The 72,089-nt window shown below is 38.4% G+C and overlaps 1 protein-coding gene across 5 annotated transcripts; it reads left to right on the plus strand.

The window, feature by feature from the left end:
* Window positions 1-6,632: 6,632 nt before the first annotated feature.
* Window positions 6,633-32,461, plus strand: YTHDF3 (YTH N6-methyladenosine RNA binding protein 3). Of its 5 annotated transcripts, none has more exons than XR_003257958.1 (7): window positions 6,633-7,027; window positions 9,082-9,106; window positions 14,428-14,513; window positions 15,893-17,485; window positions 19,626-19,716; window positions 24,041-24,190; window positions 28,122-32,461. XR_003257958.1 is itself a non-coding variant. In XM_026092301.1 (5 exons), the coding sequence occupies exons 1-5, from the start codon at window positions 7,004-7,006 to the stop codon at window positions 28,143-28,145; spliced, it is 1,752 nt and encodes a 583-aa protein (XP_025948086.1). In that variant the 5' UTR covers window positions 6,638-7,003; the 3' UTR covers window positions 28,146-32,461. The 5 variants fall into 5 exon arrangements, 1 of the variants encoding a protein (XP_025948086.1); XR_003257959.1 differs by having other exon boundaries at window positions 24,063-24,190; XR_003257960.1 differs by lacking the exon at window positions 24,041-24,190.
* Window positions 32,462-72,089: the final 39,628 nt, after the last annotated feature.

The following is a 72,089-nucleotide window of genomic DNA, read 5'->3' on the forward strand; positions in this document are numbered from 1 at the left end:
GATGTTGTAGCTATTAAACACTTACTTAAATAATGAATTTTAACAACATAAGTCTTAGTTCTATATAAATGTTAGAGCTAGTTATATAAAAGTGGTTTAAGAACATTAACAGAGCACCCATTTTGAATATGTACCAGTATAAATAGGAGGGTCTAGATACTGGGTATGGTTTGGGGAGAGGGATTACTATAACTTCCTAAGGATCAGTCAGAACAAGCAAACTTATAGCTAGCATTGGATATATCCTTCCAGTTCCTTTTATTCTGGTTAGCAGCTAACTATTTTACATGACACATCTCATACGATGTTATGCTATTTGACCTTTCAATCTGACCACTAACAAACTACCTAGCAAAAAATACCTGGGAAAAATGGAAGCTTCACTGACAGTGGGATTTTATAAAGTGTTATAAGGTTATAAAACTGATAAAAGTTTTCCAAGTTTAGAATCAGCTTAATGGAATGGGATGTGGAATGGATGTTGGGAATAGAGCCAAAACCATAATTCTACCAAAGAGCAAAATTGCAGGACTTCAAGGGCAGGGATGGAAAATGCATCCAGTGAAAAAGATACTTGCTTCCCACATTTCTGAAAATAATTAACAAAATTTTAGGGAGGAGGAAGGAAAATGGGGTTACCCCATGACATGACAACCAAGCAGTAAAAATACTTCATTTATCTAATGAGAGAATCAAAGACTGTGGAAGACAGAATGCTGCTTTCACATTCATAACATGACTTATGAAATGTTTATAGTGAAAAATGTTAATAAGGTGGTAGAATAATGTATCCCTTCCCTAATGCTTTTAATCCTTTTTTTCCAAAATAAGCACCAAAGTAAACTTTTGGAATGGATGACTGTCTCAGCAAATGCCCATTATGTCTGCTTTGATACAGTAAACTTTGTTTAAACCATAAGGATATTCCTGAATCTAAGGTCAGAGATGGGGAATTGCATAGTTTGCCTTTGAAATAATCATGGAATCCAGTTCATAACAATTTTTCTTACATATCAGGAAAATCATAAACTTAATTTAAAATTCATTATGAGCAAAGAATAGCATCTCAGTACCTATTCTTAGGGTTACCATGTATGGCTTATCACCTAAAATGAAAGGTTCTGCCTAAATTGCCTAAAWTAATAGGTTTGTCTATATTTATTTATTTGTCTATATTGTTCACCAAAGCCAAATCTTGATACAGGAATGAAACCGTAATCAGCTGTGCAATAGCACAAATATCACAGGCTAACTGGAACTAGAGAAGCATTTCTTAATACAAGTCACCTAAAAACATTTGGATAAACAGTAAGGTATCTAAGCAATGTCTATCCAATAGTTCCACTTTTTTTCTGGTCTGGCATATAAAATGACTTAAAACAGTGTGGGAACAGGACATTGCCTTCTGTCTACATTGCCTTTTTGAAAAGAGGGTTGCTACTTGCAGGGGTGTGTGTGGGGGGGTTGTTTTAAAGTCACATGCATGAGTTTTTGCCCCCTCCCCCAAATGCTGATTTTCCCACATTATATACTTTGCTGATGAGTTGGTGGAGGTGTAGTCTTGAAAGTACTAAGGTGTGGGCCAGAAGTACACCGTCTATGTACACTACACTGCTATGGCTACTGTTAGCCTCCTCTACCCCAGTGTTTGCTGGTTACCATAGCTTCTAGGCTGTAGAGTCAGAAATAATCTCATAGGAAAGCTGCAAATATGCAGTTTTGGTGAGCAACATTTTATACCAAAAGAGAGAGAGCTCTCTGTTATTAGGAACAAAAAGAGCAAGAAACATTTTATACAAATGTGAGAGAGACTTAGATACAAAAATAGACTGATGGACAGAGAGGGATTCAGACAGGGAGAAACTGTAAGAAACAGAAGTGAATTTTTTAAATTAAAAAAAAAAAAAAAGACTGTCTTCCATAAGGAGAACTACTAAGAGAAGCAGGATCTGTCAGCAACTAATCACTGTCTTGAACTCACTTTACTGTGATGTGGGACAACATGCTCACTCATTTCAAACAGCACACTGTCAGCATACAAACAAACTAATGCTTTACATTAGTATGTATCTGGAAAAAAACTTGTCAATGTAAAAAGCTCCTATCTTACCTTGTGCTCCTACATAATGGAGCTCCCCAAAAATAACACACTGGATAACAAAGGAAATATAAAATCGAAGTATTTAGGACACATTCAAACACATTCAAACACTAGAATCTCTTTTTAAAGTCAGGATACTTTAACTTAGCTGCAAATCTCTGTCATAGTATTAGATATTAGCTACTAGCCATTAAATTCTATTTAATTGTCCATCTATTAAAATTTTATTTGTACTATATATTTGCAGTCCTTTCAATACTTTCTTCCAAACTCTTTCATAAGTGCAAGATTATATGTCCTCATTCCTAAGTACATCAACAAGAATACTAAACTTCCTGGCATGTTTTTCCTGTTAGTTTTAAGTTTCATTGACATATTTTACAACATTAACACTCTTCTATGGTCAGCATATTTTCTAGAATGCCTGTTCCACATTTTGAAATCCGCCTTTCCATGCATGCTTAATGTACTATTCAAACCTTGGAAAACAGTGCTTGGTGGAATCTGGCTTTCAGCATAGTAAAGAATTTCATAAAGGGAACAGAGCATGTAGTTGTTTAGTTACCACTCCCTCTTTTTCAATAAATGGTACATGATAAATTCTTTGTAGACTGCTATTTTTAACAGCTCATAACTATCAAGTCTCATGCACAGAAGAAAATGCTTTAATTATCTGTAGCTAAGATCTGTTTTCCACTTGCAGCAGTATTATGAGAACTTTTGCCTACACTATGATCCTCCTTGCCAGATGAAGACCATGGACCCAAGAGCAGAGCTGCAATGCCAAGGTGGAGCTGGAGGTGCACCGTGACTAGGAAACTCTGGAAGGCATGTTCCTCAGCAGTGACCTACACCTGAGCTTTGGCTTGGTTACAAGAACTGTCCATAGACTTTCTCAGTCACACAGAATCATAGAAATGTTGGTTGGTAGGGACAGCTGGAGTTCACCTGTCCAGCCTACTGCTTGAAAGAGTCTTTACCAACACTAGATAATAATCCACTGATATTTTTTTTTTTCATATTTTGAGGCAGAAGAAACAGAAAAACACTGGTTGTCTCTATTTTCTGGTTATTTTATGAGCATTTTCATAATCTTTTTGTGATGCTAGGCTACACTGAGAAACACAGGCATCATGCTATTTACAGATTGTCTGTTGTCTATTACTAGTTTGCAAGATTCTTTGCGCCACTATCTGTAGCCAAGACTTTATATAGCACCTGTTTTATAATCCAGTGGCAGCCTCTGAGAAGTATTAGAAAATAATGATTATTTGGACTTGGTCTTTTTTTAAATTTGGCTGGCTAAGAAAAGAATCTTTGCTACATTTTCTAAGAACTTAAGAATTTATGTCTTAAATCTCACTCATTTTCAAAGAAGGCATCGCCATCAAGTTTTACTCATTTTTGAAATATATTCTTCTCCTGGTTTTGCCCAGTAAAGCTGAAGATAAAAATGTACTTCAAAAGGGTAAACTCATCCTTTTGCCCTTTAAGTTTGCCATTAAGTTGGCGTAAGAACTACTCTGAATGCAGTAATGGAAAAATTCAAAAGATTTTGTTGAGTCACAGGGAAGACTTTGACAAGGACCTACTGATTTCACAGTTAAACAAAGAGAACTGTCCCTCTTCTGAGCTCCTTAGTAGTCTAGAGCTACATTTCTAGAAGGTCACGAGACCTTTTGGGGGTCATAAGCACATATCTGTTTGGTATACATGTCAGAAAACTATGGGGAATCAGAGTCCTGAAGTGACTGTTACTGTTGGTTGGCATTCCCTGTCCAATTAAGTTAGAGAATTGTCTGTATAGTGGCTTATCTGCACCAACTTTGCAAGTCCTATATATGCATTATGTAAAACTTAGATATGATAATCTAACGGCAAGAAGTGTTGGAATCAAACTGTCATAGTTCATACCATAAGTGATTTTCCTAAACATAATAATTAGAAGATGGAAAGTTAGAGCAAAAAAAGAGGCCTAAAAGCATTTTGAAAAATGAACCATATATATTTCCAAAGTCTCCAGAGCCACGTAATGCCAGAACTTGAACTATACTATTACAGAACTAATTGCCACAGAGCATTCCAGTTGGTCCTCAGAGGCTTGTATTATTCCCCATCCAAAAGGATCATTTGAGCCTAAGACTTTGTAAAGCCTGCAATGCAGACTGGAATCCTGCTGAACTTCCACTCTTTTAAAGGATATTTTTCACTCTACCATATTCCTAATGGTATAGAAAAGGAGGAACAATAAAGAAACACTTCCCAGTCCAGATAGTGGCCTTATCAAAATTGAAAATATTTGCAACACATTTGATTTTTGTCAAACAAATCACAACAACCATTATAAATTAAATTCAAAATTCCTGTTTTTATTTATTCCACTATTACATTGCATCTTCGACTGAACAGACACTATTAAGTCACTAGGGGCCAACACTTTCTCAAATGCAATACATTATTTGTGTAAGAGGAGCAATTTTTAAAACCTCACACATTCAAAAACAGCCATCAGCCCCACAAAATTAATGACATTGGGTCACAAATAATGAAATCTTAAAAAAAGAATTGTTGAGCTCTTCTTTCCTGCCACCTGTTTTTGAAGTTCTTGGCTGCTTCTTTTCAAGACTCTTTCCTTTATCAAGAGGGCTAAAACCATTTTAAAAACTGACATTTAAATGTAATTTTATTTTAATTTTTAATTTAATTTAAATTTTTTTAATTTAATTTTTATGATTCCAAAGATTGATGTTTAAGAAAACACACTTCCCAAGTCTCAGGATAAAATCATAAGAATTGGCAAGGTGCTGTGAACCAGATGGTTCAAAACTTGTTGTTTCAATGGCACAGATTCCCTAATGGACTTATGTGGCAGATTCATATCTAGTATACCTCATGTCAAATTTAGGTCTCTAAGATCAAAATAGGAATTTTCAATGCCATGTCCAACATCTAATTTTGCAGGATTCACCCATGGTCAATAGTCCCTGTGACCTAAGAAATGGTGAGATCTGAATTCTCTCCTCAGTGTGAAGAGATGAGAACCCACACTTCTAATCACCATGTCAAAAAGTTTTCTGGGGTTCAAGTTATTTGACTGCAGTTAAATGAAGATAGATGATGCCAGGAAAAAAAAAGCAAAACTAAAAGTGAATCTCTAGCCTACTAGTAAAGAGACTATCTAACAGATGAGAAATCCCTATGTCTGAGTCCTATTCTATCCCTCTTCCATTTGTTTATTAGTCCACTGAGCAGGGATCGAAATACAGAATATCACTTTCTACCAAAGTAACTTACGCTCTGTTGTTTGAGTTACTCTTGTTTTTCCTCTTTCTATTGAATCTTTATTTCTTGTATGTAAGCTAGAATAACTTCACCAAGAAATGTGAGTCATCTCATGCCAGAGCAGCCCATGGAGTAGGAAACCAGGAAGAAAAGGAAATAGATATGCTTTTAAATACTGAAGGGTCCCACTTTCTTTTTAACCATGGAGCTGCAGAGTTAGGGCTGTCTTTTACAGTTGATGCTGAACTTGCTTACACTGATTAAGGCCTCCATGCTTTATTGATGATAGAGGTGAAAGTAGCTACATATGTGTGGATATATACACACAAATGGTTTTGACTAAGTGAAGTGAGAAACCACTTTGGTCATTCACACACCAAACCTGTAGCAAAGCACAAACTTTCTATTATAGGCTAGTTCAAATTTCATTAGAGTTGCATGCAAAAAGATTACGAGCACATAACATCTCCATTCACAAGCACACCCCGGCGGCGGCTGTAGGTACTCCAGTCTTGAGYAGAGTACAGCAGCAGCAATTTCCACTAGGTCCTCGCGTGCAACCCAAAGAACGGTGCCGCCGGCGGGATAACTGCACAGCCGCGGCCAGCTGGACGAAGGCGATGTCCCCCCGTGTGCAGGCCACGGCCGTGGAGGCGGGCACAGCAGGACGGACGGGAGAGCGGAGACAAGAGCCCTGCCAGGGCCAGGCCCACGCCGCGCCCGCAGGCGCGGCCCCACCACAGGCACTAACGGCCACTAACGGCAGCCGGGCAGGGGCCACCCGCAGCGCTGGCGGGACCGGCCGCCGGGCAGCCGGCGCTTCCGCCCAGCAGCAGTGCGTGGATTAACAGGTTTCAAGGCCACCTCCCTCCGCAGGAGCCTAAGGAAGCGCCCTGGGAAGAGCGCGGCTCGGAAACAAGCGCCTCCGCTGCCCTGCATGGCGCCTCGGCAGCGGCAATGACCCCAACACAAGGAGCCCAGCCCCACCGACACGGCAGCCAGAGACGGCGCGCGCATGCGCACCCGCGACGCACCCCGCCGCTACTACCCAGCGCATGCGCGGTGAACGTTATGCCCCCCGAGCGTTCGTCAGCCGTCCCCTATGAGCATGCGCACTCTTTGTTCGCCGAGGGGGGGGATAGAGCCTGCCGGCCCCTTCCGCCTGAACGGAGTCGCGCGCATGCGCAATCGCCTCCGGCGCCCCCCCTCCCCGCCTCTATTTGAGTTCCTGGCAGCGGGCGCGCGCGGGGTTGTTTCTGTCCCCACGTGACATGGAGGCGGGGACGGGAAGGGAAAGGTCAGTGGCGACGCCGGCGGAGGGGGAGCGGAAGGTCAGGGCGCCGCGGAGCGGAAGTGRGAGCCGGAGCCCGTCCGCCATTGTGGGGAAGCGGAGCCCGGAGCAGGGGGGGAAGCGGCGCTGCGTCCGGCCGGCCGGCTCCTTCCAGCGGGACCCCGATCGGCGGCGGCGGCGGCGGCGAGCCCAGGCGGCGGCGACAATCAGGCGGCGGGGAGGAGGCGGAGGCGAGCGGCGCGGCGGGCGGGCGGGCGAGCGAGCGGTCCCTGTGTGCGGAATCACTCGAGGCCCGAGCGGAGCGAGGGGATCGCGTTTCCCCGTGAAGAATGTCAGCCACCAGCGTCGACCAGGTACCGGCGGGGCAGGCCAGGCGCCCGCCGCGCTCCCCGCCCTTCCCTCCTCCCTGGCCCGCCGCTAGCCCCGGCGGGGGGAGGGGGGCGCCGTGGCGGTGGCCACCTGCACCTTCTCTCGCCACCGGGGCGGCGCAGCTCCGCGGTCTCCTCCCTGGCGCCGTGGGGAGCGGCGAGCAGCCGGAGCCGGCGGCGCCCGGGATGGCGGGCTCCCTTCCCAGCCCCGGCAGCCCCTATTTATAACCGCTGGTCCGCGCCAAAGCCGCTCCGCCTCCCCGCCCGCAGGGCCCGGCGGGGCCCAGCTCCGCGCGCCCTCGCCTCCCGGCCCGCGGCTCCTGGCGGCTCGGCCCCGCGGCGGGCGCCTTTGTGTCCCGTCGCCCCGCAAGGGAGCCCTCCGCGGCCGAGCCCTCTGGGGCTCCGCGTTCCCCGCTCCGGGAGCGGTTCCGTGCCGGGCTCCCGCGGTCCCCTGCTGCTAATCCCTTCTCCCTTGAGTGCCCTTATTTTTTTCTGGCTCTTTATTTCTCTTTTTGTCTTCACGCCCTTCTCTCGCCCCTATGTCCCTTTTCTCCCTTTGGGTCTCTCGTTTCTGTTCCTTGCCCTTCCCTGCGGCCTTCACTTCTCCAGCTGTCATCCTGTGTTTCTTTCCATGATCTGGGCTGCACACAGAGCAGCGTTCACCCAGGGCTTAGGGTTTTTTTAGTCTTGGCTGGGTTTCTGTTGTCTTTCTTTTCTTGCCGGATGCTATTCTGTCTTGGTTTTTTGCTTCCTCGTTGGGCCTCTGCCACTCCCCAAAAGTTTTGCCCCTGCAGCCTCCTTCCCCCTTCTATTTTCCACTCTGTGCCTTTAATGTTTTGTTTCTTTTGTCTCTGTGCATACTCTCCAGTTTCCTTTTAGGCACTTATTTCTAGTTTAGTGATCTCTGCTTTTCATTGCTTTTCTGTCTTCCATAGGGGCTTCTTTTTCCCAACTTTCCCTGTTTCATGTTTCTTGTTGGTCTTTGCATGCTTTTGTGTCTGGATGAGATGTATCTCAAGAGATGAGGTGGTAGGGTTTTTTAAGGTTATGGAGGGTTTTTTTTTTCTGTTTTGGGAGGAGGGAGGTGACTAACCAATGCAGCTTTAGATGGAGATGTATTAAACCAAACACATGATAACCCTGAGACAGATGCATGTAAAAACAAGATGGTGGTGGATGTTTCTTACCTACCCTAAACTTTCAAATCACTGAATACAGAGTTTTTGGACTAAAAACTGTTAGTGATGGAGCCACTCGTGGTGGCTCCATGGAGACCCACTCATGCTTAGTCAATTGTATGTGAGAAGATGGGTTTGATTCTCATGGACTAGCAGTTGTTTATTTCTTTTTCTAAGCTATTTTATTTTGCTATAGAGAACTTAGGAAACTTGTACTGTTGCAATATTTCTTAGTGCATGGCAAATTAGCAGTGTTTTGTAATGACTAATTCTAAAAAAAAAAAAAATCCTCCTTAAGGTATTATTTCCCTGTGTGAAAGCTTCAGAGACTATATCATTTTCTCAATATAATCACCTAGATGAGGAATGCATAACTCATAGTTCAGCTTGCAATATTACTGTATGTTCCTTTATATATCTGAAAAGCAAGGCATTTTGGGTTATTCTGTGATAAGTACCCCTCAGTCAGTTTAAAAGATGATGTATGATAATAAAGTTCTAGCATTGACAATAATCTTAAGCTACTAAACTTTCTTTGTTCAGTTACTTTATGCTGTGTTTATTGCTTATATTTCTCAAGGGGGGACAATCAAAATTCACTTGTTGTTCAGGCTTTCACCGACAGTTAAGGCTTGCATACTGTAAAATACTGTAGATTATTTAAAAGGTTTTCAGTGAAGTTGATTGAATTTTGAAATAATTCTGCTGGATTTGTACATAAGCATGGTTTTATAATATTTTAAATCGATACTTAGGTTGAAAAGAACGGAACTGGCAAATGAGTGGAACTATCCTGAAGTAAGCATTAGAGAGTTCTAACTGTACTTTTCTGTTTTGCTTTTTTCACTTTCCTATATACAGAGACCTAAAGGACAGGGAAATAAAGGTAAGTTGATTCCTTGTATTTTGTATAAATCCCTGATCCTGCCATTTATGGAGGTTAATGTGTCCTCAGACAATTGTGTGAAGGAAATGTAGTTATAGGGTGTCTTTTCTTTCAGAGCAAGATGACAGGAAGTTGTGTGCCAGATTATTATTTTCCAGCCTTTTTACTATGGCACAATGCTTTATTTTGAAGGTTAAAATTAATGTCGTGAGTGATCAAGTGAGAAGATAACATAGCTATTTCTTTTCATCTGGCTTTCGGTGAAATGTTTGCATGATGTCTTTTTAAGTATACCTTGAGCCTTTCTGTACCATGAATAGGATCAGTGTGCTAGAATCATCAGGAAGAATCTTTAGAACAGCTTCCTTAGCTTGAAAGACAACAACCACATGACTGTTTAGTTACTCGTATTTGTGAGCAGAACACATCACCCTCTTTATTCTCAGAAATTTTGTTGGCTTTTCTGTTCATGTTAGCTTTGATATAGAACATCTCTTAGTCTTTTAGGCCCCTTGCTTTTCTTTTTCACTTTTCTGTCAACACCTTTCTTAGTTTTTAAATACTGTACTTATTGGTTTCTTCTCTCCCACAGCAACATTGAACAAATTAATATTCTTCCCTCTAAAATACTTGGCAAATCTGATCTAAATAGCATCTCAGATTATATCTTGCAATTTATGTCTGGAATTTATTTCTTGTATAAAAAATAACATTTTATTGGGGAATTCCTTTTGCCCACTCAGTACACTTGTGGCCATTTATTTTCTAGGTGCTCAGCAAGCTGAGCTATAAAGTGGCATACACACAGCTACCTGCATTTTGTGTTCAATATGCTGCTTATTTCTTCATGCAAATAAGAAAGATCTTTGTTGTTTGGAATTTATGTACTCTTTGCACCACTTGTTCACTATCTGAATTAATCTAACTGTTCTTTGTGAACTGGCACTAATTTTATTGACAGCTTACTTATTCTGTTGCTCTGTGCAGGTTATCTGCTTCTAATTACATATATCACTTATATCATGGTATATGATTCCTAAATCTTGCTGGATTCAGCCTGTTTCTTTGTCATTCCAGCAGGCATTTAGAGAAAAATGTACTTGTGTTTACTTCCTCAAGCCCTCTCTGCTTGGTCATTCTTTCTTGAATACTCATTCTTTCATCTTTTAATACTTCTACTATATTTTTCTCAAACTGAAATTTTTAACTATTTCTTTGTGCCTTTAAGATTGCTTGTGTTTATATCTTCCATGTTGCTCTTAAATGAGAACAAAAAATCACATCCATTTAAGTGATTTGTGGCTTCACATTCTTTGTATTTTATAATTTTCAAGATTTTAGTGATGTTATTGAGCTGTACCTACTTGGGAATCATAGAAGTTGCTTTTGAACTGTTCGAAGTAGAACAGAAGTATTAAATTTTTATTCAGGCATTGTGTTGTGGTTTGTTTAACAATGAAAATGCATTAGTCAGCTTTACTTTTAACTTATTTATGTTAGCATATTTTTTGTGTGCTATAATTTGTAAATACTGCAGAATGTTTGAATTGAAACACAGCTCTTAGGGTTTACTTAGTAAAGAGTTTTCTGCATTACTGAACTTGGATTTTCATGGAGTACATCCTGTTAAATAATGGATATTTACTAGGATACTAGGTAGAGTAGGACCTCGAAAGAAACTGCAATGAAACAATATAATTATCAGCTCAATTCTGCTGAAATAGACATTATATCAAATATTTCATTAAATTAAGTTATGATTTAGTGTTAGATTAAAGGAGACTGAAGATTGTAACACTATTGCATTTAGTACAAATAGTTGGCTTTGGGTCGGATACTTGTTCAAGAGTATAAATTGTCAGTATCAGCAATCCTTACTGCCCATGTGTTAGCAGATAGTAATCTTTTTCGGGCATCATGATATCGTCCTAGCTTAAAAGGGCTTTGAGGGAAGATGTGATACTGAGTTGACAGGCTAATCTGAGAAGTTCATTCTGTGCATAAGGGTGATAATGTGTAAGAGAATGGTAAAAGGGTTACTGTTCACATGTCTGACAGAGCGTATGAGYGAATGTGAATGAACAGTATAAGGGCTGTAGGCAAGGAAGGGCAGTATTTTTCGTGTTGGAACAAGTACATGAAATGTGCAAATGGTGAGGTGAATTGTATTGTCTAGTACAACATTTTTGGTGCTTTATTCCAATTATAAATTGCTGTAAAATGTTGTTTTCCCTGACCAAAATTTGTGGTATTGAAGTTTTAGGATGTAGAACAGTACTGTAATTCTGTTGTGCCAGATATTAATTTCAGTATTTCAGGGACTTGAATGAGTAAATTATCCCATCTTGAAGGTTTTCTTATTCTAACTGTTAACTCCTATACAGTTGACATAAGATGTCAGAACTGGTATCAATCAAAATGATGTCTTGTGGTGAAAAAATGGCATCCTCAAGCTCCTCCCTGCCCCCACCTTCTTTAGTTTGGTGCGTGCATGTCATATGTATGATAGGAAAGTGCTGACTTGTTTATGTCTTTCATTCATATATATATGTGTGTGTGTGTGTGTGAAAAGAAAAATTTTTATACTATATATATATATAATTTTTTTATTGCTTTTCTTTTTGTAGGTGGTTTAAATGTAAGCATTAGGTTTAAAATGAGAATGAGATATTATGGGTTTCTTTTAGTGCTTATTTTCCAAATTAATCAAGATGTAATGGCATCTTTTAATGAAAATTTTATTCTTTTGCCTTTGGCCATCATTTGTGCATTTTGCAAGTGATTATTCAAAGGATAGTAGCTATTAAAAGAACGTAAGCTGTAAGCTCCTGTATTTGATGATTTGTCTTCCCAATATCTAATTACATTGTATGTTTTCAAAGTATTTACAGAAGTGTACAGTATTTTCAGGATTGGATTGATACAGATATTTTTAGTAACTGTAGATTAGTTTTAATTAGTATTCTTCATCACTGCCCTGTTCAACTGGAACACTTAATGTGAGATTTTGGGGAATGAGGCATGCATCTTAATCTGTTTGCTCTTGTTAAGTGTGTGAGTGGGCTACATTCTTCATTATTAACACATTAGGTAAAGTTAGGATGAAAACCCAAAGCAACATGCTTTCCGTGATGCTATTTTCACTCAAATATGCCTTCACTAGGAAAGATATGGCAGTGTAGAACTACTTTGGTGTCACTGACAGATCTGAATACAGAGTGAATAAGAAAGCAAACAAATTTACGAAAATATTCTGTGTTAGTTGTGATGGCTGACCAAAAATAATTTTGTTTTAAGTGATTTGATTTAACCTTTAGATGCCTCTGAAACAAACATTGCAGATGCACATTTTATGAATATTAGTTGTCAGTATGAAGAGATTAATTTTGATAGTGTTCTAGTCTTTACATGCAGCTGTTTATTCCTTTATTTGTGGTTGCATGCTTTTAAGGAACCTGTGTTCATTCATATACTTTTTTCATTATAACAATTGCATCTGAGGATTTTTCTGTCTATACTATTTGGTTAAGTCCAAGTGGTATATTTTTAAGTGGCATGGACAACAGACTTTGTGGATCACCCCCCTGTGTGACTGAGCCAAACATAAAAAGGAATGTAGCATTTTAGCTCATTAAAATGTTCCCATTGTGTGCAAATTTAAAACCATTAATGATCATAACTGCAATATCTTATTTATGGGGAAGAAAACTAATAGTCATTTCAATTTATTATTTAATTTAAAAGTATTTTGATATCAAGTTTTAAAACTTGTTGCCTTTACCATTTTCTTCTGATTGTATTTGGCTGCAGCTAATAACACAAATACGCTGTGCCTGTATATAAAAGTTGAAGTTTCAAGTGTTCTGACCTTCAAAACCACAGAAAGATGTATAAAATACAAGTTGCTTTCCTCCTCCCCAGATATTTATTTTGGAATGAATCTTCTCTTGTTCTGTGTTAAATTATGAATTTTCAGCTCTTCTTACTGTTGTCTGAAATTAATTTTTCTTTTCCAGAACGTTGGTTATTTCTTCTGATTATATCTACTCCTTTGTCATTTTTTTCAATTAGCTGCATTCCCTGAAGACAGATTGTTCTAGAATTGTTTAAAATCAAATTGTGAATAAATTTTGGTCTAGGCACCAGCTAGTTTGCAGTATGAACTTTGTGTGTTTAAAAAAAAAAAAAAAACAAAGCAAACAAACTCTTAAACACTAACTCTAACAAAAATGAATATTTAGTTACATGGTTGTATATAATTTTCAGAAGTTTTTGCCAAAAAAGGGAAAACAGTCAACTCTTAGCTCAAAGCAGCTCTAGCTGTCAGAAAAACTACTGTTTTGCTGGAACTTCCGCTTTCTTGGTTTCTTAGTACATCTTATTTATCACTCTAAAACATGTTCTTTCAGCCAATCTACTGATAAATAACCAAAAAAATGTATTCTGAAAAGCGGTCATTTATTTTTGAGAAGCAAAGCTCTCTATCTTTCAGTTGTAAAATTTCAAATCACCTGCCTGCTAATTTAAGTCCTGCTTCTGCTTTCCCCATGGGAAACAATGGAGCTTAGTGGAAATTTGTGCAATTTGTCTTTGAGTAATAGTTGGGTGGGGGTGGGAAGATACTTCAAGTAATTTGGGCAGCCGGAAAACCCAAGGTAGGTGTAATGCCTTAGATGAAATTAAAGGTAATAGGTAGGAAGAGATTCCAATGTATAATGGCATATATGTGGAGAAAGGAGTGTATTCACCCTTGGGGACTTGAGCTCTTGGTTTTGCCTTGCTCTGTCCCCTCTGAGCTTCAAAGATGTCACTAATGCAGTGCAATATAATAATTATGTAGGAAATAGGGAATGAAGATAGCCAGAATAGTGGTGCCCATGGGCTATTTTGGTGAATACCTGACTTCCCTCTGTCAGGGGAAAGCTGTGTGTTGCAACTTTCCCTGAACCTATTGAATGTGTATGATCTGGTTGGTCTGCACACTTGTACTTAGTCTGGTACTTCTGGAAACGCTGGATATACTGCCCCTCCAAAGAAGGTGTGCCTGTAGCTTTTATCCATCTGTTGAGTCTGGGAAAGAATAGTCAGGAATAGTGTCCTCCATCTGCCATCTTTCCAGATCTCTCCTGAGATCTAATTGGGGGACCTACAGATAGGATGAGCTATTTTCTTTAAATTTAACAAGGTGATGGTTAGCAGTAAGATGTTCAGTCTCAACAAAGCACAAGTATTTCAATGTAAAGTGATTAGAAACTGTGAGCTAGATTGAAACTATGCCATAGGGATTCCAGATAGTATACCTAATACAGATTTACTTTTAGTTTCAGTACAAAACGGTTCGATTCATCAAAAGGATGCAGTAAATGATGATGATTTTGAGCCATATCTAAGTAGTCAGACAAACCAGGTAAGTGAACATTCTTTACTATCTCAAAGTTAATTTCAGAGTTCAGTTAACTTCTAGACTTCTTTCATTTTTGGATGATCTTTTAGTGTTGTTTATTTGCCTGAATACTCATTGAAATATAATTCAGTTAGAATATCGTATTTTAAACAGGTAAAGACTTTTTGTTAATGATTTTAGAAAAGGTTCAGTTAAAAAGCATGGTGATATGTCTGCTGCTCTTGTGTTTGTGCTCTGATGTCAGAAAGATTTAATTACAAGAAGCTTTTTTAGGAGGGGGAAAAAAAAACCCAAAAACAAAATGACCAAAACCAAAAATACACGTCTTAAATTTACAATGAATTCATTACGTGTTGGATGCAGTTAAAAACAACAGTKTCATCGGCTCTGAGAAAATATTAACTTCATGGACATGATTTCCTTTGAAGTTGGTAGGAGTAGCTTACAGTAGATGGCATAATAGATTGAAGCTTAATATTGCTAAAGCTTAGTATAACTCTTCTGCCAGAAAGTTAATGACATCTTCAGAGCTGTGAATTGTCTCTATAGTCAGAAGTTAATATTCTTTAAGTTTGTAAGATATACTGGTCTTGAGAGAGGAAGAAAGTACAAATTACTGAAAGGCTTTGAGAATTTTTCCTGTCTTCCCATTTACTCTAGTACAACATTAGGGAGGCATGAGCAGGAGGATGATAATGTGCAATATTTTTTCAAAAGAACAGCAGAAGTCATATGTGGGTAGCCTTTCAAGTGTCTTGGAGCTTTATCTTCTAAAGAAGTAAATGCTGTGCTTTCCCAGGAGTCTTAGGAGTGGAAAATGAATTTAGCAAGCAGATTTTGTACTACTAGACCACAGATTGTACTTAATGTCCGTTCTTGAATAGTATGAAAGTGTTAGGGTTTAAGTGTTTTTCTCCTGAAACAAATAGACATCCTTGTGTCATCTTTGCCAAAATCTTCTGGTAGTTGTCTGCTGTTACAAATGAGAGACTTGATGAAAACCAAGAATACCAAATCTAAAATCACAGTTGCAGCTATGTTTCTATACTTACAAAACTACAGTAATAGTGATTTAAAAAAAAAAAAAAAGCATGGTATTTTCTTTGTACTGTTGATGGGGATACATTTTAAACCTAGTTGACTAACTGAATATAAAAGTAATTTATTAAAAGATTGGAGCTCTTTGGTGCTTTCAGAAGGTCCCTCAAGAAATAATTTCTGCATCTAAGAGATACTTTGTTCATCTTTGTTATCTTGGGAAGAGTAGTGGAACTTAAAATTCACTCATCTAATCCTCGAAAAAGTTTTGGGCCATGTTGCAAAATTGCTGTCCTGAGCGGATTTATTTTTATAGTGCTGATTTTTGTTTTATTTTCTTGCAGAGTAACAGCTATCCACCAATGTCAGACCCATACATGCCTAGTTATTATGCTCCATCCATTGGATTTCCGTACTCTTTAGGCGAAGCAGCATGGTCAACTGCAGGTGACCCTCCAATGCCATACTTGACAACTTATGGACAGATGAGTAATGGTGAACACCATTACATACCTGATGGTGTATTTAGTCAACCTGGGGCATTAGGAAATACCCCTCCATTTCTTGGGCAGCATGGATTTAATTTTTTTCCTGGGAATGCAGACTTCTCTACATGGGGGACAAGTGGATCTCAGGGACAATCAACACAAAGTTCTGCTTACAGCAGCAGCTACGGCTATCCACCTAGTTCTCTTGGGAGAGCCATAGCAGATGGACAGGCTGGATTTGGCAGTGATACTCTGAGCAAGGTGCCTGGGATTAGCAGCATTGAGCAAGGCATGACTGGACTGAAAATTGGTGGAGATATGACAGCTGCTGTAACAAAAACTGTAGGTTCAGCTCTGACCAGTACAGGTATGACAAGCATTGCAGCGAACAGCGTGCCCGCAGTTAGCAGTTCAGCACCCAAACCAACCTCATGGGCTGCCATTGCAAGGAAGCCTGCTAAACCTCAGCCGAAACTCAAGCCTAAAGGTAATGTGGGCATTGGGGGCCCTGCTGTACCACCACCACCTATAAAACACAACATGAATATTGGAACTTGGGATGACAAAGGGTCAGTGGTAAAAGCACCCCCAGCCCAACCAGTACTGCCTCCTCAGACTATAATCCAGCAGCCTCAGCCATTAATTCAACCACCACCACTGGTGCAAAGCCAACTGCCTCAACAGCAGCCTCAGCCACAGCAACCACAGCAGCAACAAGGACCTCAGCAGCAGGCCCAGCCTCACCAGCTGCAGCAGCAACAGCTGCAAAACCGCTGGGTAGCTCCTCGTAATAGGGGTGTGGGCTTCAGCCAGAACAATGGAGCTGGTAGTGAAAACTTTGGTTTAGGTGTTGTATCTGTCAGCTCCTCACCTTCTGGTGTGGAAGTGCACCCAGTGCTGGAGAAACTAAAGGCCATAAACAACTACAATCCCAAAGACTTCGATTGGAATCTGAAGAATGGGCGTGTGTTTATAATCAAAAGCTATTCAGAGGACGATATTCATCGCTCCATTAAGTACTCTATCTGGTGTAGTACTGAACATGGTAATAAACGCTTGGATGCTGCTTACCGTTCGCTGAATGGAAAAGGCCCACTCTATTTACTCTTCAGTGTGAATGGCAGTGGACACTTTTGTGGAGTGGCTGAGATGAAGTCTGTTGTGGACTACAATGCGTATGCTGGAGTCTGGTCTCAGGATAAGTGGAAGGGGAAGTTTGATGTCAAATGGATCTTTGTCAAAGACGTTCCCAATAACCAACTGCGGCATATTCGCTTGGAAAACAATGACAACAAACCGGTTACCAATTCGAGGGACACTCAAGAGGTACCCCTAGAAAAAGCCAAGCAAGTGCTTAAAATAATTGCTACTTTCAAGCATACCACCTCAATCTTCGATGACTTTGCACATTATGAAAAGCGTCAAGAGGAGGAGGAAGCCATGCGTAGGGTAAGGAATCAATATCATTATAGTAGCTTTCCTTCTGTTTTTCTGGTTTTGTTAACCTTGTTTCATACAGCAGTCTTTGGTATGTAAATGTTGAATCAAAAACTCATGCCTTTTCCCCCAAAGTGTCTGTGCTTGATATAACTGGCTCTTAATGAAAAGATTTAAGTTCTTGTGACTGTTTTGTTAACACAGATGTATGTTTAACCACAATAATAACATAGGCATGTGTAAGCTGACTTCTGAAATCTTTTACTTTAAAGAGTAAACAAAAACTGAATTGAGTGTATTATCCATAACTGAAGTCATTTAGTTTAGATTTTTAGTTTCTGAATGTCACGGAAAAAGGCATGAAATTACAAGAGAAATAGGCATTATTTAAAATAATGTCTCAAATCAAATCAGTGGGTGTGTAGTACCTTTTGAATGTCTTTTTTTCCCTCCTTTTTAAAAAACTTAATGTGCCCTCAGTACTGTTACTTTCATGCCATCGTGATGATGGTGGGGGGCACATTCTTAACTGATATTTAGTGTAAGGGGAAAAATCTGACATTTTCAGGCTTTTAGTACAACTTCATTGTTTTTTTTGGTAATCTTTCAGAAGGAATAAGATTACCATATTTCTCTGTAGTCTTCGTGTTTTTYAGAACCCTTTTCATTTTCAGGGCTTTAAGACACTTGTAACTTGCTTACTTCCAAAACTGATGCTTTTGTGAAAACTTATCAAAGGAATCAACTCAAACATAGACTAGTAACTCGGGGGAATAGAGTTTCATGGTTTTGTTCCCTCTGTAGTAGGAGAAAACTGTAAAATATAATAGGGGGAGCATGGATTGTTTGTGTTTATGCATGGTAAACTTAAAATCCAAAGCACTAAATTCAGCATTTAATGTAGGACTCCATGTGCATGATTAATTATGCATATTCTGTGTAATAAAGGAATGTTGCTATTGCCTTTAATATCCTCAGGGAATAATAGAGTATCCATGACTCAAGTACTGAAATCCGCATTTCTCTTATTTAAGAGTTACCTTTCTCAATACTGCTGAGAGATAGCTTATTTGTTATGATACTTATGTAGTATGCATTGATTCTTCTACAGCACTGTACAAATGGGTTTTGTGACAAATTGTAAAACATCAGTGTAGAGCTGCATATCTAGGTATGAGGGCTTTTTGTTGTAGGTGGAGTTGAGATGTGCCTTAAGCAATTTAATATGTTCTTAAAATATAGGAAGTCCAAATTAAACTGTAATGACAACTACTGAGAGATCATCTTTATCATTCTTGTATGCTTGAATGTTGATTTTAAATCTGTAGGTTTCATCTTGTTCTGTTGTCACACAGCATAAGAATAATTTATCTTTAAACTGTAAATGTACAGTAGTTAACTCCTTTATGATTTAAGAGTAGTTTGGAATGCAATAATTAGTATTGTAAACTCTAGTTTGTTGTTAACTGGGTAATCCCTTATTACCTAGTGCCAGGTAGGCTTTTATGGAGTTGTGTTTAAATTGGTACACTACTTTCTGCCAGTAGAACCATGTATTCTACGTAAATTAAGTTCATGCCTGTTGTCTGTGGCAGCTGTGGTGATCCCTTTGCTTCCAATGTTTGTCATGAAAAATGTGGTTATTGCTGTTAATAAAATATTAAATATATCAAATGGCAGTAATCACTTACATGTTCCTTAAAGTTCAATTAGTATTTTGTTGTTGAATAGGTGATAACAAACTTTCTTAAAGCCAATGGTCTAAACATAGCAAACAGCATGTGATTTATGGATTTAATTTACTTTATAACTGTTTATCATTCCAAATAACTTATTTTAAAATAATTCATTGTAAAAGTTTAATCTTAACAATGCAGGATGATCAATAATTAATTTCCAATATGACTTAGCATTATGTTTTATTTAAAATAGGGCTAAATACTTGTAAAAGTGCAGTGAGTAGGCTGTGATTAACATGAAACTTCAGTAACTTGTGCTTTTTTATAAAGGTTAGTTGCAAATTACTGTTAATAGTCTTTTCAAGCATGAATACTAGAACTTTTATGTCTACCATTATTTGATGTTATGGGTAAGGTATGTAAAGTTAGTTTTGGAAAGAAATTTGTGCAGTAATCATTCATGCTTTTCTTAGGTCTCAAGTTCCAGTGTCCTGTTTTAAAATGTGCGAGAGCTGTAGGCTTTCATCAATGGAGCAAAGAAATCAGCCGTGTTTTTCATGTTCTGTAAGCAGTATGTTGAAGTAATCTGAAATTGAAATAGTCTTTAGTTTGAACTACTACTTAGCGTTAATGGGCATAATTGTATGCAGATTATTTAAGTGTTGAATAGTCTTTCAACAGAAAGTATTAGCAATGAGATCTACACAAATGGAACAGAAATCTTAAAACATGACCTTTAAGAACACTTAATTACATTAGGAAAAGAAAGGAGGTTATAAATCTTGTGGATTAGCAGTTATGTACATGGTCTTCAGTAAATATATTGGTCAAAATGAAATGCAACTTTAATAAAAGCACGGTAACTAGAATCTCGTAAAAGTGTCTTCTGCTTACTTTAAAGATAATCATACTCAAATTTGGTGAACTCAATTTCAGAATTAGCTGGTATACTGTGCATTTGATTTCTCCACCACTAGGCAGTGGCTTGTTAGTTTGTGGTCATCTATTTTGTTCGGACCTTCTTGGCGCCTTCTAGTGCAGAATTCTACTTTTTTTTTTTTGTACCATACAATGGAGAAAAGATAATGGTTCCAAGTAACTGTAGAATGTTAAAATATTAACAATAGCAGTAGAATGAAATAGTTCACAAAAATAATTACTTTCCTTCTGTAGGGGAAGTCAGAAAAAAAATCAACATATATTTGTGTTTATCTGATTTGGAGTTTGTACTTTTTCAAGAAGTCTTTAAATGGCAGGTAAATGACTGCTTAAAATGTTAGCTTCCTCTTGTTGTACTATGTTTCTTGTAATAAAGCTTCAACTATATAAGAATGCCTAATTCTCAAAAGGAGAAATTTAATTTTTTTCCTCAGACTGACATTAATGTAATTTCAGTTTCTCTGATAATCGGGTAACATCAGACTGCAGTATTAAACAATACAACTTCTTTCCATTCCAGGACATTTCTGTCTTGATGCTAGATTTGCTACCTATTATAAATATCTTAAAGGAGAGAGAAGTGAGAAAACACCTTTTAAGAGAGAACTGAGGACTGTTTTTTCCTTTTTTCCTCTTTCCCTTCTTCCCCAAACCTTGCAACTACTATGTTACTGTGTCAGTCAGATACAGACGCGTTCACAGCACCTAAAGGCAAGTCAAGCCAGGTCGCTGACCAGCATTTTTCAAGTAGCTAAATGCTATTTATGTCAGACAGCTTTTCAAGGTTGGGTAGTTATGTCTTAAAGGGGTTCAAAACAGTAAATAAAACAGGTTAGCTAATATCTTTTAAGAAACTTGTGCATTACATATATGCTTTTGATGGGGTTTCAAGGGCCATTATTTTTTAACTTGCTTGAACTTGACATAAGTATCTTCATTTTTCTATATGAAAGTGATATTACAGGTGTCTCTTCTTTTTTAAGAAAAAACAATACAGTCAGAGACTAGAACCAGAAAACACATTTTGGCTCCCTTGATGTTCATAGGATGAATATGTGCCCCTGGTCTTGGGAGGAGAGAATTGGACAAAGTACTTTTAGACATTGATCCAGAATTTTCATTCTGTGACGGCATGCTTAGTTACCATATCTTCATTTGCTAATATATGCTCCTTAGTTATTTGGAAATGCCTAATAATTATCTGCATGTTCCTTTGCTATATACATGCATGTTTTCTGTGCATTTGGCTTGAGACAACTGTTTCTGTTCAGAAAAAAAATATATTGAAGGATGGGGATAGTGTGGAGAGTTCTGGGTATTAAAAGGAGTTGACAGTATCATATTGAGTCATTACATAAGGACTTGAGAAGTGGTGGTAACTTGCTTTCTCTAGTGAGGAAAAAATGCTGCAGAAGTCCAGCATTGGATGGCTGAATGAGAGAAGTGGAATATAGTTGAACTCATAGGTGGTCTTAGTAGTTTAGAAAGATTTGCTTGGCTCTTGTTGCACTTTTAAAAGAAAAGTAGCCATAACTAATTGTTCTCTCTTTGGTTTGAACTTCTTGCCTGAAGAATCAAGACAACAAACACTTAGAGTCCTTTTTACTGAGTGGAATTAAATTCTCTTTTATGTCAATCTGAGATTAGAATGATCAATTTGTCCTGTAAAATAGGGACCCCTAATGGAAAAATTAGGAATATCACCCAAATGGTTTAACTTAATGCTCAGAGGCTGGTTATTGGAATCTAATTCTTGAGCGTTCTTAAACATGAAGGTTGGTCCCTAAAACAAGACATGATGCTTGAATTGATCAGGATCTTTGATAGCTGCACCTTTTCTAAATGTTGCATCTTTAAGTTGTAGTTTTTAAGGTAAAGGAGCAATTCTAGATCTCTTTTATAGAGCAGTAGCAGAACCCTGAATATACATGAATCACATGGCAATATTAGTATGCTTTTTCCTTCCTGCTACATGTCCTCAGATAATAGTACTCTAAGAACAAATAGACTAGAACGCTAGTGCTTTTCCTGCAGTTTGTAGGAAGTGGGAAGAAATTTGTCTGCATGGGGAATTGACAGCCTATATGACTTTCTTCAGTCTGTACTCAGACTTGCTTCAAACTAATGTAGTTCAAATGATGTATTACAAAGATTCTTATCAGATGATGAACTGAATTCTTTCAGCCCAGCTCTGTGTTGACCCTCTTCAGAGGTCTGGTCATGTACTTTATTTTATAATTGCACATCAGTATTATTGTTGTGTTTCTGTATTTAGGGTTATAGTCTGCTGTGAGAATGTAAACATAAACTTTCTGGTTATTCTGCTTTCTTATGGAATATAACAAGAAATCAAGGTAAAATACATTCATGTTTCTTCATGGCAGATTGTAATTTGAATTCAAATTGCAACAAATGTAAGTGGTGAGGTTTAAATTGTCTGAGACTCTCTTCCCCAGCATATTTTGTTGGCCCTGCAAGGAATATTATTCACTGTCAAGGCTACTCTAGATTCCGTAGCAGAGCAATTAAAGATTTTGTTGTTTTGCCCTTAGGCTTATGAGTAGAAGTTACAAAGGTGTCAGTCATCTTTCTGCTCCTTTTGCTGTGACAGTGACCATCAGTGAAGGCAGTTATAAGCTGTCTGTTGTCAATCTTTTTAAAAGCCAGTGTTGTATTGTTAATGTTTGGGAAGTTGACAGCAATGATGAGGAACTAGAAGCTTGATTTCCTCCCTGCCCCCCCCCCCAATCAACTTACTGAATTGGCTGACTTGTATCTGTAATGTGTAACGGTGTACAGCACTGCAGGGAAATACTGCTTTTGGTTAGAATTGGTCAATCTGTCACTGAAAGTATCCATTTAGGAACATAAGRCTGGAATAACTTTTTCTGGATCATGGAGTTCAGTTCTTTGTTTCCACAGAGCCTTGCTGTTTGAGAGGTGTTTCATCACACAATATCTTTAAACTAGTTATGTTTCCTTCCCCACCTATGCCTTCTGAATGTTCATAGCCTGTTACTTAGCTGTGAAAATTCAGAAGTGAGTTAAGTTCTTATTGTCTTTAACATTATCATAATAAAATGATACAGTCTATGTTCCACCAACAATGCATATATCTGCTCAAACTTAAATTTATTTACCGTTTTTACTGTAATTTGTTTACTGTTGTTAAGTATGTTTCAGAGGTTGTAACAAGTAAAATGTCACCAAAATTAATATGAAGAAATAAATTAGTCTAGGTCTTGTAGTTTTTCAGACTTTATTTATATGCTAGAAAGCCGTACGTACTATCTAGATTTCAAATGATCTGCAACAGCAGGTTCTCTGAGTATTAATTCACAAGGCTTGCCAGGAGAAGGAACTGCCTGGAGTTGTAAGACCTCTTGCTAAGCTTCCTATGTTTAATTTGTTGATTCTTAATCTGTGTCTTTTAACTTTCATCTCAAGATAAGGAATGGAAGAATAATAAATGTTTAAGGAGGAGATGGCATCTGCCACAGGAAAAGTTTCCCAGATCTGTGCAAGGCTTCTAGAGATCCTTTCCATCTATTGTCTTCCCAGAATTCACCAGAGCTGCTACTCAGAAAAATGTATTTGAATATTTTTATTTGGCTTTGAAGTAATCAGTGTCTTCAGCAGGAAATTTACCCTCTGTTTTGGAATTTGAGTGCAAAATTAAAAAGGACCCTTACTTTATACGATTTTAAAATTTCAGTAATATACTCTAGGTTAACAGCCAATGAGATTCTTGCCATGGAGTAAATTATCTCTAGTATTTTTCAATTTTCTCAATCTGTTCTTCATTGTGGTTCTCCAGTACTAAGGTCAGTGTTTATGCTGTCATGTATAAYGATACACGGGGGCGCAATAAACTGCGGATTATGGCTGATGTCATTAGAAAATGAGATTTCATGAACTTTGCTGTGGTTTCTTCTCACCACCTCTACAGCTGTCTGTTCTGCTTCTGCCAGGTGTTTCTGCCCACACAGCAGAGTTGGCAGAGGAGATGTGTGCCTGCGCCTCACTTCACTGAATGCAGTCTGACATGTTAGCTTACACTGCAGATGAACATGGCTTTTAAGATGAAGATTAAATCCAGGTCTGCACTGAAGCAACTAAGATAATGCTATATATTTGCTTCTGAAGCTGCTGTAAGAATGTTACCTCTTGGTAGAGGGGCAAAGCAGACAGCTTCAGGCATGAATATTTTAAACATTGCAGCAAGATGCAAAAATTTGGCAAAATTCTGTTTTTTGCACATATAGCTCATTTTGCTGGAGATGGTTGTGGGGAAACTATCTGCAATTTGCTTGTGTAAGTTAGCGATGCTAGATAGCCTTCAAAATAGACATCTTGAAATGCTTGCACTTCCAACTGTTATTAAAAAAAAAAAGTCCCAACGTCCTCCTTACAGTTTCTACAGCTCCACCTACCCCCCGAGATCTGGTTTGTGGGATTTTGAGGGGAAAAAAATACAGCTGAGGACTGCAGTAGCTTTTTTTTGGTAGGCCACCAATCTAATGTAAATACACTTTTGCTACTAAAAATCATCCTTTTTCATTTCCCCTTTTGGCAAAAAATTACAGAAAATATTGTGTTATCTCAGTGCCTTATTTCAAAATGGATCAGATGATGTTTTTGTTATCTTTAGTTTTGAAATCTTGTTGTGTAGAGATTTTGTTAATTTAGAGGATAAATTATATCATAGCTACTTTTCAGCATGGGATCACTCAGTTAATGCTTTGAATTTAGAGAACAAACTTTGAAGTCAGTCAATCTGAGAATTCAGACCAAGTTGTTATATTGTTAGTTCCATATCTTTGTTTATTCTAGATTGATACATGCTTCCAAAGCCCAAGTGTTTTTAGTTTCTCCTTCATTTGATTTTGTTAGTTTGTGTAGAAAGTTGTTGGCATGTGTGAAATCTGCTCACCACATGGTGTATAGTTAGCAGTTACTGTTAACCAGCTGTTACATTCCCACATAGCTGTAAGTCAAATGCTAATTACTTTCTATGTTCTGGTCATAAACTCCCCCTAAAGCTGGGAAACCTCACTCTTCCTGGCAAATTCTGAAGTGAAGCAGGCCGCACTGGCCTTTGGCAGAGAACTTGAATTGACTGAAGACAATTTTTAGCCTAGAGTGTTGGAAGACATTTGGTAAAGATTTTGCTCATCTGAATGTAAGAAGTAAATAAGAGATGTTGGGTGAAAGGGAAATGTGATAGAATCCAGATAGTACCCTGTCACTGATCTGCGCTCTGGTGGAAAGGGACCTGGCACAAATGTGTTCTGTCCTGTCTCAGAACCAAAATGCTCTGTGTTCCCCTTTTGGTTGCCCCATACTTTTTGAGACAGGAAAATACAGTGGTGGTGAGGTCTGACTTCAGGCTGTGGGTGGTTTTTGTTTGCTTTCAAGCATAATATTGCTTCTTGCATTTTGAGGAAATTGAGTTTTATCTCTGTCCATCTTGCTGTACAGAATGGCAAATGTCACAGATACCAATGTATCTGAAGAACATATTGTTTGCTCCTTTTGAAAGATGTCAGATTTATGTCTGATTTAAGTATTTAAATATGCATGTAGTAATGCACAACTTTGAAAAGACAGGAAGGGGGTCTTCCCCCCCCGCCCCCTTTGCCTTTTTCCGTCTAGAATTCAAAATGGACTTGAAGTCCTCCTTTATTTCATCTACAGGGAACAGGCAGTCAGGATATCATTCCCTTTCTACTTTGAGTTTTTATGAACTTAAATGCATTTTGAGTTTGGGGACTACACAAAACACAGGGCTGGTTACTGTTTACTGTGCTGCGGTGTGCGATGCAGAGAAAGGCTTTGCAGATAGCTTCTCTACAGGAACCAATGATATTACTAACATGTAGATAGTATTTAAAAGTGGTTAAAATATGGTATTTCATTATTTAAGATAGCGGTTTCGTAGTCTTCCACTTAATAGTACAATAATGTGCTTCAGTATTTTATGCAGTTCTTTCAGTTGAAGTCTGCTAATAGACAGCAATAAGCTAAGATGTGTCCAAGCAGGCTATTTTTGCATGCCTTACATGCATAGTGAGGCATGAGGCCAGTGATCATGTGTTTTCAGCTTAGGGCTGTGCTATTAATGTATCAGTTGTATTAATGACTAATAGTATCAGTTGCACATTACTAAAACATTATCTTACTATGCAAGTATTGGTCCCCTATCTTTGCACTAGGAAAAATTGATTTCTAGTGGAGTAGTGCAAGTATTGCTCTCACTTTGAACATATTGAAGTTCTGCCCTAGAGAATGTACAGTCTTAGTTGTACAGTTTCCAGGACAGTGAGATTATTATAATGAACAAGAACTCTGTGCAAGCCTTACTTTTTTGATGTTAGTCTTGAAGCCGGTCAAAGGTGTATCTGGGAGATGAGACCATCAGCTGTATTCTAATAATGAGTAGAAATGTTATATATGCTCTTCTTTCATTGTAGTGTCTTTTTGGCAGAATTTATACGGGGTCATATGCTAATTTGTAACTTTTCTGAGTAATTTCTAGACAAAGTTTTCTGAAAGATATCAGATAGAGGGGTTTTGGAATCATTCTTCAAATGCCTCCTGGTTTATTTTGGTTTCCTTTGCTATGCATATGTTCCATTTATAGCATACTGTGTAATGTAATAATAAAAAGTACTGGAAATGAGTCTTGTTTTAAGTAGGGAAGGGAACCTACCTTTCCCAAGAAGGTATTTTAATACATTTATACAACAGGTGTACATATTTTGAGAAAGGAAATTGTCAAAGAGTTTCTTCATTTCTTAGTCAGACCTCAGTGTTGTCTTGCAATCTAATTAGAAGATATGTAATGAAAATGAGAAGAGAGTTTATTGGTCTGTTTTTTTTTGGGGGGGGGGGGTTGTTTTTTTCCCCTCCCCTAGAGGTAGTCTTAATGTTGTAACTGCATGTTTATCTGTAACAAAGAGAAAACAGCACTGGAAAAACACTGTTAAAGCACTGGAAAAGTTATTTCTTTGTTAGTCTTGTAATACAGAAGAAGAGTTTGTTAGTCTGTAGTAGAGATGCAGTGCATTTAGTAATTCAGCCCCTGAACTCTGAGGAATATTTTCCCAGTTTTATTTTTTGTTCTGTTCTTTAGGTCATGTGCAAATATGTTTCAGTGTTTGTATTAAACAGATGAAGTTTGTGCATTTTTTTTCCTTTACATTACATGCAAGTCTCACAATGCTGTAAAAGCTTTGTAATGAATATAAGCTTGACTGCAGTTCAGGCTTACACTCGGGCATGTTTTTGGAGTTTTGTTTTTCCTCCCTGATGTTCCTACCTCACTGTTTTTGCATTTTCTTTGTAAAAATAACTTCTAAAATGTATGGATGGCTTTTATTCTGTAGTTTTTGCCTGCCATTTGAGATGTGTTCGTATGGAGGAGGTACTGGCCCAACTTGCTCCTTCACCTTTTGATCACACTAAAAACACTAATACATTTGGTATTTGAACAAGATACCTGGGAATATGTTCCTTACTTGTTCAGGTATCTAATGGGTAGAGAGCAAAGTGTTTAAATTTATGTAGAACATATTTTTTATTGAAAAGTTAAACAAAAGTTTTAGGTTCCTTGGTCTCCTTACTCAGTTCATTTTGTGCAATGTATTTTATTGGAAGTGATTTAAAAGTAATGGCAGAAAATTTTCTTCTGATAGCCGGTTGTCATTTGAACATATTTGCCTTTTAATACCTTTACCTTTGAATGCTATTTTAATGCCTATACCATTAATACCTATACTTTTGTGTTTCTTGGTTATATCATTTTTAAAAAGTTGGCTTGAACTTGGCTTGATAGTTCACATTCCTGAAAAGACTGTTGAAGTTGTTTCCTTGAAAGCTCGCTGCTTGCTTTAGAGAAAGGCATGCCTAATTACAAGCAATGTTACTGTCTATTTACAAGCAATGTTACTGCTCTAAGGGAAAGAAGATAATATTTAACTGTGTGTATTAACACGATCTCCCTTTTTGTTTTTGTTTTTTTTTTCCAGGAGAGAAATAGAAACAAACAATAACTATATGGAGATGTCCTGCTAGAATTACAACACTAATGATGTAGACTCTGGAAATGCCTAATATGTCTAAGAAGACGTTATTAAAGCTTTTTTTCTGCTTAAGGTGACATCTTTGAACACTTTAACACAAAATTGACTCTTCTTGTAATGGTTCTCATCGGTGCATCTGCCCTTATTACTCTCTCACCAAACACACTTGAGAACTGTACCTTCGTCAAGCACTTTCTGTCCTGAAGCTTTTACCAGTATCTGCTGTCTTTTGTATTTATGCATCCTAGCTAAGGCACGGGAGACCGAACGAATGCAAGGATTCATTAACTCTTTGAATTTGTTAAATACTAACAATTAACCATTAGAAGTGGTTCAATGATGTGAGATTCACATTGCTTCAACTTATTTTTTTCTTTGTTGTAGTTTTTTTTAATTGTCAGTTTTTAGCTATTCAACAGATTAAAAGCAAATCATGCCATATTTAGTCCTGGAGTAAAACTCAAGTCTAAATGTTCATGTGAAAATTATTGTAGTAATCTTTTAATATGGCAAAGCAACTTTAAGCTGCAGTTTAGCCAAATGAAACGTAACATGAAATTATATTAGAATGACATTTCCCTTGTTTCAAACTGTTTGGTGTAAGAGAATATTAATATGCAGCTTGGTGGATACCACCAGTTAATGCACATTTCTTTATTTTTTTTCTGTAACATGTATACTGAAAAAAGTGCATTTGTCTGAGGAACTGTTTGTTTGCTACCACTCAATGAATCTCAGTTTTGAGTAAATGTACCTCAGTCTAAATCAGACTTTTTATGACCTTTATAACTACATTTAAAATAATCTTTAATTCCTATTTCTGGGTGTTTGCAAGCCTGACAAGATTGCTATCATGGAAGTGAAAATTTACTCCTCTAGGTGATTCACTAGCTAAATAAACATAATTCTTGTTTAGCAAGCATATACTCTGGTTCTCAAATTTTTTTTGTTTCCCTGTCCCATATTCAGGCGTTTTTTCCCTATTCAAAATATTTCCAGGAAAGTACTTTGATCCATTGACATGACATAGCCATGTGTGCAAGTTTTTGATTAGAACCACGCAACAAGGATTTTAGGATGCGTATTAAACTAGGTAATTATATACTAGTTTTTAACTTGCAAAAAATATATCTTTTCAGTTTTATATAGCAACACACATTCTATCTGCTGGAAGAGAATATTAAAAAATGTCAAGCAGGTGTATTGACTACACAAAATACTGAACAGCCTGTACCAAACTCCAGGGATAGCTTTCTCTTTTTAGAACGGCAATGTAGAAGGCAGATATCTTATAGCTTAAAATAGCAATACCGCATATTATTTGAGTGTGTTTCATGTCTTACTGTCCAACACAGATGTTTACATTGTGTTTGGAGTCTTTCATTTACAGAGTCCAGCAATCAGAGTTCTGAAGCTTAAGTATTGGCATAGCTTTATTTCAAATATAGACTATTTTGCTATATTTTACTTTCTCCCTTAAGCCCCTTGCATACACAAAATGTTCTATACACACTGTTTTTTACCCATTATTTAAAATATGGMTTGTGAGAAAAGAGTAGCAAATATGAATCTTAATTTTACTGCTGATTTTCTAGAAGTTCAAAAGGGAAGTGACTTCCATATTTTGGAGAAAAGAAGCAATCTTGCTTAAATGCAGATGGGTAACATATAGTGCAGAGGAGCAGGGACTGGGTGGGGTAATGTAGAGATACTGTAAGTATGTATAGTATGAGGAGGCACTAGGAGAGAAAGATTTCAAGCTCCAAGTGTACTTTCCTCTGAAACTTGGCTTGAGCCCAAAGATGCCTGCTTCCATATGCTTCTCTGGTTTTGTAGCTGTTTGTTTCCCTCTGTTGGCTGGCCTGTGGATTACTGCCTGTTAACTGTGACTGTCACTGATCAGCTGAAGGGGCAAAGATCAATGCTGTGAGTCCAAAGACTGCAGTCTTACTGATGATTCTGCAGGGGATCAGAATGCTTCTAACTTCTTTGCTTCTACAAGGTATAAGCAAATATGCAGATGTTTCCAGCTGAAAGAAAGCTAATGCTAGAGTCAAGCATTCAGGAATTCACTGAATATGCAACCTTAGTTTGATTCCATCGCAGTATGCATATTTTGGAGAGTTTATTAACATGTTTCCTGTGTAACCCCCTTGCCTCTTCTACTGTACAGCATGAGCATTGCCCTGTGATTGAATCAGATTTAGTATGAAATGGGTGCCTCATTTGCTGCAGACCTTGGAAGCCTGGAAAATGAGACCGGATTGTAAGAGGAGGTGATCACATTTAGAGAGCTGTTGACAGTTTTTATGCTGTTCCCAGATTGTTAGCGAATCTACAAATGGAAGAGTTTCATTGCTGATGGTGTTAGCCATGTTTTGACTGATTTGGAGAGTTTAGCAGGTGAAGCTGAAATTAAGGTGTTTTATGTGCATAAAAAGTGCTGTGAAAATAGTATATACATTGTAAAATCAGTTACGACATGCTTTACCAGTTAATGGACATGTGACAGTTCCAGCCTTCAGCTTCCTTATACATGAGTTCTTTTCCTACAGAAAGAAATAGTGGTACTTAATATCTCAGATAACTGTAGAAATACTTGTTGATCGTTTGATTCTCAGTAAAGTGAAGTGGCTGTAATGGCTGCTAATTAATGAAGGGGTTGGGGGTACTCCTGCTGGTGTCCCTGTTGCCTCCTCCTTTGTGTCAGCATTTGTTCTCCTCTGAACCATACTGAGCCAGTTCAAGAAGTTTTCTGCTGGTTTATCTGCCAGGGCAGCTCTCTGAGGTTAAGATGGCAGAGGGGAAGGAAGGAGGCTTGTCCTCTCAGCAGCAGATAACCACGGTTAAGTAGGCTGAGCTGCGCTATAAAACTATACCCTTATGAGTTGGTGAACTGCAGTATGGTGAAAACTGGGGAAGATTCCACAAGGGCAAAAATTTAATTCTGTTTTCAGTTTAAGTTTGGGATAGTGTGCAGTAAATAAGATGCTATTGCACACATTCAGTGATGGCAGCAGGAGAGAAAATACTGAGTATTTTTTGAGTACTTTCTCCACTTTGAACAGACTTGAAGCTGAAAGGCTTATTCTAACCCACACAAGTGGGACAAATTAAAGTTATATGAGCATTTGCTAACCTTTCAGTGTATCTTGACTTTGTAACATCATCATCTTTAACAGGAGGGTTTTTTGGTATGTGATGAGAAGTCTTGTCAGTTGAATGCTCAAATTGCTGGCTTAAGCAAAACATGGGTGCTACTTTACATAGAGGGACTTGGTTTGGGAAGAACTCAGTATTCACAACTAGACCAATTTCACGGCTTTGTCTTCTGTTTTCCTGGGTTCAATTTATCAAATATTTGCTTCTGTACAAGCCTGCTCTTTTTACAGTAGTGTTTTTCTTCCTTTTGGATACACAGTCACTTTCATAACATCAGTGTCTGCAATATTTAGATGCAAAAGCCCGCTGCCAAAATAATTCTCATCCCAGACAAATCTGTGGCAACAAACAGCAGATCACGTTGATTTCTTGGTCAAGTGCAAATAACTAGATATTAAAGGAGATGTCTTAAATATTTTTCATCTTTCAGTCAAAGTTCCCTTTCGAAGCTGCTTTCTTTTTAGTAAGAGAGTTTTCATACTTGATATAAAAAAAAAAGTGCAGATGCTAGTACATTTTTCCTAGCTGAAACTGATTTGGAGTAAGTGTTTGGAATTTTATAAGTAACAGTAACTTTATTTTTGGCCCTCCCACAGATAAGCTTTCAAAATTATTGGTAAATTATTTGGTATTTCAAAATTATTTTCACCAGAAAGATTTAAATAATTCTCCAGATGCTTCTAGCACTGTGTGAAAAAATCTAGTGTGGATTGTCTTTAATGAGTTTTCTGCAGCACGGATTTTTAAATGAATACTTTGAGGCATTCATATACAAACCACTGTTTCTGAAGGAATGGATTTTACATTGTTTCTTTTCAAAATATGTAAGTCATTTGAACTCATTTTTGCTGACATTTTTTATGTTAAGAAAATACATACCTGTTTTCGATGTCTTCTGTTTATTCTATTGCCATGTAAAGATCCGTATTTACTGATAAATTAAGGGAGATTAAGAGGAGAATTCCATTCAGTTGCAGCAAAACCTGGTTTAAATTTTGTTTGCTGTTTTATGTGAATTAGAATACAGTTAATTCGGTGTGAATTTATTTGGCATGAAAATTCACCGTTTGGTCCTTCTTAATTCTTTGGAGAGTTTCAATAAAAATAACTTCTTCACATCCTTACCTACCTGAACTTTATTAGACTTATAAAGTGTGATGTGTTCATTATGTACTCTGTTTTCAGCCTGACATGTCTATCGATGGTTAACATGGGAGACAAGAACTTTTTGTGAGTCAGAGGAATTATAAGTATATAAGTTTGGCCTCACTTAACACTACAAATTAGTGGACAGCCTACATGCTTTTATAAAAACAGCTGTTCTATACTATTTTCCTTTATATATTTTAATAAAGTGCCTTTTAATATGTTAAATATGGACCTTTCAGTTCAAGTTAAATTTGTACCCAGTTCAGGCTTTTGAGAATATTTCTGTTCCCATAATAATCCTGAAGGTTTCTTATTAATGATTTACTCAGTGCCCAGGGATATTTAAGTCAAATATTAATCATAACACTTGCCACTTAGTAACATAATGAATGCTTAATGTTTCCAATACTTGCTCTTTTTTGACTTTGTCCTTCCCCACAAATGGAAATCAAACACCAGTTGGATTTCCCTCTAACCAACTTCCATACGTACTTCACAAGAAGCTCTTGTGCTGCACTGAAAGCAGAGTGCAAACAGGCAAGTCTTTTAAGCATTTTCCTCCAGAAGTTGCCTACAAGATGGGCATCTGCTCTTAGTCAGATATTCAAGAGTGGGGATTTCTTTTACTTTCTTACTCCCATCTAAGTAAACATTTCCTCCCCCATTGCCCTTGGAAGGACTCTACTGTCATATCTTTGTCGTCTTCCTCTGGATGCCCCTGAGGGAAGCCTGGCATTGGATGCTGCTTTCATAATCCACAGAAAAGTTCCTGACTTCACTTATTTCCTTCTGTGGTTACAGGAAGTCTCCTGGCAGTTTACTTTGTCTCGGTCTGTGTCAGCCAGTTTGCCACACTGATTGGCAATACAAATAAAACAGCATTGCTTTGACTTGGTTTCAGTCTTCTACAAGGTGCACACCAATCTTTTTAACCAAACTCTGCAGTGTTTTGTTTCTGAAGGTGGGAAGGGACATCATCTCTTTGGAATTTTAAAGAGCATACAGTTTTTTAAATACAAAGATCCATTCTAGCTGTTCCTCTGAATTCTAGTTGTGGTTATAACTGATGCATTAAGAGTAAGAGTTTAAGCTGTTTGCATTTCCTCTATGCATTCACACTTGTCATCTTAATATTGAATTAACTTCCTTTCCTGTAAGATTAGTTTGTAACACTGAGAAAATTTAAATTTTTAGTTTTGAATTTCTTTCAGTCAGAGATACTTTACCATTGTATCTGCCTGCAGAAGTTTACGTACATCTTGAGAAAGAAGGGGATGTTCATGTAATATGAAACAAAGTACTCTAGATTGATAACTGTATTTTAAGTTGAGCTTGTGGGCTTTCAAATGAACAAACTGTCTCTATTTGTGCCCTCATGTGAAGTATTACATTTTAATCCTGACCTATGAATGTATGCATCTTTTCTTTCATGTTCTTTAAACATCTGAAAGAACCTCAGGTGTTTAAAATAAAAATAAAAAACATCCCACCCTCATTGCTTTATGCTTAGTCCAGGAATAAAAATTTCCAAACTAAGTATATGAACAAGCTTAAAGGAGGTTTAGCATTAGTTTGAACTAAGCTATTGCATTTCAGCAAAAGGATAAAAGGTTGTAATTATCTACTGTAATTGTATATCTACTGTAAAAAAAATTATTTTGCAGACATTAACGTATGCAGCTGCTGTTCAATATTATCCAAGAATCTTACAAGTATTTGCATCAATTCATAATAGCAGCTATGTAAAATAGAGGTGGAAGGATTGAGGTCTCTTCTTCCAAGGATATGGAATGTTAAATCAATTAAAATTCAGATGTTTGTGCTGTGACTGGAATACATTGAGTGTTAAATTTATCCCTCTTCTGCTAGTCCTCTGGAAAATGTTGCTACTAAATTCTTATCATTTTTTACTTAAGTTGGCTGCCAGTTTGTTTTATAACTGCTTAACTGGTTTGCAGCATGTTTCTCATAAGATGCTTCATTGGGTCTTGTGAGTGTGGTGCTTCGTTAGAAAATGTGTAAAACTGTATTTAATTTCTTCAAGTTAATGTAACTTAATTGCTATTAACTTGAGCTGTATTTCCTTCAACTTCATATTTTATAGTAATGCTTGGTCTTTCAGTTGTATTGATCTTTAATTTTGAGAATACCACATGCAGAACAATTCCAAGAAGTTTTTAGTTCTTGAAATTTATGCTTATTTTAAATGTTAATAAATAACTACCATATCTGCCTTTTGGGTTGCTAGTGAGTATTGATGATTTCTTGAAAAACTTAGTCAAAGATGGAGACAGGAATACCTGTCCTATGAAGTGGATGAAATTTCAGAATACCAAAGAGAAACAAAAGCTATATGAGATGTTAGAACCAAACTATTATTTTGAGGTTGGTCCCTCACTCACACTTCAATATTGCTTTTCAGATGCTGGAAAAATCTTTTGAGCAAAAAATTAAAATAAGGATGTGTGGATAGAGTAACTTATTCCAGCTGAACTCCCTATTTGACCTGCTTGCTTTTTTCATTTATCTTTTACATCTCTCTAACATGAGTTGACAACATTATACTGGAGAGCAAGTTAATGCTAAGGTTCCCTATTTTACATTTTCTTGAAATAAGCCATATTTTTTTTACCAAGACTTTGAAGATTCGTTATGTTCATCATAGACCATGTTCACAAAATGTAATCATTGCAATTTTCTAGACTTCCCTCAGATTTCATGGTCAGTGACTTTTCTGGTCTCAAATCTCTTGCTTATATGAAGTTGCTTACCTGAAGAAGCCGTTTGGTTGCTAGATTATTTCTATCAATAACTTTAGCCTTTAGAACAGGTTATATTGATAAGCCGCATCTTTTCTTAGCTTCATACTGATCAAATGACAAGATAATGAAATATGATTAACTTTTAGGTTAGTATTATTAAAAAATACTGAAGGCTTCCCAGATAAGCTGTATTTTGAACACTTTCACTGCTTAACTCTCTTGCAAGTTTTGGTTAGCTTTCTGTGTCCCAAATATGTCTTATGTTCAGGACTTTCTCTAGCAGACTGAAAAAGTCTCTGTTTAAACACAGCCTTTCTGCACTACACCTTGATGGAATTTGTCACTTACTGTCTTTAGATCTAACAGTAAGATTGCAATTGTTTTTGAGTAACTTCAGTCATGTTCACTGAGCTTACCTGCTTTCTCTCCAACACCTTTTATTCACTTGAAAGGACACTTTGACTTTCTACCGTCTTTTTCTTTTGATGTTTTCCTCCCATTCCTTGCAATTACATTAATCATACCTATGCCATGTAAAAGAACAATGAGCTGTTGGTTTATTCTGTTGGAACCAGTGGGAGGGATAATGGGAAATCTTTCAAGAAAACCAGAAACAGATGGAACTGTGTGATACTTGCAACTGTAGAGAGCAAATGCACCAACAAAGTCTCTAAGGTAGAAGGAAATTGAGGAAAAAACTGTACAGATGTAGTCTATAATGTTTCACTCTGCATTTGTAGGATGGTTCAGTATGGAGCCAAGTTGTTTATTGTTTGAAGGAGCTTACTGATCAGAAATCTACAATTCTGATGATTACACACAAGAAYAGAAATCTACTGCTCAGTTGGGTGAAATTCAAAGTGTTTTTTAAATTGGAAWGTGTTTCTTAATATCTATCCCCACCCCCAAATTCCCCCAGAAAAAAACTGCAAGCCATTCGGGAAAAAGTTTGTGTAACACAGACATTTGAACAAAATCGTTTTGTAGCTTAAAAGGTTAGGGGCCATTTACCTGTTCATGGAAGAATATTCAGAGAAAAGCATCAGTCTGAGATGTTGCTAGTTGGATGAAATTATGCAGCAGACTCTTCAAAATGTGTATTTAAAGAGAGACCTGAGACAGAACTTGTAGCTGTAGTCAATCTCAGATCAAATGAGGTAGTTTTTTATAATTCTGTGCTTCTTGGGGACCTATGAGACACCTAAAATGAGACAATCCTTGCTTCAGAGTATTTATCTTTCAAATGATGCATGAAAAGCAGACACAAAAATATCCTGTCCTTTGGATTGAGAATTAATGTACCTGACCTAATTGGAGTCCTTGTGCATAGCTGTTAAGAGGCAAAAATCAAAATCAGCTTCTGAGTTTCAGTTTATTACCTTACCCTTTATGCTGTTTCTCCCTGCTAGGCACCAGATTTCTTTGTGTGCTGACTGCAAAACATTCTCTTCAGTATTATGTTGTTCTTGTATCAGTGAAGATAGTTTATTAATAATTGATTGTTACCAAACAAAAGTGGGAGACTTCATTTAAGAGAGCTGAGCCTGTTCCCACCTGCCCAGGAATGTTATACTTGTCTCCTAACACAATGAGCTATAGAAGAAGGCTATATACACTAAACCAAAATTTTAGCCTATGTTTGATTTGAAAATGTCCTAGGAAAGCACTGGCATAACAGTGTGATGAGATGGACAGAGCAGAATAAATGCTTATTGTGCTTTAGTTTTAAGTCATTCAGTGTGGAGTTATTTAAATAAGCTACCTGAATTATTATTTTTTAATCCTGATATCAATTTAAATACTGCTGGAGAAAGATAAATTGTTATTCATTTGGCATTCAAAAGCCAATCTTGAAGCTGATGTTTGAAGCATTTCTTTCTGGAAATATTAGTGTACACAAATTTCTCCTGTTTGCATTTTTACAGAAAATGGATCTTTAATTAGAATGTACAAGCGTAATGCAGCAGTTTTTGTATTTATACCTAATCAACCATCAGCATGCACTAACCCATTTATATTTAATTGATAATGTATTGATCCATTTATAATAAATCACATTTTCCATAGTAGAGTTGAAGGACAAGTAAAGGGTTGACACTAGACACTTCAGAAATGGATGTCTCTGTACTTGAAAGTCTGCAATTAAGACAGACTGAGGAAATGGATATAACTGAGAGAAAGATATGCTGGCAGCAAATATAATATAAAGCAGCTCTACTTTTTTGTGGGGTGGCAAAAGGGTTAAATAGGGATCACTAAAGGAGTATATTGGAATCGCAGAATCACAGACTGGTTGAGGTTGGAAGGGACCTCTGGAGCTCATCTAAGTCTAACCCCCCTGCTCAAGCAGGGTCACCTAGAGCACATTGCACAGGATTGCATCCAGGCGCATTTTGAATATCTTCAGAGAAGGAGACTCCACAACCTCTCTGGCCAACCAGTTCCAGTGCTCTGTCACCCTCACAGTGAAGATGCTTTTCCTCATGTTCAGAGGGAACTTCCTGTGTTTCAGTTTGTGCCCGTTGCCTCGCGTCCTGTCGCTCGGCACCACTGGGARGAGTCTGGCTCCATCCTCTCGACACCCTCCCTTCAGATACTTGTACACATTGATAAGATCTCCTCTCAGCCTTCTCTTCTCCAGGCTAAACAGGCCAAGCTCTCTCAGTCTTTCCTCATAAGAGAGATGCTCCAGTCCCCTAATCATCTTTGTAGCCCTTCGCTGGACTTGCTCCAGTAGTGCCACATCCCTCTTGTACTGGGGAGCCCAGAACTGGACACAGTACTCCAGATGTGGCCTCCCCAGGGCTGAGCAGAGGGGGAGGATCACCTCCCTCRACCTGCTGGCAACACTCTTCCTGATGCACCCCAGGATACCATTGGCCTTCTTGGCCACAAGGGCACATTGCTGCCTCATGCTTAACTCGGTGTCCACCAGCACTCCCAGGTCCTTCTTGGCAGAGCTGCTCTCCAGCAGGTCAACCCCCAACCTGTCCTGGTGCCTGGGGTTATTCCTCCCCAGGTGCAGGACCCTGCACTTGCCTTTGTTGAACTTCAGGAGGTTCCTCTCCGCCCACCTCTCCAGCCTGTCCAGGTCTCGCTGAATGGCAGCACAGCCTTCTGGGATGTCAGCCACTCCTCCCAGACCCACAAGGTCCATGGAATATGGAAAGGAGAAGGGTCACAGAGTACAAGAGTAACAGGTATGTGAGAAGAATTACTGGGGGAGGTATGGGGCGAACCGGAGATTGGAAGGCTGCAGAAATCAGTGCAAAGGGTTCTTGAATTAAATTTGTTAATGAGGATTTTGCAGTCCTAATATTGATTCAGCTGGGAGAAAAGAACTGTGGCTGAGGTATTTCATTATGCAGCCAGGATGTAAGTGTTGAAAGTATGGATCCCACTCCCAGGATAGCAGGTACCCTGATGACTGAGACTCTCTGYGCAAAGGTAAGCTTGGACTGGAACCTCTTCTGGCTGAGGAGGGAAGCAAACCTGGATGTTTCCCTCTTGGTAAGTTTTTACCCACTAATCTGCTAGCAACCTCATTTCAAACAAGGATGAGTTCTGTGCAACTTTTTGAACCCAAAAACAGAAGCGCTGAGTCTTAAGGGGGATTACAGCTCTTAGTATGAAAATTTACAGAAGAGATTTTTCAGCTCTTCCCTATCATCTAGCTCTCATCCTTAATAATAAAGAGCTTGCTGTTGGCTGAGTTGGATCCAATTTTGTAATTCTCTTCATGATCTGTACTGGAAGCTCTGATATTGCAGAAAGGCCTGGGGATATGTTTTTTTTTTTTTTTTTTTAAAGCAAAAATCTTCGTACACTTATTTCTAGCTGAAAGTCCTTGGTCAGTAATGTCACCAATGCTAATACTCAGTACAGATCAAATAAAATGTTATCACAATGTAATCCTAATAAATCATGTGTAGGAGTGTTCTACCCCACTAACTAAAGAAATGAACCAAAATGTAGCATGCAGAAAAGACTGATTAAATTTCATTCAGCGAAATTACTTTTTTAATTTTTATTTTTTTTATAAAATCAAAGTACATTCAGTGCTTTAACTTCTCCTAGTGTCCATAACATTGTGCTCAAAAAAGATCCTAAAAGTAAATAGATGAAGTATGTAAATAAAACTGAAATTCATTATTCTATTGCCTGAACTGAGATTGAGAAAGTATGAAAAGATGCTTCTTAGTCCTAACTTTTAACAAGTTCAAGTTCAATGCAAAAATTTTTTCAAATGTCAACCCAACCCTTTTTGCAGATATTTTACAATGAAACTCTTCCCACAAATTGCCTCATGTAAGAATGGATATACCAGTTAGGTCCAGCTAATGCAAGATCCTGCCTCTGACTGAAACCAATTGTGAGTACTGAAAGAACAGCAGAAGAGCAGGGAAAACGTGATTTGCATGCTTCTTGCATGTTCTCCTAGCTTCCAGCTATTTGGGCTTTTTAAATCAGGACCCTTTCTGGATTTTTACCTCAATGAATTTGTTCAGTTGCTTTATGATTTGCAAGTTATATAAATAGTTCAATGCAACTTGAATAGATTCAGAAAGCCTTTAAAAGGAGGAAAATTCTATAGCAAAACATCATTTTTTTATTATTAATACATCTGCAGGTAAAAACATGACTCATCTGACAGTTAAGAACAAAAGAGTCCATTGAGAACTTTCTTCAAAGAAATAAGTTAAGCATGGATTTTTTCCATTAAAAGAAATCTTAAGCAAATGTGAAAAATATCAAGATGACAAATGACATGTTATTCTACATACAAAGCAAATGCAACTTTGCAAAATGATACTGTATATGACAGGTTTGGTGGGAAAGCTTCCATTAATAGGTGTGTCTAAAAAGACTATCCAAGACTTTCCACACTCTTTTCCCTTGGAAAAATACCTTAGAGCTTCAGAAACTAGTTACTGTTGGAGAGAATTTAGTCAAACTTTTCATATTTAAATGTGTGGTATTCCAGAAGAAGCACACTAAAGCAACCTACAGGAGAACTAAATATAGTAGTTACATGGAGGCAGGTGCTGCACTCCCACTGAATCAAGTGCTTCTGTCCTTGTACAAAGACAAAATGTGCTTGAAGTTGGATTAGTTAGTGGGTTTTTTTCTTTTTCTTCCTATTGATTTCTTCTACTGTGCTGATGTCAATGTACATGGAAATTAGCACCAGAAAACTGTTCCCAGGTGAAGGTGGATCCTTTGCTTCTAGCTGAATTGTAACTGTTGGAGGAAATGCTTTCTGAAATAAAGAAATAGTGCTTAGGAATACATATTTTCCTTCCAAGAACTTTTCTGTTTCCAGAAAAGGGGTGATTAGTAGAGCCAGATAGTGTTGGCTGTTATCTCTATACATTCTACAGACCTTTATCTCAGTATTCRGCCACCTTTACAGAGGTAGAGATTTTTTTGTAAGAGGTTGTGAATTTAAAGAGATATCTATCCCAGATTTTATACAGAACTTAGATTATTTCAATACTGGTAGAAAGATATCTTTATCCAAGTTTGTTTTTTAAGAAAGAGTGAGAACTAGCATGGAAGTCATGTTTATACATTGTGGTCATAAGTTATCATCTGCGCAAGTGCTCAGCAAGTTGTAAACTTCTTGCACACCTCTGCTGCAGGCTCACCTGCTTCCCCCAGGCCAAAAGCTGGCCTGAGGCCAGTTACCTGTTGTGCAGAAGCTGTGGAGTAGTGTTAGCACAGTTCTGGGGCAAAATAACGTGCTTTGCTGCTCAGATTGCTCTCAGTAAGACTGATTAGCTCAGCAACATTCCCACCCTACTGCACACTTATACTTCTTCTGCATCACAGCTGGATCATGTTTGGCAAGTTTAGAGCGTAGACAGTTCAAATGTCCATGTCAAATGAGTCTACCTTCACCACGTAAGCAAACAAAATAAGCACCTCATCTGTGCAGGACAGTAGGTACATCAGCAGTGTGGTGAAGTGAAAAGACTTTGTATTCTCAGTGTTCTGGCTTAATTCACTGAAGGAAAGAAATGGCTAACAGCAGCATCATTACAGAAAAGGAGAGGAGTGGGTGGTCTTTTCTGTGCCTCAGACCTTTTGTTGAACAGCAAGCATATGCTTTAATCTTCATGCCTTAGTGTCATGTCAGTAATGTGGAAACTTTTTGACCTAGCAGGAGTTTGAGAATAAATTAATCAAACTTGTGAAAACTGTATAGGTAAGTTTCACAAAATTCCATTGTTTGAGTCTTTCTCACACTCAGTTGATCCCTAATCAGCAAAATTATTTCAACTCTGCAGACGCAGTTTGGAATAGAAGGAAGAGCAGCTTTTGATGGTTATGTTCTCCCTCCTGTCTAAAAACCCTGGAAGATGGGCTTGCTAATTGCTTGCACCACCTGATCATATTCCTCTTCTACCCCTTTGCTTTCCATCATGGGTGTTGTCAAGTATGCTGAAGGTGCAGGTATAAGTGTGCCAAACTTTTTGGCATTGCAGTATCAGCTGTTTTTTTAGACAACAGCAAAATTGCTTCTTCCAACCCTGTAAGTCAAGAAAGTATAACAGTAAGCCAGAAAACATGCAGCAGTCAAACCCATCTGGAGGAAATGAAGATACAACTTCTTACAAACCTGAATATCAAATGATTTAATTGTGAGGGTAAGTAAATGTGTAGACCACTTTGTATATTTGATATGTGTTGCATGGTAGCCACTACAAGATGCCTTATGAAGAGTTTTTTAACTTCTTTGAACGTTCTAAGTTAGCTTTTTTGGCTGATGCCTTTTTGCAGTATTTACCTCTGTAAATAGGTATGTTTGTCTATGAGCTGACAAAACCATTTGTACTTGCTATTTCAGTAAATAGGACTCAAGTTTACTCAATATAGGTTTCTGTAACAAAGAACCATGATTGTAAACTGAAGGCATTCGGGAGATCAGGAAATCACTGAAAAGCCTTCCCCCCCCCCTTTTTTTTAATTTTAAATGTGGAGCTATATCAAGTGAAGTATATCCAAATAATATTAAACTATTTCAAAAGTTCTTTCAGATTGTTCTTGTCAGACTAGGAAGGTCCATCCCAAGATAAAGTTGGAATATTAGAAATACCTGAATTTGGGTGAGTAGAATTTAATGCATAAACCTGGCCTTTTAAAACTAGAGCAAAGCCATTTCATACTAAGCAGTTATTAGTGCTTGCATATCTTTACAAAAAATAAACTAGATTTGCTTCCTCTGTGTGAAATAGCTTTTATATATTGATAAATCCTATCTCTATTAATCAATGATGGAATAAGGAGAAATGACTCATTCTTTTAAAGAGTAACTCAGGGCTCCAAGTAATAAAAATTGAACCATAATGGTAAAATCTAGTGGGAAAAAAACAAAAAAAAAAACAAAACAAAAAACGAATTGAAACCTAGAGGAAACTTTTGCCTTGCCAGGGATGTCAGAAGAGTGGAAACATGATTATTTTTAGCATGTTTCTTGAAGAAGGTGATTTGGAAAGATGCAGCTGGGCACAATCTTTAGGCAAAATTAGATTGTAGCTGTGCTAGTGCTACCCTAGTAATTTGGGTGGGAGTGAGAGGGAGAGCCACCAGTTTAAATGCATACTAAATAAAAAGTGAAATAACTACAATGAGGAACATGCAGTGATCTTAATTTCACTGAGTGAGATGTCATGTGACTATTTAAATGTGTACATCTAAGTATTATTTATGCAAATGCACCAGGAATTCTAATGTTAAATCTTAATACAGAACGTTCATACTTGATTTTGGGCATGACAGAAGGTGCTTAATTTAGAACCATGAGACCCTCAAATGTTGCAGCGTGCAAGGGGTAAATATAGGTTCCACATTTGGAGGTATCAGATTCTGAGTGAAAGGAAGACAGAAGTAACTGAGGCAAATTCTATGACTACTATGGAAATGTTCACTATAGTCATTCTGCCAACCTCATGAACCAAATATATTTTAGAGAAGCATTAACAGCACGTGTCACTAGGTAACATATTCCTGTAGGGATGTCAAGGTCATGAGAGCACAGCTTGTGCAAGATGTGCTGTGTTCTCTAGATGAGTCCTTTCTCTACTGTCTCTAGATGTACATAACACGCCTGGGAGAGTTCTCAGAGGCAGTCTTATAAGTGAAGTACTCAAGCATTTTGATATCCTCTTAATCTTGCACTTCGATGTTTTGACTAAGCATTGCAGAAAATTTGTTTTATCATCATTTTTTGTAAGTTGCTGGAAATAAACAGTATCTTTTAGCACTCTTTAAGAATTCTTTATCCTTTTCTTTTAAAGGTGAAGGGCAGATTTGGGGTGTCATTCTGGTTCTTTTGAGAGACCTACTGACTTTTGTGGGTTGGAGTTAGGTGCCCAATGTTGTATTTGCTTCTAAGCTTCTTACAATGATGCTGAAAGGCAGAGAAGTCATTGTAAGCTGTTTTGCAAGACACCTTGATATTGTTACTTTACTCACCTGTGTGATGTATTTTTAATCACTTGTCATTTGTCTCCTGGATTTGGAAAAGAGTGAGATAAAATGCTTGCCGGATTTATTGTAGCTCTGCAGCTTATTTAGTTGGTTGTGGACTTCCGTTTGAGGATAATTATGTTCTATCTTTAGGACTGTTCCTTTAGCTTGGAAATATTTTAGTTACTCTTTGGAGCTACTCTTTGGCTTATGCAAAGCAGTCTGGCTTCATTAGTGACAAAATCATACCTGTGTCAGCAGTTAAGTCCAGGTTAGCCCCAAAGCTGATGACAAACTATTCATAAACATTGTTTCCTGGTGTACCGGTGCTACCCATAACTACTGTGCAAGCATAAAGGAAGGTACTGTTCCAGCCTTGAGGAGCAGACATTTACCTGCACTTTGAGGAAGTTAGGGTTGGATAAGGTGTCTTTGACCCTCCAGAGCTGGAGCACTGAATGACGTGTGAAAATGCCAGATATTCGCTGACTGGAAAAAGTTTTACAAACATAATGAAACTACTAAGACATGACAGCAGAGGGAGCCATTGAGATTTGGTTTGTTTGCTTTTCCTCTTCTATAGAGAGAGGGGAAAAAAAAAAAAAAGAGATTTCAAGTTTCAGAGCAGGTTTTTTTTTCCTGTCACATTTAACTGAGGAGACAGGTGAGAGTATAGAAAAAAAATTCATGGTAATCCTAATGCATTTTACACTAGTGTCACTTGTGATATTGAGATGTTTCAGGTATTTGATTATGTGAGTGCTCTGGTCTCCTTTCTAAATAAATACTGAGAATTTTGTGGAGCAATCGATATTAATTCATTACATTCATGCACTCTCTACTGGAATGTATAATGTTTTTTAAAAAACCGTTCTATAAACCCATGTTATTTTTAACCTCCATTAATTAGTGGCTTTGTTTTTATATTTACCAATGTTTCTTTTTCCTGTTTTCTGTCTACTGCATTCCATACTTTCCCATAGGTTTGCACAATGCCTGGAGCTGTGTGGGCTTTGCAAGAATAACAACAGAAGTTTCCAAAAGCAAGCTGCACATGCACAAAAGCAACACACTTTTCCATGTTTTCAAAAACTTTTTAACAGAAAGGCTATGGCAAATGGGTAAGAAGAAAAAGGCATTTAAATTCTTATTATTACCTCTTATTATTTACCTACTAGAAACCACAACTAAAAGTGTCAGCTCATAGTGCTACGCACTGTATCCACAAACATACTGAGGCAGATGCTCCTTGAATCAGGAGAAAGTGGAGCTGGAAAGATAAAGTTAGCAGTCCAGAGCAGATCAATGCCTGTTGAGATTTTACTCCAGAAATATTAATTCCTATAAACTAGAAATAGATTACAATGTAGAGTTTTGCATGTTTATTGCATTTCTTTTACATCAGAACTCCCTTATTACAGAATACCTATTCTCTAGCTTGGAATAGTAGTAATAAGTGTATCATGTACATTCTTCATGATGATTCCTGTTTACTTATACCCTGAATACATATCAGTCTCAAAAAGCAGGTATTTTTCTCAGTTCCCAGCAGGTTGTTTTTTTTTTTCTGAAAACACCTAAGATACAATGCCAATTTGATGTTCCAACACTAAACATGTCTTTGAGGGTGGGACTTTCATTTCATGTTTTTCTTGCCATCTTCACCTTACATCGTTACAATTTTTCTTGTCCAGCTTCTGGAGCTACCAAATGATTGTTGACTACAATTTCCATTGGATTTTGGGAGGGACTTTGACAACTTCTTTTTCTTCTTGACTACTCATTTTCTAATTCTCATAAATCTATATAGACCTGTCATATCTTTGAAATCAGTCTAGAGTTCAGGAGGTTCCTGCAGAGTATTGATGATAACTTTTTGACACAGGTGGTGGAGGAACCAGCAAGGAGAGGTGTGCTGCTGGACCTTGTACTAACAAAGGACTGGTTGGAGATGTGAAGGTCAGGGGCAGCCTTGGCTACAGTGACCATGAGATGGTGGAATTCAGGATCCTGTGAGGAGGAAGCAGGGCAATAAGTAGGATCGCAACCCTGGACTTCAGGAGAGCAAACTTTGGCCTCTTCAGGGACCTACTTGGAGGAATCCCATGGGTGAGGGCCCTAGAAGGAAGGGGCGTTCAAGAGAGCTGGTTAATATTCAAACATCACTTCCTCCAGGCTCAAGAGTGGTGCATCCCTATGAGTAAGAAGTCAAGCAAAGGGGGCAGGAGACCTGCATGGATGAGCAAGGAGCTCCTAGCAAAGCTCAACCAGAAGAAAGAAGCATACAGAATGTGGAAAAAGAGACAGACCACTTGGGAAGATTATAGGAACATTGTCAGAGTATACAGGGATGTGACTAGGAAGGCCAAGGCCCATTTGGAATTAAATCTGGCAAGGGATGTCAAGGACAACAAGAAGGGCTTCTTCAAATACCTCAGTAGCAAGAGGAAGACTAGGGAAAATGTGGGCCCTTTGCTGAATGGGGTGGGCGCCCTGGTGACGAAGGATGCAGAGAAGGCAGAGTTACTGAATGCCTTCTTTGCTTCAGTCTTTACTGCTCAGGCCAGCCCTCAGGAACCCCAGACCCTGGARKCAAGAGAGAAAGTCTGGAGAAAGGAAGACTTCCCCTTGGTGGAGGAGGAGTGGGTTAGAGATCATTTAAGCAAATTTGACACCCACAAATCCATGGGCCCTGATGGGATGCACCCACGAGTGCTGAGGGAGCTGGCGGATGTCATTGCTAAGCCACTCTCCATCATCTTTGAAAGGTCATGGAGGACAGGAGAGGTGCCTGAAGACTGGAAGAAAGCCAATGTCACCCCAGTCTTCAAAAAGGGCRAGAAGGAGGACCCAGGGAACTACAGGCCAGTCAGTCTCACCTCCATCCTGGGAAAGGTGATGGAACAGCTCATCCTGGAGGCCATCTCCAAGCATGTGGAGGAAAAGAAGGTGATCAGGAGTAGTCAGCATGGCTTCACCAAGGGGAAATCATGCCTAACCAATCTAATAGCCTTCTATGATGGAATGACTGGCTGGGTAGATGAGGGGAGAGCAGTGGATGTTGTCTACCTTGACTTCAGCAAGGCTTTTGACACTGTCTCCCATAACATCCTCATAAGGAAGCTCAGGAAGTGTGGGTTAGATGAGTGGACAGTGAGGTGGATTGAGAACTGGCTGAATGGCAGAGCTCAGAGGGTTGTGATCAGTGGCGCAGAGTCTAGTTGGAGGCCTGTAGCTAGMGGTGTCCCCCAGGGGTCAGTACTGGGCCCAGTCTTGTTCAACTTCTTCATCAATGACCTGGATGAAGGGACAGAGTGCACCCTCAGCAAGTTTGCTGATGATACAAAACTGGGAGGAGTGGCTGATACACCAGAGGGCTGTGCTGCCATTCAGAGGGACCTGGACAGGCTGGAGAGGTGGGCGGAGAGGAACCTCCTGAAGTTCAACAAAGGCAAGTGCAGGGTCCTGCACCTGGGGAGGAATAACCCCATGCACCAGTACAGGTTGGGGGTTGACCTGCTGGAGAGCAGCTCTGCCGAGAAGGACCTGGGAGTGCTGGTGGACACCGAGTTAAGCATGAGGCAGCAATGTGCCCTTGTGGCCAAGAAGGCCAATGGTATCCTGGGGTGCATCAGGAAGAGTGTTGCCAGCAKGTTGAGGGAGGTGATGCTCCCCCTCTGCTCAGCCCTGGGGAGGCCACATCTGGAGTAGTGTGTCCAGTTCTGGGCTCCCCAGTACAAGAGGGATGTGGCACTACTGGAGCAAGTCCAGCGAAGGGCTACAAAGATGATTAGGGGACTGGAGCATCTCTCTTATGAGGAAAGACTGAGAGAGCTGGGCCTGTTTAGCCTAGAGAAGAGAAGGCTGAGAGGAGATCTTATCAATGTGTACAAGTATCTGAAGGGAGGGTGTCGAGAGGATGGAGCCAGACTCTTTTCAGTGGTGCCGAGCGACAGGACGCGAGGCAACGGGCACAAACTGAAACACAGACAGTTCCCTCTGAACATGAGAAAAAGCGTCTTCACTGTGAGGGTGACAGTGCACTGGAACAGGTTGCCCAGAGAGGTTGTGGAGTCTCCTTCTCTGGAGATATTCAAAACGCGCCTGGATGCAATCCTGTGCAATGTGCTCTAGGTGACCCTGCTTGAGCAGGGGGGTTAGACTTAGATGAGCTCCAGAGGTCCCTTCCAACCTCAACCAGTCTGTGATTCTGTGAAAATTATTAAATATTTCTTTATTATTAAAAGGTTTGAATACATAAGATACCAAACACACTCTAGATTAATGTCTGTGTTTTGAGTTTGGCACGTGTGTATAATTTGTGCTTATGTCTATACACATGCACACACACACATTCAAAGACAAGAGCGCAGAATTTAAACGCATATGGAAGTGAGACTCCATGCACACACACACAGCCCTGATCACAGCCTGACTAGGACAGTTCAGTATTTTTATGCTAGGATTCCTACTCCTGCTGATACACAACCTAGAGGGCAGATCCTCTCAGTTCTGAGTAGCGGTCAACTTGTATGTCAGCTCTGGCAGTGGTTTTAAGGTGTAGAAAGTTAGAGAGGAAACAAAGCTGTCAAAGTGAGCTTCTTGGAAAGCATCGTATTTGCTGTCTGCTGCTTTCAGATCTACGGAAAAACTTTGTGCAGTAGACGAGACATGGTGTGTGTGTCTTCAAGTGTTGCAGCACAGAGGCAGTGCAGAAAGGGGAGACAAGTTTTTAAATAGTCTTTCTGTTATATTAATCCTCTTCTGCTTTCTGGTATCTGAGTTTCCTGAGGCAGACCTTGTACCTGGGCTCCTCTTATAAGTAACCTGTGTGGGACTGTGGGGCTGTGATGTGTTGAGTTCATATCTGTGAGAAGTCAGTCCTGTGCTGCTTATGCCAGTTCCTGAACTGCTACAAACCTCCCAGCCAGCAGTAAGAAGATTATCTTTTCTGACTGCTGCTTTGGCCCTAATTAAGGTAATCAGACTTATTTTAACCAACAGGTCTGCATCCTCTGTAAACTTTGAATACTGTTAACCATGGAATAAACTGTTACTGAAAGAGCAGCTCCTTGAGCCCTTTTGGCTCTAGGATAGAATTTGTTGAAAATTTCCTTATAATATGAACACCAAAAAAAAATTGTAAAAGGATGGGAAAATATTGAGAGGGATGAAGACAAACACCAGGTACTGTTACATTAGAGAACTGTGATTTTTCTGTCCCATCTGAGAGTGATCTTTACTAAATTTTAAACAAGCAGTCATGAGATCATAGGGTTGTCTTTGTTTAGCTGTATAGCACCATATTTGGAAGAAGCAGAACAAGAGATTTCTGAAGGTTTAATGTAAGCATTAATGTACGGTGATGAAGGAAGAGATCAAGATGGTTTCTAGCTATAAATGATAAGCAACACAGTTTCATAGCACTGATAGCTGGTAGGGCTGGTCGCTGCTCAGACCAAAAAAACTGAAAAGACAGGCTGATGTCCTACGGAACTGGTAATGGTGAAAGTCTGCTTATAGAAGATCTGCATGTAGAAAATCACGACGGGAAGCTGAGTGCTTTATTTGATCCTGACATCTGGAATGTCTCAACTAAGAAGCCCAAATATGATCTTCCATGTTGTAGCATCTGCTGTATTGAGTGCCTCTAAATTAACTTCACAAATTCTCATATGAAGAGATTCTAAAGTGGATATCAGTCATGTGCAGTGAAAATAACCCAGAAGTGCAGCTCTGACATCTATGTTAAGAAATCACTAGGGAAGGAAAGAAATCCATACTTCCCAATAGTATTCCAATACAATTAATGAAATGTGTGTTATGAGATRTCTTGCATATTTGTGTACCCACAAATATCAAAACATGAATGATAAAAATTCTTCTGATTTTGATACCAGCCTATTAGGCTTTGTTCTGTGATGCTTCTAGGAAGAAATCTGCATACACAGAGCTCTGTAAAGAAAAGGCAGGCCAATAAAATCAAGATTCTAGGCATTCATAGTCTTAGGTCAGTATAAATATCCACACAGACGTCAAAATAAAAGCTAAATATTAGGCTTTGCCTGGATTTGAGTATTAGGAGATTTGTTCATATTCCAAGCACCAAAATCAGACTTGTTCTTGCTTTTGAATTTTTTGAAAGATTGAATTAACATCTAGTCTCTTAAGATTTAGGTTTATCAAAATTTAGAGATGAGGAAAATGCGTGTCCTGTTCATTCTTTAATGCAAAAGCTCTGCCACAGCTGTAATATGATGGAACTTTGTGTAGAGCAGCAAGAAAGGAGCAAGAGAGGTGCTTCTGTCCTTTAAAAGACTGTTCCTTCTGAACTCTAATGACAACAATTTATCTGCCTTAACAGATTTTTCCACTGCTGTCCATTCAAAAAGATGTACAGAGGTCTCGAGATTTTAGTTTTCAGGCCAAAAATACCATTTTTTTTTAAACCCTGATCTAAGCTCCCCGTTTGAATCAAAATTAAAATGTACATTCTGTATAGTAATTACATTTCAAAGCATGCTATACCAGCTAATGCTTTCATTGAGGTTATTGATGTTTTACTTATTTAAAGGTATGATGCCTGATGTCAGAGTATCATTTAGGAAGTGTATTTTATCTTTCAGAGCATAGCCAAGACCTTTTACAAGTCAAGTTGCAGATACTCACAACCTCCTTGACGTGTTTATTTTGAATTTTACTAGTGTTAATAAAGTGAGGTCTGCAGAAGAAGAGACATCTTATTTTTTTTATCTTCTTATGATCATGTATGTTTACAGCATGAGTGAGTGCTCTCAAGAAAAACAAGTTATTTTTCACACCTTCTTTGCAGTTTATTTTTAGTCTGGCTCCCACTCAGACATTCATTCAAGTTACCCATTTGCTGGTGATTGGTTGGCTGTGTTGTCATTTTTCACTCCTTAGTTGAAAATGCGGAAGTCCAATGACCTTCTAAGAGCTTGCAATTAATTTTAAACCATATAATTTAAAAAAGTTTCCAGGTAATCATAAATGAGGAGAATTGGAGGTTGAACCAYAAGGAATTTTGATGGCTTTTTAAAGCAACACATGGGTTAATAATTGCATTAATTTATCACAGATTTACAGTATATAACATTAGAATTAACCTTGGATTTGACTTCAGTTTTGTTACTATTATTCTTTTGTTTCCACAAACTAATCATGCCATTCTTAATTCCTAGACTGAGCACCAAATGACAGCTGGAACACTCTGGCATGTCTGTCCATTGTAATTACTTTTTTAAGATTTTTTTTTTTGGGGGGGTGACAGGTTGACCTTGTTAGGTTCCAGCTGTCATGTAGTAATATACACTGCAATGACCTTGATCTTCCCATGTATTATCGTCCTTCCTGGATATTTTTCAGTTACTGTTTTTAAAATTATGAAGTTGATGCTGAAACTCTGTCACTTCTTGCAAATGTAATGTCTGACCTTCATAGCTGTATTGTGCCATTGGGGCCCCATGATAAACAACTCATCCTGATGGCATTTTTATTCCAGTGGACAGATGTACACTTATGAGATCATCAGGTTGGAAGGTGCTCTATGAGCTTTAACAGTTTAGCTGCTTATTAGCAAGGCATTAAAACAAAACAAAACAGAAACAAAAAAATCCCCAACCCCAACTTCTTGCTGTATTCAAATTAGTATTGACTGATGTTAAGCACTAGAAAAGTGTCAGTCCACTCTGAGGTCTGGCCCCTCATGGAAGTTGTCTATACATGAAGGTTCCCTACTATAGAAACTGGGCTGGTGTTTACTGTTAGTTGTTTCAGCAAGATCTTCATGTCTTACACGGCTGAATGCTTCCTCAGTTCCAGATGTGATGTTATATGAAGTTTGGGTCTGTGTACCTCTCCAAGAGGCTGTTACTAGTTTTGGTATTATTGAAATGTTTGGTTATAGTCAAGCTTGTCCAGTAGTTTTGTTTGATCAGCATTTGGCAAAGGTTTCTGTCTTCAGAGGATTCTGGGTTCTTAGAAACTGGATAATTTTATGACCAGTAATAATACTTGTAGGTATGGAAACAATGTCTAGGAGTAATGTTTTCATCTACATTAGGAAGAGGATTTTACAATCAGCCAAGCATAGTATTAGACTTTTTGCCTCCAGAAATTACTTTGCTTTCTCTGTTTAACTTCAAATGACGGGTCTAAACCAGTTGTTATCTTGGAGTTTATCATGCATCTGATGTTACTTGTTGCTATCATACTTGTAATAGAAACCTTATGTTACTTACTTAAAAAAATGATACACATAATATACAGCTGGAATGTCTGCTTTCTAAATATTTGATACCGGGGTCTTTCAGTGGAATAATAAAGCACTACTTTTGAAAAGCGGGATGAAAGAGCTGCAGTCAGTTGAATTGCACTGGATGGCAGGTTCTGTGGTCCAATGGACAGAGTGGAAACTGAAGACTCAGGAGATGCAGTTTTCTACATTAGATTTGCCATTGTGTTACTACTTAACCTTTTTAGCTCTTAGCTTAGCCACTCTTTCAGCGGGAAGGGCAATGCTTCACAGTTTGGGGAGTGAGCTAATGCCTCTGAATGAACAGTCCTAGAAATAATCAACCAAAAATCCAAATTTGCTCTGACACTGATAAGGGAATTAAGAAAAGAAGACTAAGTCTAAATAAGCATTTATTACACTTTCAAAAGGTTGTAAAACTACAGGGTGTAGTTTTGTACTTGCACTATTGGGCATAGAGCTGAGGGGCATGAATGGATAAGTCAGATGCAGTATTTTCCATTACATCCAAAAGAGTCCCTGAAGGTTATAAGAAGAAAAAATCTGCACAAAGGAGAAAAGATATGCATTAAAGCATTTTCAAGTTTATAATATTTGGAATGTGAAAAATGACTTCTGAATTCCAAAACATGTTGTTTACCACACTCAAATTGGAACTCATGGGAACTTCTGAGGATGCAGTGTTAAAAATATTATTCAAAAGAAACTAATAAAAAAATTAAAGATGAAAAGTTAGTTACAAATTATCAAAAACAAGGCTTCCCCCAAAGCATTATATGCTTAAATAATTAACCATACTCATGTTTGATCTTGACATTTAATTCAAATGCAGGACAGACTCAAGACCCAAACTGAAAGGAAATGCTGATGTTTTTCCTCTCTCATTTGCAAGATCTTAGCTCAGTGCCATATTGCTTCTTTACTTCTCTATGATGCTCCATTTATCTAGTTATGTTCCATAACACATACACTTTCATATTTGATCATGGAAGCTGGGCTCCTGGGCAAAGACAAGGCTTGATCTCTCAAGACAGCATGGATCATAGGTCGAAAAACTAAGACAGATATGTTTTCTTTTGACTTAAATGGGAATTAATTCTTCAAATTTAACTTCAATATCAAGTATTTATTATAGCTGCATGTTTCCTTTTTCTGACTTTTTAGTTTGGTCAACAATCTTGTTTTGAACTTCTTATTCCCTCAAAAGATCATTTACTTAAGTCTTTAGCAAACTGTGCCCTCTGTCTTTGCTTCATTTCTTCTTTTCAGCCATCACCACATCATCTTCAGCACTGCTTATTGAATATATCTCCCCTGCTCACTCTTTGACTGTCAGTTTATCAGTTTTGATTTTCTCACCTGCTCTCTTGTGTTCTTTTCTGCCATCCCCACTTTGGCTTCTCCAAAAATTATTGCATATCCCGTCCACAATCACTCTTGTTTTTCTTTTCCAGTTCTGTGCTAGGCCATTTCCTACTCTACTCCCCTCCCTCATGCTCCTTGAAAGCAACTCTTACAATGACTTCCTAATGCCTACTTCTTAGTTCTGTTTTTAGAGGTGATAAGACTGACTTTGACAACATTTCATTTGGAAATTCAATCTGTTTTTAGCTCTTATACATATGTCCACTGCTGGTTCTCTCCCTCATTGTATCCTTTGATTTCATGTAATTATTTCTCTAATTTTTTGGTCCCTTCTCTTTCTTTATGAATGGTCTCTTAGTTGAATTGTACTTGTCAGGGATTACTGTTATTTCTACACCTGAAAGTCTATTCTCTATTGTCAAGCAACATTTTCTCTCCCTGCTCACTGCCCAAAATCTGTTCCATTTTAGTGCTACTTCTTAATGAATGTCCAACCATTAATTCAGGTTCCAAAAGGGGCTATAAATATAGTCTTTATATACATAAATTATATGTATAAAATATATATACAAATTTATAAAGCATATAATATAAAAAAGGATGACAATCCTTCCTTTCTTTTATATATTCACACATTTGCATCCCATTTGTCATCTCTGAAGGCAACTTTGCTTTCTTATTTAATTCAGACTTATAAAGGTTTATCTTTGGGTACTATCACTGTCTCTCTTCCATGTTGAAGAGAGACATGCTGACTGTTGCAGATTTTTCTCTTATTTTCAAGAGAGACGGTCTTTTCAATCCATTCACATAGCTAAGGTTCTTCTGATTTTTCTGTGACGTTTGTTGTAACGTCTGCTATCTGGCCATGGGAGTTGCAGTCTTATTCCACTCAAAGGTGCAGGAAAAAGATTTTTCTCAGGCTATCGCTTAGACTTTATCACTTCTTTAGCACACCAAATGCAATCTCCATTTCACAGTTCCTTCCCAGCCTACCCAGCTTCTCTCTTTCACTGTGAATACGCCAAGCTCTTCCTCTGAACTAACCTAAAAAGCCAGTTTGTATCATTCATTTAATTTTTCAAAATATATCACTATACTTTTTCTTGCTACCAGCTTGTCTCCATACCCTCCTTCAAACCCTCCATCTTCATTATGCCTTGATAAAGGGCTGGTAGGTGCTGTGACCAGTAAGGTATGGTACTGACTCATTCCTGTCTGTGATGTGAATCAAAGACAGCTGAGATAAATTTCTTGCCATTGCTATAAAGGATGATTTGCTGGCCATTTGACTGATGAATTCTTGTGTGACTTTATTGTATTTCTTCTGGTACATTAGAAATTCATCATGGTAAGACAAGGATAGTTTTTTTTGTTTTGTTTTGTTTTTTCCTCTCCTGTGGGTTTGTACCATGCCCTCCTGCATAAAGGAGTCCTGGTGCATGACCAAGTCTCCTGTATGCTGTCATAACACCAATAATGTAGCTGTGTCAGTTTATAGATTCAAATTGGGGGTATTTCTTGGGAAACTGTCTTATTCTATCAAAAATCCTGAAAACTTAGTAAATTACAACATCTTTTTGTACCCCAAAAGAAAGCCCCAAAGTCTATCTTATATTTTTGATAATATTGATAACCTTTTTTTCCATTTTATCCAAAAGCTCTTTTTTTTTCTTCTGTGGAAAAAATTTAACCACTTCCAGAGCCATGAAGGATGTTGGCTGTTGGGGCGCAGGGGAGTGAGTGCTGGTAACTGGATTTTCAGAACAGAATGTTTCTTTCTCATCAGTTAATCCCAAAGAAATGCTTATAAAAGCTCACTGCCTATGCTCCAATTTGTATTGATCAGCTGCCCCACCCTTTGGCTGGGGTGTATCATAAAGTACTTTCACTGTAAACACTTTGTGTAATTTATGTAGCACTCTGACGCTCAAAAAGCTACCAGGAAATTCTGAAGATCTGTCATTTATTGCTGTGCCTCTCACAAGAGATTCCTCTGCACTTCATGGAAAGCCTAAACTGGCTAGCACGAGAGAGAAAATATCACAGTGTACTCACTTAGCCTTGTATTTTATTTTTGTTTCCTGTTTTGATCACATAATTTCACAGTAAAAAAAAAAAAATGGCCAACAGGTCAGTACTTTCTGAATGTCATCTGTAGCTCCCAGAACAGTCAAATGGAGTTTTCATTGTCTTTAGTGAAGGAATATTTAAGACTTTATTTGTGGGAAGGAGAATACTTTTAAAAGGGAGAAGTAATATCTCCTTGTTAGTGGTGCTGAGGGAGATGGTAGAAGCAGATGTGCCTCCGGGTTTGCCTCCGTCGGGGTGGTGAAGGCAGGACGCCTTGCTGCCGCCCTGAACCTGGCAAGCACCTCCCTTCAAGCCAGGCTGCCTTTAACAGTTTTAAAGCAGCACAGTTAAACACCACCACCATCTTTTCCAAAAACAGAACAAAACAAAAAAATCCTGTTTGCCAGCAGATGGCAGTCGTGTAGGATTTTGAACGTAACAGTTAAAAAAAAAAAAAAAGAAAAAGAAAAAAAAAAAAGACTGCTACAGCTGTTTACAGGCTGCTGTGTACTCAGTCTCTTAGAGCTGTGAAGGGATTATCAAAATATTTCTCCTTGATCTGCATAAGCTGATCCTCTCATTAGCACTTCCTGATCAATTGGTATGTTTTTTGAAAGTGTGTTTTTGGCAATTGCTCTTTCTAGTGTGTGAAATGGTACCAACTTGGGTATTAGTGAAAATGGATGCTTATACACTAGAATGGAAGTACGTTTTACATAACCTTTCCTTAGTGGCATAGGAGCATTGGGCATCTCTGAGTATTGTTTACACTTAAAAATGGCCAAGTGAAAATTTTTATATCTGTAAATTATTTTTTAATTCTGTTTGTGTCATGATGCATGACTTGAAATTGACTTTAAAAAAAAATCTTTTCTAATGGTAAATGACCCTACATTTATCAGGTGTGGCTTTATTGGAGGGGGATATAACAAGAAGCTGTTAACCCTTTGCTTGCACAAGCTGATACAGATCTCACTTCCATCTCGTGTGATGTGATCCTGACTCCCTAGCCTCTTCCCACTTCGGTCAAGGCTATCGGGTGCCTGTTTACACAACACGCTCTACTGAAGAGTCATGCCTATCAAAACAGAGATGCCAAAAAGTAGGTAATTCAGTCTCAGATGGAAACTCCCTACTCAGCTGCTCTCTAAACCTGAAGATACCTGTGCTCTAAGATTTTCTTGATTTTTTTGCATGTTATTTAAAATAATAAAATTGCATTCAGTGCAAGGCCAGAATTGTCTTATTCTTGGACACGCTAAGCATCCCAGTACCTTGCTTGTACCTGATCCTGTTTGGAATTCAGAAAATCAAGTGTTTCTCTGCTTGTGTCCCTTGAAGTTCTTGACCCAATAGGTGAGATGTGAGACTAACTAGCAGACACTGACAGAATAAGATACCTCACAAACTCAGTTGTGGCTTCTGCTTTTCTTTTAAGCGCAGCAAAAGGCCGATGTTGTGATGACCCTCTTTATATAACAGCCTGTTTGTTAAATGCACCAGACATTTCTCAAAAGTTCTTGAAGACATCAGCTCAGCTTTATCACACCTGTGTCAGAAGCTTGCTTCCTGGTCAATGGAGGAAAACAGAAATAGGTTGTCTCTAGAAAATGATTTGGGTCTTAGGAATGATGAAATGTCTCCTGGAGGATCTTTCATTTCTGTGGTCTAGAGAAACCTAAAACAACTAGGCTCTAGCCTACTGCATCTAGGCTCTCACTGTAGGCTTTCTGGTTACCTTTTGGAGGTAACTTGGAAAGAGCTGATTTTGGAAGGGAGACCACCTGGTAAAGTAAAGACTGAGTGTGATCAAAAATTTGCACGAAGGATGATTTTTAGTAACTGGAAAAAATGATTGCGTGTTCTGGGAGTGAAGTAGTGAGTGATGTTATCAAGGCAGTCAGGTAGGAGGGGGCTGTATAGCTACCGATAACTAGTATTCTCTTTCCTATCTGTAGTAGGTGACATAGGTGATACATTCTTCCTTCACATACCCAGAAAATACTTGAGTCTTTATTTGCAAGGAAAAAGGTGCTTGAAAAATTTCATGCCACATATTGCAGATGCACATTTTTTTCCTGTAATAAATCCAATGATATCCCTGTTTTGACTGAACTGTAGTAAGTTTATAAATATAATACACTTATTGTAATTAAATGTGAGATAAAACGCTTTTGAGAGACTTCACATTACACATGACACACCTAACTTTACTGTCTTTTCATTATCCCCTAAGTTTGTTTCTCATGACAGTACACRTGGTACTGCCATGTGGCCACAAGATCTAAGCTGAAGGCAACCCACAAAAGCAGTATATTGAATTACGGGTCACTGCCCCTACTGGTTACCGGCATCTGAAACTTGAGTAGCGATGGTTACTTCTGTGTTTTTTGGTTTTGTTTGTTTGTTTGTTTTTTTAAAGCTTCTATCRTGTTCAGAGAGGCAGTGATTAGTACCAACTGCTGCAAAAAATGTTTCAGACTTAAATTCAGATCTTTGGGGGAATAGAATTTCCTTTAAAATTTCTGTATTCATTTTCCTGGGAGCAAGAGGAACAGCACCAAACAGTCTTGTTGCTGACTTTCTCTTATTAGCTAAGGCAAAGCATATTATTGTTCATGTGTTGTGAAACACATATAAGCTACTGGCCTTTCCAAAATATGAAATAATTTGAAGAGCCTAGCTATTGAAATATTTCACATAGGAGCTGTATGAAGGAATTCTGACTTCCATTTGGTAGCCTGCGGGTCATTTTGCACTTCAAAATAATTGAAAATATGTAGCAAAATGAAGAGTTGTCCAAGATTAAATCAGTTCTTAAAGGGAAAAAATCATGCTCAAATGCAGACCATTATTTGGTGATGTTTGTACAGCACTGAGCACACCCGGGTTCTGGGCTAGAGATRTGGAATATTATTGCAGTACAAATAAAGATTGCTCACAATTTAATGATTTAACATAGTGCTCACAGGGCCAGGGACTATATCAGTCAATGCTTTCTGTAATTCACATGAACAGTTTTCAGTATTTATCAGCATGATTATGTAGCTCCAATATTGTTTGCTTTGTTCTGTGCCTTTTAATTTTTGATGGCACTGCCATTTTGAGATGGAATTTATGTAGTGTATTACAGAGAAGGAGGTACATTGTACTTATGGTGAAAATGTGTTTACTGCATGCAGGGAAAAATAAAAAATATGAGCATCATTTCTCATTCATCAGTTTTGCTCATTAACATAGGTTTTAATGGCAAATAAGAAAAAAGGAGGTATAAGTTTTCTCATAGAAACACATCTGTGCACCTCACAAATCTGCAGATATTCTTACCCTCTATTCCAATCAACAGAATAATGAGAGAAAAACACATAATTTTGCTTTCAGAGTCTTGTTAGATTAAAATGATACGTAAAATTCAAATCCAAATGAGGACAGGAGTAACATGGCCAGAACAGGAGGATAGGACAAGGAGGAGTAGCAAAGTATCTGTCTGGTTTCATGGGTGCTGCATCTCCTGCCTTTGAGACCTGGTCAGGTCTTGCTCCAACACGGTGAAGAGACTGAGGGGCAGGAGACAGCTGGTGCTGTGTGAGCACAGGGGCTGGGACAGGGAAGCAGTAAGAGAGAAAAATCTTTGAAGTTGATAAAAGCATTAGCAGCCTGTCTGTCAAAAGCACTGTAAAAAGGACTGAGTGACATCCCAAATGAAGACAGATGTGCTCACAGCAGCAGTCAACTGTTTCTATGAAAAGAAATACCATTACACCAGGAGAACAGGAGTGACACTATGAGCTGTACAGGGCCAACATGGTACACAATGACCATCTGAAAGAGGTGCCAATTTCATTTCAAGGTGTTATGTAAACATAAAATATCTTCAGATAACAGTTGAAATTGTGTACTTGTAATTCTGTTACATTGGTTGTCTAGCTTTTTCCTCTCCTTCACAATTTGTGAGTGAAGCTAAGTAGATAAAGCATGTTGCTACACACTTTGTATCATGTTGATAGAAACCAGGGTTTTTTTATGAATCCAGTGCTGTTTTGGAATGTAGTAAACTCTACTAGAATATGTTCTTTATCATTACCAAAAATGCCATAACGTTTCAAGTTACTAGCTTCTGAAGATAGATTTATGTGATTGAAAAATCCTTGAGGAGAGCAGATGTGAACACTGAAATCAAATGAGAGGATGTATTTCTCACATCTGTCCTTTAATTTTCTATGTCTCTTTAACTCTATCTGGAATCTTGGGATGCTATATTTGTCATATGCCAACAGATGGCAACATTATAAGTTCATTTTTAAAGATGGTTAGAAACAACCAACCTCTCAGTTCCTCCAAATTTAGTCAAGAAAAAAAATGAAGAAAATTAATTGCGTGTTTCCTTGGATAAGTACTTGGGATGTAAGATGTTTTTGTGTGCCAGTGAAACACATACAGTCCCAGGTACAATTATTTGCTCCTTCTTTCTCTTTCAATAATTCTTCTGACACTTCCTGTATTTCTTTCTCTTACACACTTCACATTAAATTTAATATTCAGTATTGTTTGACCTGGTTTTATTATGTTGCCCTTTCACTGATACATGTGAAACAATGTTCAGTGATGTTTCCTAAACCTTCTGAGATCCCAGAAGTAACAAAGCTTTAACATAGACAGACATCTTAGGAATTTTCTATTGGTTTCCTTAATGTGTTTGTATAACATTTTTATCAGAAGCAACAACAGCAACACAGAAGTCACTGGCTGAATTTCCATTGTTTCACATTATACAGAAATCAGATTATACAAACCATTGATCCTGCTAGCTTAAACTATGATACTTCATAATAATCCTGAAAAGAATTTAGACCAAGCTTTTACAATTTGTGAATAAAGCAATTTGCTTGGCTTGCCACAGCTCACTCATATCACTGGGCCGTTGCTGTGCATGGTGCATTGCCTGGATGGGAGGCTCAGGCAACTTCTCTGGCCTGCTCAGCAGTTTAGCAAGTGACTCCAGGGGGCAGATCAGCAATGTTGGGTGATGAAATGGGGTGTAAAGTGAAGATTTTTCAGGAGGGACACCTAGAAGTATTGACGTAGAACTGCAGCCTAACTGGGCAAAATCTTTAGAAGCTCATCATCTCACTTGAAATAATGTCTCTGCTTCAGAGTTTACTGGGTTTTGTTTCTGTTTTTTTCCTGCATGTTTATAGTTTATATATGTACTTTGCATACCCAAAAGACCTTCTTTTTAGGGCAAACAACTTATTCTAATTTAAATATGAGATATGAATCTTTACTGAAATAAGATCTTTTTATGTATATAGCCTTCACCTACTTTCTGGAATTTCTGTTCCTTGGAAATAAATCTGTGAGCAATCCATCTTCAGGGATAACCCACACAAAATCAGAAGCAAGGGCATTCAGAGATGGGAGACCAGGAATAGGCTATGGGGGATCAGAAGTAGAAGCGTTGTTGGTGGATAGGTGGTAGCCTCCAGGCTATGCTTCCTTGTGCGTTACCCTGGGTGAGATGCCTTTGTCTTCAGATGGTATATGCATAAGAGAGGCTTGCAGGTTTGAAGTCAAATTTTACAAAGTGATTTTGAATATTTAAGGATGAAAAATTCTTTATAAATATAGGGTGATTATTGATATCATTGTGTCTACCATTACTGTGTGCGTAGGTGTCAGCACCCTCTTGCAGTCCTACAGTACAGTATGACTGAACTGAAGAGTTCAGAGAATGTAATCCAGGCAGGACTCTTCATTTGGTTATGAAGCAGAACCTAATGACACCACTGTAATTTGTCTTTAGGCCAAAACCTATTGCCTTTCACAATGGCTTGTTAGCTTGTGAAGAAGAATGCACATAGGTTGTCAAGTCAATCTTAGAAGCAGGTCACATGGTGTAACTCAAGGGTCTACTCTTGAACTCTGTCACTAGCAGACAAGTTAGTGCAAGAAGTACTGAGTTTTTTGATTATTACAGAGTCTGAGACAGCAGCTCCCTTACTTCCCTCTGAATCTGAAATCCAGTTTGCTTTAAATATGAATCATTGATAGAGATACTGCCCAAAGGGTGTAGAAGGCTGTAAATTTTATTACACCTAATAATTGAGTGGTTCACCCACAGTACCTGTGTATGAGCTGTGGGAAGAAGCTCTCTGTGGTGTGCCCTACACTCCTTCTGGGGTCTACATTCCTGCCATGTCCCAACAGTTAAGGCTGGTGTGGTCCTCTCCTGCTCTACTGCTGCAGTCCAGGTCTTTCCCACTGGAGGAACCACTGGAGCATACTGCATACTGCATCCTCTCCCTTGCATCTGGATTACCTTTAAAAAACAAAACAAAATGGATGTGAGACCATATGGTCCTCTGACCATATGCTTGAGGACCAAGATGGGGACGGCTCCACAGACTGCTTTGCTAGTCCGAACCCAGGAAACTGGGATCCCCAGCTTCATGCAGATTGTCCTGCATGCACCCATTCCTGTGCGTTGGCTTATGTTTCTAGCAGTTGGGGAAAAGTTGCTGCATTTCACAAAAACACTCACTCCTTCCCTTGTGTATATCATGAGCTGAGCACCGGGTTTTGTTTAGAAGTGTCAAGTCAGGGTATAGGCTACACTGTTACCAAGGCTTAAAGCCACTGTGCTCCCCTCAGGATCTAGTGGTGGCTGTTGAGCAGCAGCAGGGCAACTTCTGCTGGGCAGCATGAGAGCTGTTAAGCTAGAGCCTAAAGAAGCAACCGTCCCCTCAAAAAACCCTCAGAGGCTGCAGCTGCTCATATGCTTATTGGCCTCAGTCCTATGCGACCAGTTGTTCAACTTGTTAAGAAAACTGCTTCTGAATTATTTCTGGGTGCAATGCATGGTGTGTATTTTGGTCTGCAAAACCCTCTGGAATTTGGCCTTTTTAGAAAATATCTTGAGCTGCTACTGTCACGTGGGACTAGGTGTGGGTAAGCTAGCAATCTGTGAGATGTATAGGACTGAAGGGCTTTGGTTTATCCTGATAGATCTCAAGTATGAAATCTATTATCCATGGCATCCTCCAAAAGGCTGAGACTCTCTGATGTCTGGGAGATAGTGTGGCAGTTAGAAAGGCTGCCTAAGACTGAGTGAGCTGGGGCTGAGAGCTGAGCTCTGTGGCATTTCACTTGGAAACTGCAACACCTGGTAATCCATCCTGTTCTGTGTATTAGAGGATGTTTTACTAATATATTTTATCTGGCAGTTTTGGTGGCTTTCTGGGCCCAAATACTGTGTGAAATGGATGATGGAGATATGCAGCCGGATATCTGCTGCTGTGTCCTGTCGCACAGTACTTGCACATGGGCCGTGCTATGAATGAGCTACTGGTAAATCCGTGATGAATCTGCACGTGATGTTTCAGTTGCAGCATAGACTGTTTCAGAACAGCCCGAGGCAGTTATCTGACCTTTTGATCAAGGCACTTTTTCTCACTAACTTTTTTAGTTTCTACTTCCTAGCCCTTCACCGTTGACAGAAGAACTGTGTCTTATCTCATCAAGGTGTGTATATGTGTGTGTGTATGTATATGTATGTGTATATATATATATAAAATATATAGAGAGATAAATATATAGATAATACTGAAGAGCACCAATAGCCACATGAAAAGACCTGTAAGCCATGATAGCAATGTCACCTCAACTTGCCGGATACAGACTGTAGATTTATGCAAGTATTTAATAGTGGCTTGCCAAGAGAATCGGTACTCTTTTCAAAAGGAATCTTTCTTTGTGTCTTTTGATATTTAAAGAGCTGTAATTACAATGGCAAAGCTTTGAATTCTTTTTTTTTTTTCTGTCCTCTTTTACACATTAATTTATGGACCAATCCAACATTACAGACAAGCTAATGAAAGAACCACACACTCCCTTTATAATTTTTTCTTCTTTTTACAGTTTCACTTGTGTGGATGAATGCAAAGTAGTTAATGCTATAAATAAGTTTAATGATGTATCTCTTCTCTCAATTGCTGGTTGTTGATGCTGCAGTCCTGCATAATAGGAAAAGAAAAGAATTGAATTTAAATCTTTGTCTCTCTCTTTCACTCTCGTGCTCCGAAAGGTTCCTCTAGCTACTGAATACAAGTATTGCTCTCTTAGTTCTATTCTATATATTTAAAGCTCTCAACATGATTCCCTCACCACCTCCCTTCCCCTCCCTTTTTGTATTTTTAGCTTTGCAAAAAGATCAAAATTACATAAGCCAATTGCAGTAGCTTCAGCAAAATCAGCAAAATTTGGCAACCTCCTATGAAATAGTCTTTTCCTTCAGCTGGTCAGGGTTGTTGGTGAAAAGCAGCAGGTATAAAAAGAGGGGAAATTCCTGCTATGAAATTCTTGCTGCTGCCTTATGCAACATCCCGTGATATGTCTGACAACATGTGGGAAGCCTAAGACTTGCACTCTTCAGAACTGATAGTGATATTCAACCTTGAATAGCAAAGCTCAGGGATCTTACTAGCAATCTGGTTGCAACGTACATGGGGAGGTCTGCATGGTTATTTACAAGTCTCTTACAGAGCTTATTAGTCTGGGTGCAATTCCCTGCTAACATGACTACACAGCTTTCAGTTTTTGGATTTAGTCGGGTTTGAGCACAGACAGAACAAGCCAAAGCCTGTTTTGAAACAGAACAAATAAGACTTCCCCAGTTTCCAAGCAGTAATATGGAAAGCTATAAATTAGTTTCATAAAACATAAATTGGCAACACTAACTTGTAGTGGTGTTGATGAAATGTGTTGTGCTGTCTTCGCAGGGAATGAAACACCTTATTCTGAAAGCATGCAAGGCTAACAAAGCAGTTGATCTCATCCATCTCACATTTTTGCCACAGGTTTGGGAAGTTTCTGTCTCTGAAGGCTATCATGTGAGTGGGAGATAATTTCCGCATAAGGGTCATCTACAAAGTGAAGGGTCTAATTGTGTCCCTTTATCTAGGAAGGCATCAATAACATAAAATATATCCCAGGATATCTTTGAGAGCACTTAGCTCTTTTCACAGAGGACTTTATTGAAAGGATTGTACAGATACAGACTGATACAGGTTTCCCAGGGAACCACCTGCCTGTACTGCTGATGCAGTGGTGAGACAATCTGTATCCTGGAAGGTGCAGGAAGAGTATGAGCTTTGGGGATGGGGCTACAAGATGCTATGGGACCAGTACTTTGCCTCATGGCAAGTGCAAAATAGTCCTTCATCATTGCAGTTGGGAGCACAGAAGCTGGGTATGACAGAAATGGTCTGTGTCCCTCAGAATGGGATCACATCCAGTTTCCTTGAGATACAAATGGCAAGTTCTTACTAATCTCTTCAGAAAAATCTCAGGGAGCTTTGATTAGAGAAAATCTTCCTTCTGAAGACTGAATAAAATGTTTAAACAAGAACAGTGAGTGAAACTCAAAACTCCTTCCCTTGGAGAGGGGAATGTGTCCTGAAGACTATTCCACATGGTTGGCCTTACTCTCTTTTCCTCATTCCATTACTGTTCAATTCTTCCTTTTATAGCATACTGTAGCTTTGATGGCAAGGATGAAGAACACCTCAGCCTGCGTTGGCTGGGATGGTGACAGCATGACTTTAACACCTAACCTTGAGGAATGAATAGAACTAAGCGTCATTGAATTACTGAGCTATTCCATAAAAGATGGGATGTCTTCTTTCCTGCTTTTTCATAGTACAATGCCTTAGAAGTAGAGGAGAGCTCTGCTCTCTAAGACAGAAAAGGGTGTAGATGCTTACTGCCAAAAGTGAATCCTGGACTGCTGCTCTTGGGTGAGGGGGGATACCAAAGGTCAAGTGATGGGTGATGTTAATAAAGACCTAGTGGTTGAGTCCTGAACCAATGCCATAAGAAATCCCAGAGTCCTTGATTTTCTTTGCATTTTTGTTCAGGTCCAGAATTCTAAATGTCCTTAGAGGAAAAATATCCTACTGTGTTGTTTGAGCCCTGCTGATTTTGATGAAACTATAACAGAAAGCTGAAATATCTCCTGAACTAAGACGTTATTAAAACAACCTGTCTCCCTTTTTTATGTGAAAAGGCATATGAATTTACAAAATTCTTATGAGATGCAGTTCTTGTAGATTTTTTTGCAGGTATTTTATTATTTTCTGTTTATTATTGCAATTGTAATACTTAAATCTTCTTATATGTCATAAATATTTTGCAATTAATGAAAATATTTAAACACCCTTTCTACTGAAAGAGCAACTTACGGTTTATTTGTATGAGACTTTTCATACAAAATATAAACTGGGGAAAGTTTTCATTTCTTCTGCATAACCCTTACGTTAAATTGCACATTAATTTTTACTTGGTAGTGTTCAAAATACTGTTGCAGCCAGGAAACAATGGGAGAGCAGACAATTAAACACCTGCAGATTTTCATAGATTTTAATGGAAAAGTGTGTAGTCTGGTAGCTAATGTGTCTCTTAAGTTGCGTAAGTAGAATATTTGAAGTACTGTTAAAGCAGTACTTTTATTGACATTTTGAACACTTTTTCTGTCAGTGCCATTACAGATTAATTATTTTCAATTTTCTTAAGTGCCAGCTCACATGTTGGAAAAAATAAAGCTCTGAACATCTATACTCCTAGAAAGGTATATTAAGATAATCATTAAATATCTAATCTTACCTGATCTTAAATGTATTTAAAGTTATCTGTCAATTTTTCATTAGTTGGTCAGAATTTTCAATCAAAAATGTGAAAACTGATGGATAGATATTCATCTAAACAATTTTTTCACGAATCATTTTCAATAAAATTGCCTTTCTATTTCCTTAGGTTTTTATTTTTTGAATTTCATCTTTTGTATGTGGTGAAAGAAGGTATACATTTCAGAGAACTTTCTGAAATAAAAGGGGATTAGTTTGGAAATTTTTCATAGCAATTCTTTTCTACTTAAGCAGCTCTAATATTTAATCTTAAGGTCTGGAATCTTCTACATTTCTAAGGGAACTAAGTGCCAAAATTCTATTGAAATTCAATTACGTTTGGGAGCTTCATCCCTCTCTAATCACTTTAACATATCAGTCAAAATTAAATTGATCAATTGCGATAGCTGGTATGATAATTCAGGAGAATTTGCTACCTGTATGTGCTATTTTAGGATCTGTCATCAAGTTAAAAAAAAGGGGGGGGGGAGAAGAAAAAAATATTCAGAATATTCAGAAAAAAAACTGAAAAAAATTTAGAGGTACATAAAAATGTGTCTATACAGCCCAGATCTTGTTTTTTTGTACATCAGAGCAGGATTTGAAGAAAGTATGGTGTTGAATAGCATGTGCATCATGATTTTTTAAGAGCCTGTAATAGAAGAAACTTTTGTTTGCTTTTTTTTCCTGTACCAGTTGTTAGTCAGTAATACAAAGCTGCTTGGGCTGGAGAGTAGAATAACGCTGTTAGACTCTGTGTATTTAGTGGCTAAGATGAAATTAACTCTCAGTCCAGTAAAGTTTCGAGTGGATAGAGATATATATATGTACTTAAAACCTCAGCCAAGCCTAAAGTGGTGCCTTGAAGACAGAAGTCACTGTGAAGTCACAAGGTTTCCTACTCTCCCCCTTTTTATTCTTGTGCACTTCTGTGCTTGTGTTAGTAATTTCAGCAAGGAGGTTTCACATGACCTGCAAAAGTCTTGTTTTGAATGTTGCCAGACCAGCCCAAACCAGGAGGCACTGGAAACTGCAGTGAATGATATGGCCTCCAGCCAGTTTGACAGACTTGCTGCTTTGGATGATGGTCTGAGAACGCGCAGATCTTAGGCTGACCTAAACCACTTGTTTGTGTCTCATGAATGTCTTGGTGACAAACTCCCCACCTATGATCAACATCCCTTTCTGCACCCGCCCAAGTTTTAAAGAAACTTGAATTTGTCTTTGGCTTGGAATCTTATTTTCTACCTTGACTGCTGTCTCTAATCCTTGTGACACCAGGTTGTGGCAAACTACAGGGCAGGTAAGACCTCTCTGAGTTTTCAGTGAAAGTGCCCTGGGTCTCAGTATGCAAAACTTACATGCTGCTGCTTAAAGCCTGCAGAGAGGTGGGCAAACTTTCAAAACCCAGGCTTCAAGTTGGTACCTTGCACTAGAAGTAAACCTGAGCTGATCTTCACCTATTTGAGAGCTCGTATGCATGAGTGAGGGGATTTGATTGGAGCAGAAAGCCTTTTTTTGTTAAGAGAAATGCCAGAATTTGGGAAGAGAAGCAATGAATGATATCCTATTGCTGGTTTTCTTTTCTCTCTTTTGTTGTGATGTGCCACTAGAGTCTGAGCAGTGCTTGGCAGTAGAGAATTTCTGGGTGGAACAACTTACAAAATTCATGTCAGCTGTAGGCTTCAGCAGACCCTGGGATGCAGCAGCCTCTCCCACATTTATAGCTGCTTGCTTTGAGCGATGGGCATATGGCCCTGCTACCTTTTCACCCTCCTCAGGGTTTGCTGCCTTCTTCCTGCGAGCACTCGGCAATGGCTAAATTAATGAGAACCTGGCTCTTCTGTGCTGCTCTCTCCTCTTTACATTTCCTCTCAAATTCCAGGTATTTGTTGTTTCATTAGCAAAGTGCTCAGAAAGAGTTAAATAAATTGGGCTGCGTGCGTGTGACCGTGGAATTATGAAAAGCCCTGGCTCCTTGAACTCGGCAGCCAACAGGGGATTCGGTGGGTGTGGGGCTGCAGATGGCAGCGCGTTATTACAGCCGCAGGATTGACGAGCGTTTGCTGCGGAATTCTCCTGCCCTTGCCACAAGGATTGACCTTGAAATACTGCAGAATTCCTGGGATGGATTTTTGTATACCCATACCAAAAGCCTGAGTTTGTTGGGGATGTTTGTTTACTCTGTCCAGTGGCTGTACAGACTACCCTGTCTGCTTGTAACTGAGTTACTGAAATGGACTGCTGAAGAGTATCTGAGCACTCCCTGTTTTTCTGAGTTGTCTAAGGAATATATTTGATTGCATGGGTCCATTTTTAGCTGTGACTGTTCATACGATAGCCTTTCTTTCCTATGCTAAACGCTGCTTTTATGCTTCTGATATCTGTTCCTTAACCCACTAAAAATGCAGGATGTCTAAGAGGGTTAGCAAAGAAAGAGAGAGAATGAGAATACTTGTTTCTATGCACTAAAATGATCCCTTATTCCACTATTTCCCTGCTCATAATCATTTCTGTTACACAATGGTTGAAAATATTAAACTTAGTTTTGATACATCATAAAAACTGAATAAGGGGTTTTTGCAAAGCAGGATTTTTTTTCTTTTTGTCCATTGTGAATGAAGCAGTAATGTTCCAGGCCAAAAAAAAAAGCCATATTTATCACTGGCAAAACATTATAACAGAGTCTTAAAAAATCAGTCAGTATTTCTTGGTGATTTATGATGCACTCCTGCTTGTGCAACCTGAAGCAACCTATGGAGGTAAGGCAAGGCGAACGTTGTCAGCTCAGAAAACTAAATGATAAGCTTTAAGAGAAAATAAGCCTCGGGAAAATGTTGCTTAAGATAGACAGTAGACCTTTAAAGAAGTTACACTGAGTCCACAAGTGATAACGAACCAGTGAAGGGTGAGGCTAGAAAGTAAAAATCCAACATGGCTAAGTCATGAGCATTTAAATGACCTTGAGCAAAAGAAGGACATATGCAGAAATGGAAACCAGATCAAGTTACTAAACATGAGGAACAACAGTAAGACTGTGCTATTCATACTATGGGTGACATCAAGATTGGAAGATCTGGAAATGTCCTGGAAGACAAAATTAGAATTTGAAATGAGCTCAAGAGAAAAAGTAGGATACAATTCAATTCTGAAAATTCTACTTTTAGGGAAGCGTAATCAACTGCTTAAATACAAGGTGAAGAACAAGTTCATCTATAGAAAAGTATCCACAGGATACAGTGGATGCAAACTTCATGAATCAACAAGGTACCTACTGTTGCAAAAAAATGTAAATGATCTGGGATGTATAAATCTGATCTGTTAGATGTGGTCTTGCAAGATGAACAATGTATTTTAATTTCGGTCACTATGTTTGAAAAGGGTGTGGACTGACAAGATGGAGCTTAAAATAGAGCAGGGAATATCTTCTCTAGAAAATGGCTATACTGATGTCAAGAAAATATACAGAGAATAATTCAGGCTTCACGTACGTCTTCATAAATTAAAAAACAGCTTCAGAAGAGGGGCTGGGGTTCCACGTGGCCCTTCATATATGAATAGGGCAAAAAGTAATGATCTTAAATTACAATAAGGAAGACTTCAATTAGGACCCAAGGAAAAAAAAAAAAGGGGTTAGTCAAACCAGAAAAAAAAATTTCTTCACACAACTTTAGAACTTGTCATAAGAGGTCTGCAAGAGATTGGAAAAATATCTGTCAGGATCAGTGTAGAAGTAGTAGGCTAAGGGATGAACCAGATAAACTGTGGAGTAAACTCTGGAGGCTCTTCCAGGACTTTTTTTCTAAGATTTTGTTTGCTGTTTGAAGGACAAAGTGTTTAGACACAAAGGCGATTCTTGGGGGCAGGTCTTCCTTTCCACAATGTACTACTACTAAGAAGTTACCCAGGCTTTTCCCAGGAACTTTTCTGTAGTTGTCTTGTTTGGTCAGAGTCTGAAGAACTGGCTCAGTTTCTTCCTGTTAATGAATATTAACAGTTTCAATAAACTCCATTAATCTTGTTTTTTTAATRAGCAGGATTCGTTAGAATGGGCCTAAACTTAGGCGCATGCTAATATCAGTGACGCAAGCCTTTAGCATCAGGGCTTTGGTGCTGATGAGATTTATAGATTTATACTTTTTTCCTGTAAAATAGGACTGAAGTTCCTCTCTCCTCACTGTGTGGCAGGTATTGATTGTTGCTTCTAATATATTTAGTATATTATAGCAGGAGTCAATAAATATCAGAGCTTCTCCTCTCTCATGCTACAGTTAGAATTTGGGAAGGGGGATGGACTAGAGATAAATCCCACACCAGGCATTTTGGTGACACTTATGAGCAGGTGAATTTTCAATTACATATCTAAAATTTTCTTAGGAATGCATTGGATCTGTGATTTTTATTAAAACAGCTTAACATCTACCATTGTTGTTGCCATGTTATCTTTAAGCAATTTATTAGAGATTGAGCCTATTAGCATGGCTCTCTTTACAGCCTAACAGGTCAGCTGTAAGATTTTGTAAAGACATTGTGGGTTAGATGTTTCTTTGCCTTTCAGTTATAAATAATAGATAATTTCTTTGAGAAGTACATTGCTTCTAATTTAATAGTATATACTTCAGTAATTGAACTGGCTCTTTGAATATTATATTGGCAGGCTTGAGAAAACCATAATAGACTATTCAGATGAAATAAGTAGAGGTACTTGTATCCTGTATGATGATTACCATTATTATTTTTATTGATACTACCACTACTCCCAAGAAATAGTACAAGAAAGATCCTTTTTGCCACAGTCTGATATGACTCCTCTCTACAGTCTTTTTCATACATTGAAGAATTGTCTTACAGAATAACAGCCGTATACACTCTAAATTAGAGTCCAGTGAAAGTGGTTATGTTGGGGAGTTCTGAGAGACAGAGGTACAGATCTCCAGAAAGATAATTAAAGAAAATCTGCATGCTGCATGTTAACACGTAAAAAATGAAGGCAAGGACTCTGTCATCTTACGTGTTTGGCTTACGTGGTAGGGCATGTGGCTGGATATCAGAGCCCTGGCTCTCCCTTCTCTTCCACGTTGCTAGTTTTTTGATATAGGTCTCCCAATTTGGGGTTTTAGATACCTGTAAGAATAGATATCACATATGGAGAAGGCTATGCTGACTGTTATTTTCAGGGGTAATCATACTAAAGGTCAGCATTCTCTCTGATCCATTGCCATGCAGATGGGCTTTTTCTGGCAGACAGAAAGGTTGGAACCGGTGATGTTAAATGCGATCTACTTTCATTTCTGTAAATATTCTGTAAACATTCTGCCAGTGCATTTTTTCTCTCCTATCTTCATTTGCATTTGATCCCCTCAGAGACTGGGAAGGGAAATGGGAGGAGAATGGTTTCTTGTTTCTGATTTTGCAAAATGCCGAGCTTCCTGCAGCGGTACTGAGATGGTCGCTAGAAGTGTCCCCCACAGGGCAATGCTCAGCAGCTCAAATAATCACCTGTTTCTAAGTATCGGTAGGAAGTATTAATAAATATTTAAATAGTGTGTTTCTTGCCTTCATATTTATCTACTGCTGTGACAGTCTTATGTCTAACTTCTATAGTGAGATATTCCTATAAAGTAAGTACACACATGCATATCCTGAAAGATTATTGCCATTTTTCTGCTTAATATGCGACCAGGAAATGCTGCAAAAAGCTACATTCTCCCTGATAATCTTTTTTTTATTGACGGTCACAAAGCAAGTTATTGAGAGGTTAGATAGTGCATGAACTCCTTGCAGGTCAGTTCCCATACGGTAAATACCCATCTGTGAGCTGTTAATCTATCTTTCACTGAGTGTAAATTACCTCATTTGGCCCAGGTGGTGAAACACGCCCATGGCCAGTGACTGAGAAATAACTGGCAGAGAGTAAGTTTGTGAACTATGTGAATGCTAACTTGTTCATAGTGTACTGTAGTACTCATAATGTAGA

This window comes from Apteryx rowi, unplaced genomic scaffold (assembly GCF_003343035.1).
Source record: "Apteryx rowi isolate R43461 unplaced genomic scaffold, aptRow1 scaffold_96, whole genome shotgun sequence".
Classification (NCBI taxonomy): Eukaryota; Metazoa; Chordata; class Aves; order Apterygiformes; family Apterygidae; genus Apteryx; species Apteryx rowi.

Coding starts and splice junctions, on each gene's coding strand:
- YTHDF3 (XM_026092301.1), top strand. CDS start 7,004: ATGTCAGCCACCAGCGTCGACCAG. Junction 7,028..9,081: donor CAGCCACCAGCGTCGACCAG/GTACCGGCGGGG, acceptor TCCTATATACAG/AGACCTAAAGGACAGGGAAA. Junction 9,107..14,427: donor TAAAGGACAGGGAAATAAAG/GTAAGTTGATTC, acceptor ATTTACTTTTAG/TTTCAGTACAAAACGGTTCG.